The 71070-nt window shown below is 57.5% G+C and overlaps 1 protein-coding gene across 1 annotated transcript; it reads left to right on the top strand.

Annotated features, from left to right (window-relative positions):
- The first annotated feature begins 25666 nt into the window (after window positions 1-25666).
- MUC2 (mucin 2, oligomeric mucus/gel-forming) lies at window positions 25667-60099 on the top strand. Its single transcript, XM_058527673.1, has 54 exons — window positions 25667-25742; window positions 27188-27458; window positions 28464-28578; window positions 29015-29105; window positions 29189-29298; window positions 29493-29703; window positions 30015-30140; window positions 30748-30865; window positions 30975-31113; window positions 31266-31376; window positions 31462-31531; window positions 31678-31815; window positions 31907-32071; window positions 32544-32638; window positions 33035-33161; window positions 33527-33782; window positions 33927-33979; window positions 34102-34202; window positions 34605-34756; window positions 35053-35191; window positions 35497-35607; window positions 35693-35872; window positions 35970-36209; window positions 36736-36892; window positions 37161-37292; window positions 38221-38368; window positions 38962-39005; window positions 39403-39621; window positions 40686-45949; window positions 46008-46673; window positions 46863-47410; window positions 47560-47987; window positions 48088-48752; window positions 48942-49421; window positions 49494-49932; window positions 50688-51029; window positions 51320-51531; window positions 51887-52061; window positions 52570-52817; window positions 53375-53558; window positions 53823-54048; window positions 54744-54922; window positions 55339-55408; window positions 55552-55649; window positions 55753-55784; window positions 56710-56887; window positions 57182-57286; window positions 57510-57550; window positions 57789-57911; window positions 58014-58109; window positions 58801-58929; window positions 59114-59153; window positions 59464-59590; window positions 59692-60099. The coding sequence occupies exons 1-54, from the start codon at window positions 25667-25669 to the stop codon at window positions 59918-59920; spliced, it is 15219 nt and encodes a 5072-aa protein (XP_058383656.1). The 3' UTR covers window positions 59921-60099.
- The last annotated feature ends 10971 nt before the right edge of the window (window positions 60100-71070 follow it).

The following is a 71070-nucleotide window of genomic DNA, read 5'->3' as shown; positions in this document are numbered from 1 at the left end:
AAGTCGTAAAAAATTATAATCCACCTCATCGGTTCATTCGGTCCTATGTAATTAATTCTTGATCTTCATCTTTCATTAGCAGTTTTATGAAGCCATCAGTTTCTCCGTTAGAGTTTTGCAAATTCTTACTCAGTTCAATGGTATGGTCTTAAAGCTTTCAGAAACCTGTATTCTAGAGTACTTGTCTGAGTCCTGCCCATGATTTTCTCTGAAAATGAAACACTTTTGCAGGAACACTTTTGCAACACATCAGAGTAAAAAACACAACCATGTCTGTAAATGACAAAGACTTAAAAATGGCTATGGTTAAACGTCTGATGAGAGTTCATTATAATGCAGTTGACAAAGAAATTTGGTTACTTCTGTGACACATAACGTTTTAACATAATAGCTAGAATTATAAGTGATAACATTGTACCAGGACCTATCATATTTTTAGGAATTTCATACAATTTCTAGAACACTTATATTAATAACATTCACCCGTACACTGTAACCTAAGAAGGTTTATCATCACTTATTTGACAATGCTTCTCATGTAATTTAACATGCCAAATAAGCCTAATTAGTGTTAACATCTCCCTTTTTTAAAAAGAGAGAGAAAAAAATCTTTTGAGATGTTCGAGGGGCCCTCTGGAAGGTCAAAAAGACTTCATTTAGAATTTGATTTGGGGAAGTTTGTCAGAAATATCAAAAGCTTTGGACACGACTAAAAAGGATCACAGATCATCATGAAACAGTACTTAATTATCCATTTAACCAAAGTAACAATGAAAGTCTATTTGCAAAGGCAAATAGACAAGGTTACATAGTTCTGAGCAAAACTTAGCTCTTTTAATAGAGAAGATTTGGTTTTAAGTAATCACAGGCCTGATGAAGACTGTGTGAAGCACAGTCAATAAGACACAAAATCATTGCTTTCCAAGCAGATTACTTAAAAGAAAAATCTTTGCTTAAATTTTTTATTAAGAGCAGACCAATAATCTAAGAAAACTTTGTCCTTTTATCGATGAAAGAAAATTAAGTTTTAGTTTTACATAAGTACGCTATTGGTATTAAGGCTTAACTTTAAAACCCTTATAATAACAATTCAATTTTTTAGCCAACTTGACCACACAAGATTCCCTCTTTTCTCCCCTACTCTTTCTACGTCCATAGTTTGTCCTTCATTTTCTTCTTTCCTATTATGAAATAACCAGCTTTTTACTTTTTTAGGATAAAAATAACTTTCATTTCCCTGCATCTCCATACCTCATACCTTTTCTAAAAAGAAGGAAACCCACATCCTACTTTCTATGCATACAGAGTTATTTCCTGTATTGTTTTTATAGCTTTATTTACATATATTAATTAGAATTCTTAACCCTCAGAAACCTTAATTTCTAGTGAAAACTAAGAAGTAAGCAATTGTGAACTGTTTTTTACACCAGCATTCTTTAAATGGGCAAATTTATAAATATATTTCATAACTTCTAGAAACACATATGTTTCCTCATAGCACAATTTTTTAATGTGCCACAAGACATGTTTACCAACAGGTCAAATATCTTTAGTTCCTCTGTAATGGGGTTAAAAGAAGATAAGCTTAGACTTGTTTAGCAATTAATGCTTCAGTATTTTATCTTATTTGGAAGTGATCTAGACATTCAGTGAATTTTTTCATTTAACTTAACTTAGCAAAACTTTAAAGTACCAAAAATATTTGGAAAACTATTTTTAAGCCGACTTACCATAACACATACTTATTGCTGAAAAGTTCACCTAAACTCTTATCCCACTTACATTTATCTAAATTATTTGTTCCCAACAATTATGTTTAGATTACCCATGAAAACTTCATTAGAGAGTAGACAAAGTCAGCCATCATCTCTAGCTACTTTTCTTGCTGACGAATTTTGTAGAGATAACATGAATTTATTTGACTAGTGAACCCAGGTAGAGTAAAAGTTTTTTATCTGCATTATATTTAATGCTGATAACTCTGAAGACATATCCATTTAAATTAAACTAAACATAAACTAGCTTTTATTTACCAAAGATTGTCCCAGATCACATGAACTTGAAAAACATTTGGGTTAGTTTCTATTTTTCTATGTCTTTTTCTGAGTTTCAGGAATACTTAATACATAAGCACTTATTTTTAAGCCAACTAAATAGAGCTCTTTTATAAATTAATTTAGTAATACCATCCAGAGGTAGAAAAATATTACACATCTACAACTTAGATGTATAGATACGTCTAAACATACAGATAAATGCAAACAGTGCCCTTATAGCTTTCATTCTAAAACTATAGCCATGAGTCACATACAATAATATAAAACTCACTAGTTTATAGAGAACAGTTGGATCCAAACTCTTTTTTTTCCTTTAATCTTAGGCTGAACATAAGCATTGTCTTAGTTACCTCCTGAGGTGTTTCCATTTCAAAGACATGGTAGGATTTACATCTTCAAGTGACGGGGATAGAGTATAAGTTTTCTCCTAGGAGTTTTACTGCCTTTTGGATATTTTTGGAAGTCCCAGTAAAATGTAGCAGCACTGCCCTGTAGTTGGAGGGAGAGCCCTGTAAAAATAATTCTCCGGACTCAAGGTCAAATGAGGCCTCTTCAGGGTTGGAAATGAAGGGGGGGTCACTTGGGTCACTGTGGCCATGGAAATGGTCAGCCCATTGGACCACGCCAACTTAATGCAGCAGGAGATGGGCTTCATCCTAATGTTTCCCCTTCACTGTGAGCCTTGGTGGTGGTCACTGTGGTGGGAGGATGGGCATGGAGCCAGGCAACAACTATCCAAGCCAGGAGAGGGGGCCCTGGTACGAATATCGGTGGCTCTAGAGGACTTTGCCTTCCCTTCTCCCTCTTCCTCCTCACTAGGGGCCTTGATAACCCCATCAGCTTTTCCCTTAGTGGCAATGACACCTCGTGAGGTGTGCTTCTAGTGCTGCCCCATTCAGGGGAAAGCCTGGGGGCTCAGGATCCGTGGTATCTCAGAGGCAACGAGCATAAAGCCCAGATGGATCTTTAAGAGAATTATGGGTTTTAGAGTCTTTAGAGATACCGGCCAGTTGATGCATTTTGGTGGCTGTGGGTAACAGTTCAGAGCCCATTGCAAACAAACAAACAAAAAACCCCACAATAGCCAGTTAGTTTCCCTCTCTCCTTCCTGCTGCATACAATATTTAAGAAAGGTTTGAATTTCAATTAAACTATACGGTTTTTGATCTCAGTTTCTACTTCTTGATTTTCTCCTGTTACCTTAATGTTATGTGTTGTTACCGGAAGATTCTGGATGACGTCACTATGAGCTCTCTTCGTAGGTAGTTGTTTCCCTTTCTGGGGTGTCTCAAGAGACCTCTCCAAGATTGGAGTCTGCCTCCACTAGTGTGATACACAGAGAGTCTCTGGGAAAAGCCCCTAGGTCTCTGGAGCGTGACACCAGAGTCTTGGCGTGTCGGTATGCAAGGCAGTGAGCAATGCCTGGGAAGCTTCCGTGGGGTTTGGCTTTTATCAAGGAGCTGGTGTACCCGTCCAGCTTTCTTAGGGGGCGCTGGCCGCATATGTTCAGAACATTTATGTTTGTCCACTAATGTTTTAGCAACATCATGCCAGAGATTGGACCTATAATATCCCATGGGGTCAGGGGATGAAAAGTGACAGTAGTGAGTGAAGTGGTGACATGGAGACTGTAGGCCTCTGTTGTATTTTCCCTCTGGTGGTGCCTCTGGTTTCCTGTTGCAATGCTATTTCACTCTTCTGGTTAGGACACATCATAGGCATGACCCGCTGACTCAGTGGTCACAGGGGGAGGTCCCCCATCCTCCTCACCTACGGGAATCTTTTCCTCTTGCCTTCATCCCAGAGCCTCTCCTTGGGTGGTGACAAGAGGCTTGTGATCCAATCCACCCTCCTTAGCTCTCTGTGGCCTTGAGGCATGGAGGCCTCCTTACGCACATTAATAGTCAACGAAGGCCTTTATAGTTAGTGGTCTAATCATCTCGTTAGGCCTTGATCATGCTGATCTGGGGAGACCGTTGGATTATTATGGCAGCCTGCAGGCAACACACAACAGAGGCAACATGAAAAAGCACATAGCAGCTGACAGACCCCCAGCAAGCAGTGCGCCTTTCCCAGATGGTGTCACAACCTGAGTGAGATGGTTAGTAAGTAAGGTGCAGGGAAGGGGCATTCCCCTTGGTTAATTACGAGGGCAATCATGCAATCCTGCCGACGACACCAATAGTTTTGTGCTGGTCTCAGCCCAGCAATTACCAATGTGTGATGGGACCGGCCTTTGTGGTTCTTATTACGACTGCAAGATGCTCTTCAGCAATAACCATCAGGAAGCTTTGAAAAAATAAAGGTTTATTACTTAGAGGGCCTGGAAATGACACAGCACACCTGGGACTACACAGCAAGGTCTCGGGGAGAGAGAGAGAAAGCGCGGCCCTGGGGTTCTGCTTTTATTGGGGTTGAGGGTGGGGCCTAAGGTTTCCAGGGCTCACTCTATTGGTGAATGTAAAACATAAGAGCAGAAATTTAAAGCCCGGAAAGAGAAAAAATGAGTGGCCCAAATGGTCGGTTATCAAAATCAACTGAGATCTCTGAAACAAAGGGGCCTCAGTGGGGGCGGCGGCCGGCTCTTGGTCTAGCGTGTGGCTGGCATGTGTTTATTCAAGGCAGCCCTCTTGGAGGTGGAGGCCTGGCGATCAAAGCTTGCCAGGCAGTTGCATTACAAGAAGAAAAGCCAACTCTCCGGGCTGGGCCACACCCAGCTTCTCTAGGATGAGGAAGACATGATCCACTGAGGGAGAAGTGCCACTTTCATTTATTTTAGTTTCGAAAGGGGATGTGTGCAGGGGCGTTTATAGTGTGCCTTTCCCTGCTGGCTGTCCCTGGGCTGAGTCCCCACCCCGGCGTTGATTTTCACCTGTGATTCTAATGATATTCTCGAGTGATAACTGCTCAGCTGCACGCGGCATGGTCCACAGTTCCCCTGGGCTCCCTGAGACCCTCTTTGGGGGACTGTGAGCTCTAAGCTATCTTCACAACCAGACTGAGAAGTGATTTGCCTTTTTCACTGGGCTCACGTTTGCACAGATGGTGCAAAAGCCCCAGTGGGCGAAGCTGTCCGCTCCTTGGCAAGGATCCCTGTGTGGCTCCCGGGGCAGGGCGACCTCTTCTTCCCGCCCCCCCCCCCCCCCCCGCCAGCGAAAGAAGCACCAGAGTCCGTTAGGGACGGCTGGGTGAATCAGCAAACGTTCCTAATTTAACGGAATCTAGTCTCAGCCCTGGGGAGTGAGGAATCGGCTGTCGCACAAACGTCCCGCTTGCTCGCACGTGTGATGTCGAGGTGTGAGCTGGACTGGCCGTGTGAAAGAACCACTGACCGACAGGCTGTGGTTGCTCAGACCTGGGGTCTGTGCGGCCGTTTTCTCCAGTGTGAACATGGGACCCTGTCCCTTCAAGAAAACAATGGAAATTCTTCGTTGCCATGGTAAATTCGAGCTTTCTTGCACTCTCAAGCGCAAACGAGAATTTTGGAACCTGCTGCTGTACGAGAGACAGCTCCCCGATCTGAACGCCTGTCTGTGGAGGCGCGCTGAGTGCTCCACGCTGGAAATGGGCCGTGCCCGCCTGCGGGAGATCTGTGAAACTCCGTGAACCCGTGTTTCCATGCGACCCACGCGGGCTGTTCCGGAATCAGGACAGAGCAAGATGGACCCAGGGTGGACAGGGCACTGGTGTGGGCTCACGTTCTGGATCACAGCTCGCCTTAAGAAACTGCCCCTTGTTGGGGTTTGCTGTCCCATCAAAGGAGAAAGCACACAACTATCCGAAAAGGCTGTTACATGCTCCTGCCTTTCCCAAGTACCGTACAAATCCATGTGAAGCCGGATTTTCTCCGTGCACTTCAACCAAGACAACGTGTCCCCACAGCCTGAAGGCAGACGCCGTGACGAGGTCCAGCTGCCTGCAGGGAAGCCTGACAGCAAGGAGAGCTGCAGAAACGTCTATTAATGCCACTGTCCTCACTGATTTTTTCTGTTTTGGAAAACACAGTTATTTTTTGTAAAGATGTTATTTACATTAGCATGCAATGTGGTTCTTGTCTTTTTTTTAACTGAAATAACACACATTTTTAAAATGTCTCAGTGTTAATGCCTATCAAGGCTAACGTCGATGGATCTTGCCGGGCCCTCAGCACTTTTTAGGGTGTAAAGGGGTCCTGGGTTGGAGGAGCTGGTCCCCGTCATTAGGGAGAGCAGACGCTTCGTCTTCCTTGTCCTGCTGGGGGCACCGCTCTTTGCTGCAAGAGCGTGCTCCTGGGCTCCCTAACACCTTCTTGGGGGGCTCTGATCTTGGGGAGTGTGGAGGCCGACCCACCCAGTGCCCCCATTTGATGGAGCTGCCTCTGCTCTGGGCCCCTCCCTGAGGGGTCACAGCTGGGGGCTGGCTGCCCTGACCTGTATTCATTTATTTATTACTTAATTTTTCTCTCTCTTTTTAAAATTTTTATTTTTTTTAATTGTGGTAAAATACACGTAACATAAAATTTACCATCTTAACCTTTTTTGTGTGTGTGAGGAAGATTAGCCCTGAGCTAACATCTATTGCCAATCCTCCTCTCTTTGCTGAGGAAGAATGGCCCTGAGCTAACATCCGTGCCAATCTTCCTCTACTTTATTTATTTTTTAATTTTTTTTATTGCGGTAACATCGGTTTATAACATTATATAAATTTCAGGTGTACATCATAATACTTCTATTTCTGCATAGACTACATGATGTATCTTCCTCTACTTTATATGTGGGATGCCTGCCACAGCACGGCTTGATAAGCAGTGCATAGGTCCGTGCCTGGAATCCCAACCTGCAAACTCCGGGCCACCTAAGCAGAGTGCGCGAACTTAACCACTACACCACCGGGCTGGCCCCCGTCTTAACCATTTTTAAGCGTACAGTTCAGGGGCATTAAGTATATTCACATTGTTGTGGAGCCCTCACCACCATCCATCTCCAGAACTTTCCATCTTCACAAACTGAAACTCTGTCCCCGTTAAACACTAACCCCCCATCCCCCTCCCCCAGCCCCTGGCATCCTACATTCTGTCTCTATGAATTTGATGACTCTGGGGACCTCATATGAGTGGAATCAGACAGGATTTGTCCTTCTGTAACTGGCTCATTTCACTCAGCACAATGTCCTCAGTGTTAGTTCCTGTTGTGGCACCTGTCAGAATGTCCTTCCTTTTTAAGGCTCAGTAATAGCCCGTTGTCTGGATAGACCGCATTTTGTGTGTCCATTCGTCCATCGATGGACACGTGGGTTGCTCCTACATCTTGGCTGTTGGGAATAAAGCTGCTGTGAAAATGGGTGTGCAAAGATCTGTTTGAGTCCCTGCTTTCACTTCTTTTGAGTGTGTTCCCAGAAGTGGGATTGCTGGGTCATATGGTAACTCTATGTTTAACTTTTGGAGGAGCCTCCATACTGCCTTCCACAGTGACTGCACCATTTTGCATTCCTGCTAACAGTGCACGGAGTTCCAATGTCTCCACATCCTCGCCAACACTTGTTATTGTCTGTTTTTTTGGTACAACTGGCCTGGCAGGTGTGATGCCCTGGTCTTCCAGCTTGAGGTCCCTTCTTGGAGGCCCCAGGGGCTTGGATACTGCAGAGCCTGAGGTGGGTTTTCAGACCAGGCCCCGTTTGCTACCCCATCAGACCCTCCCCCAGGCTCGTGCACCCCTCAGTCACTGCCCTCATCTTCCCTGGGGAGCATCTCCCCTGTTCCTGGTGCCTGTCTGGTCAGTGGCTGAGGGGGCTGAGCTGCACCTGTCCCCGGGAGACCTGCCCAGAGATCGAGGTGTCCCAGGGCCTCCTGTCCCTAGAAGTGTGCTCAGAGCTCCCCGCCGGGGCCCAGGGTATCCATGTGTCTCGAGTCTCTGAACCAAGGCCTAGAGATCCGGCTGGGATGCAGGCCCAGGTCTCCCCGTCAGGCGGGAATCTGAGGGCCCTGGATCCCGACCCAGCGGGGCTGGACACCGGATGTGTGTTCTGGGGCTGATGTTTGCCATCTTTATGGTCTTCTTTCTTTATTGTGCTGTTTAATTGTGTTAAGATGGGGTCAGAGGTGCAGGCAGCAGGGCTTTATGGCCTTGGGGTGAGCACGGAGCAGGCCAGGCCCTTCCCACTGAGGTCAGCAGTGACACTGAGGGAGCCCTTGACTCGTGTGGCAGGAATGTGGAGAGATGCCAGACACTGATTATTTCTCATGTGCAGGCCCTAGAGAGTAACCACAAAAACTGGAAAATGCAGACAGAAGTCCCCTAGGCCTCTGAAGGCTCCGGTGCAGCTCTGAGAGTTGTTTCCATTGTGGCGCGTTCTTAGGGACAATTTGTATCCAATTCTCTTCGTTAAATAATGTTAACTTCTCTGGATATAAAGCAATTCATGTGCGTCAGAGGAACGTGTGAAACGCAGAAACGTGTGGAGAAGGCAGCTAGAGCCCCTCTCCTCTGCTTAGGCCCCACCGTCAGCAGCCCGGGCTCCCCCATCCTGGCCCTGCAGAGGGACCACAGGGTGGAGGTGGGAGTCTTGAGGCCCGGGCTCCCCTTGGACACGGGGGTACCAGTGCCCACCTGGTGTTTCCCTCGAAATGAGCTGAGAAGTGATGCGAGGGGCGGGGCCAGAGGAGCAGCAGGATGGAGAGTGACCCCTAACCCCCCACGGGCACCCCCACCAGCTGGGTCTCCTTGCTGAAGACCCTCTGGGCTCCTCAGAAATGAAAGCGCACACCATCCGGCCATGTGCGGACAGAGCCCTGCCTGGGAGGCGGGGTTGGGCCGGCACCAGCTGGGGGTCCTGCCCTCCTGGAGAGACCGTTGCTGGCCCCTGACGGGCTGGCGAGGGTCCTGCCCTGGCTGGGTTGCGGTGAGGTTTAAACGTTATTCGTGGGTCTCCTGGGCCGGTGCTGGCGCACGTGGGCACGCCTAAATTGTCCCAGTTCTCACCTCAGATTGCTTTATGGCCTCTTTCAACAGCCTAATTGGGGAAATTACATTAAACATTAAATACTCGTTGAGACCACGATTTTTAATGGCTGAGGAATATTCCACGGCAAAGCCTCACCGCCCTTCACTCTGCCAGGCCCCGTTGGCAGGACAGTGGTGCTGAGGGCAGCTCTGGTGTCTGGGAAATCCGGGGGCGGCCTGACCGTGAATACTCATTAAAGAGGCAACAGCTGGGCTCCCTGTGGCCAGAGGAGCCCCCAGGACGCTCAGCCCCCCACCCTCCCACCAGCCCCAGCCTCTGTCCGCACCCTTGCCAAAGGCTCTGGAAACACCCTCCTTTAAAGCAACCGCCAAGTTGATGGCAAACACCAGGCTCACTTTCTTTGTGTTTCCTGGAGACGGTTCTCTGGTGTGTGTGGCCATGGCCCCCTGCCATTCGCAACAGGTGAGGCTCAGGGAGACACAGGATGTGGGGTGCTGCCAGGGCCTCGTGCCTTCCCAAGTGCGTTCAGAGGGAAGGGGTCGGGGGCCCACTGGGCCCAGATGGACCTGAGCTAGAACTTCATCCATCACCTGACCTCCATGAGCCCCTGCCTGACCATGGGCCACAGTGATGTCTGGGGTCTCCTGGAATTGGGGTCTCTTCAGGGCCAGTGTCAGTAGCCCCCGAAAGGTCAGATGGGGTCCCCTGCCCTGGTGCATGGTCGCCCTGGTAAAAGGCTGCAGGTCCTCTGGGGACGGTGGGGAGCAAGACTCACTGTCTACCTTTTCGGTAGTGTCCAGGGGTCTTCTCCAGGGAACCCGGCCTCCCCTGCGTTCGAGGGGTCTGGCTCTGTGAACTGGCCGCAGTCTGGGAACGACACAGGGGCCCTGACTCTGTTTGTGTGACTCAGGTTAGATGTTTGTTTACTTGACCTAGAGCTTTTCTGCTTCTACAGACCACGTAGACCACGTGAGAATCCAGTGGGCTTCCCATCTCCTTTGCTTCCAGGAACACGGCGATCAGCTAGCCAAGGCCATCCGTCTGCGTGAGCCAGACTCTTCTGAGTGCTGCTTTGACTATGTTGTCCATCATGGTCACCACGTCCATCTGGCCCTTGGTGGCTGAGAGCTGCCACCTTTGGCCCTGGGACCCATCACTCTCCCTGTACTCAGGTTGCCCGATTCCGTGGCTGCGATTTCTGACCTCTGAAGAGTGACCTCGAGCTCCTCAGGGAAGCCCGTGGTCCCCTCACGAGTCCGTTCCTCACAGTCGTGGTGAAAGGAGCGCGCTCTGGACCCTCACGGGTGGCGAGCAGGTCTCGCCTGATAAGTCCACTCTGACGTCCAGGCTCCCTGAGCCTGGGGTCCTTCCTCCACAGAATCCGAGGCCATTCTGGCATTTCAGCCTCTTTCAGTGGGGTCACCTTTGGTCCGTGTTTCAGTCAACCCCCCAACCCAACTGTGAGAGCCCCCCATCCTGAGAGCAGCGGTCAGTGCAGTGTCCTGCTCGGTGGGCCCATGCCAGCTCCTTCAGCCTGACCACTGCCACGGTGTCCTCAGTCCCCGACCCCACGTGGCTCCCCGAGTTTCTGTCTGTGTAAGTTGGGAAAGTCAGCCCGTTCTTCGGGGTGCCGTGCACCTCTTCCCATCACACTCTGTGCCCGCTCTCTGGGGCCGGGGCCTGGAGCCCGGGCCCTCGGGAATCAGCCGTGGGGCTTGTTTTTGAGAGGTGGTAAATCCATCACGTTGTCCTCTCTGATTTGTTTACTTTTAGGATCAGAAAGGTGTTCTTCCCCTAAAGATCAGATAAACGTTTGACTCTATTTTCTTCTCACTCTTTTTCAGGAACCTGCTTTTATTTTTTTTTCTTATTTTTACCAAATAAACATTTCTCAGGTTATTAAAGATTCTTATTAAACATTATTTTAAAATTTAAAATGATTTCATTTGTTGTTGTTTTTGTGTGTGTGAGGAAGATCAGCCCTGAGCTAACATCCATGCCAATCCTCCTCTTTTTGCTGAGGAAGACTGGCTCTGAGCTAACATCTATTGCCAATCCTCCTCCTTTTTTAACTCAAAGCCCCAGTAGATAGTTGTATGTCATAGTTGCACATCCTTCTAGTTGCTGTATGTGGGACACGGCCTCAGCATGGCCAGACAAGCGGTGCGTCGGTGCGCGCCCGGGATCCGAACCCTGGGCCGCCAGTAGTGGAACGCGCACACCCAACTGCTAAGCCATGGAGCCGGCCCCAATCCTCCTCTTTTTGCTGAGGAAGATTGGCCCTGGGCTAACATTCGTGTCCATCTTCCTCTACTTTATATGGGAGGCTGCCACAGCGTGGCCTGACAAGTGGTGTGTCGGTGTGTGCCCTGGATCGGAACCTGTGCACCCGGGGTGCCAAAGTGGAGCGCGAGCACTTAACTGCTACACCACCGGGCTGGCCCCGATTTCATTTGTTTTTGAATAAGCAAAGAGTATAGCATGAAAACAGCTTCCCTGTTCCCCTGCCCAGGAAGGTCCCCTGCCCTGGACCTTCTGAGAGATATTCTGTACATGTGTGGAGTCGTGTCTCCCGGTGGCCGTAAGAGAGGGCAACAGACAGGGTGGCGTAAAACAACAGAAATTGATTCTCTCCCAGTTCTGGAGGCCGGAAGTCTGAAATCACGGTGTCGGCAGGGCTGTTCCTCTTGGAGGCTCTGGGGAGGCTCCTCCCTGCGTCTCCAGCTTCCGGTGGCCCAGGTGTAGCTGGCCTGTGGCCGCATCGCTCCGGTCTCGGCCTTTGTCCTCATGTGGCTCCTTTGCTGTGTCCCTCTGTGTGTCCTTTTCTGTCAGGCCCACCCTAAATCCAGGATAATCTCATTGAGAGACCCTTAATTACATTGCAAAGATCCTTTTTCCAAACGAGGTCACATTTGCAGTTTCCAGGTGGACATGCCTTTGGGGAAACCATCCAACCCACGACAGTCCAGAAGAGTAAGGGCCTGTTCTCTCTCTGGTACGTACTTGCAGCATTCTCCGAATTCTGCTCTGCATCAGGCCGGGGCAGGTGGAGAGGAGCCTCTGGACCTGGCGTCTTTCAGTGGTGTCTAACGGAACAGATATACGCAGCAGGCGACGTCCTCACCTGGTTTTCTGACCCATGAAGCGAGACCCACTATGGCAGGCAGGGATGAGTAGAGGGCGAGAAACCGCCTTCCGCCAGGCCGAGCCAGTGAACCAGACGGCGTCCGGCCCGCTGGTGTAGCTGCAGTTAGCGCTGCCCTCAAAGGCCATAGAGGATGAAGGGACAGTTGTCCTCACTGTGTCCCCATTCGCTTTGCGTGAACGGCCCCTCAGCATGCCGTCGGATCGTGGCAGACATCAGGAGAGGAACCAAGTGTTGCCCAAGGCTCTGCAGCTGCGCCTGAGGTGGCTTAATTGCAACAGACGCATGCGCCTCTGGCGTGGGTGGTGAGGTTGTTTATCTGTCTGAAATGCTTTTCTCAGCCTGCAACAGAAAACCCGATTGAAGCCGATCACACACACGTCTGTAGCTTGTTTTTCTCGAGTTTAGGGAGGGAGCGCGCATTGCCATGTCGGCCCTGGAATGTCTCCGGAGAGACTTTGGGATCAGGACAGGAGGCTCCGCCTCGCCGGCTGGGGCTCTGCTTGTTCAGTGGTGTTGGGAAGTTGGACAGACCTGGGGCTAAGACCCCTCTCCCACAAAAGGGGCTGTGAGTCTCTTCTTCCCACCTCCCAGCCCCCTGCCCACCCCTTTGTGCTCTGCTCCGTGGGCTCCTCCACAGACCCCTTCCAGCTGCTTCCCCATGGGTTCTGCCAACCAGAGGCGCGGGTGGGGGGCGGCGAGGGCCTCCTGCCCCTTCAGCACCGCACCAGCCACACGGCGCCTCCTCCCAGACACCAGCTCCGGCTGTGACAGGCGCCTGAGTCTGAACCCCAGGTGTGAGGGTCTCCCCTGAGCGCCAGGTTCCGGTAACCCCACCTCTCCCTGTCTGTTCTCCAGATCCAGGCGTGGTAGCCGCGTCCTGCATTTACTGACGTGGGTTCGTTCTGGATATCTCTTCAGTACTTGCAGTCTTCCAACAACCCTCGTGTTACATCGCCTCTATTTGAGATGCTGCCATGGTTTAGGTTTCTCTGACTTGGTGGAAGTTTCTGTGCACACAGGACGTTCTACGGAGCTTCTCCCGGGCTCCATGGAGGCCACGGCTCAGGGCCCTGGGTATTTGGGGCGAAGTCACAGGCATTTCTGGAGACCACTGTTCTGCTTTTGGAAAGCAGGTCCTGCCTTGCTCCTGGGCCCCGTCGGGCTGCCTGGCATGGGACAGCAAGTGACCATGCCAGCTGAGCTGCCGTCATGAACAGGGTCCTCTGCCCACCACACTGCAGGCTGGCCGCAGGCACCAGCCTCAGAGTGGGTGTGTGAGAATTGGTGGGAGCAGCTCCTGGAGGCCAGGCAGGCCAAGTGAGGGTACGCCCCTGACACCCCCACCCGCTGCAGTGGCCCTGCCTCCATCCACACCCGTGGCCTCGCAGGGAGTCCTCTGCGACCAGCTGACTGAGAACTGGGGCCCGGCTTACAGGGGTTCTGCAGGATACGCCGGCCGGCACCCACTGAGACAGAGGCTAGAGCATCGGTGCAGTCAGAAGTGTCCTCAGGAAACTCACGGCCGGAGGGCAGAGTCTGAGGCCGAGAACTCAAGTGCTACTACATTTGTGGGATCGCACAGGAGGAGGGGCACAGTGGAGGCAAGGCATTGAGCGAGTGGGGGGTGCCCGGGGAGGACCAATTCACCTGAGGGCTGTCCCTGGAGCTGCCGTCACTGCCTCTTAGTGGTCCATTGGCCAGGGGTGAGGGGGAGGGGCAGGATTTGCCCACTGGTTACCTTCCTCCCACCTCAGGAGGTGACATTCCCAAACCAGGGGTGTGCACGAGTGGGTGCCACCAGGTATATGTGGAAGTGATGGGAGAGCCCGGGGGGAGGGGAGGGGCTCTCACACATCACAGAGGGAGGTGTCTGCAGGAAGCCACTGGAGGCCACCCAGAGCTGGCTGCCCAGCGGCCGCTGGAATGAGGACTGGACGTGGTCATAAGGAGTACTGACCCCCCACAGACAGAGCTTTGGCAGGGGCGTCGGTTGGCTGCTTGCCTGGAACGAGAGACGGCCAGAGGTCTGAATCCGCACGGATGCCCAGAGAGTGGCTGGAGAGTCGGCTGAACATCCAGGGCCTGGAAAAACAGGATTGTAATTCCAGGGGCCAAGAGGTCTGGGGGGGGGGGGGCGTGTGGGTGCAGGCGGGCAGAGAGGGTGAAGCTCTTTGTGTCCCGTGTGAGTGCCCACCAAGGACTTCGCAGCAGAGGCGGTGCCTGGCACTCAGGTCGACAGGTGACTAGTCCGGGCGGGGCTCCGTGGCCTCTTTCCCTGGTCTCTCCGTGCTTGCTCAGTGGCCCAGGAGCGGACCGGCCCTCGTGGCAGGTCGGAGGCCCTGCGTGACTCAGCAGCACAATCTCCCTGCTGACCTCAGGGCCGTTCCCCAGGGCACAGGCCAGCCCCGGTCCCCATCCTCCACGGAGGGCCAGCACTTGGTCCCCACAGCTTTTCTGGACATGGATTTGCTTTTCCTGCGCGCAGAGCTTCTGCCAGCACATCATCCATGGACCCAGCAGCATCTCCTTCACCGCCGTCTGCCCCCATTCCCCACGGCTCCCTTCCTCCCTCAGAGGAAAGAAATGCAACGGGACTTCAGGCTGTGGGCCTGTCTTCCCATCACTGGAGCCCGTCCCCCAGGAGCAGCTGGTCTGATGTCACTGAAGATGGGCTGTGGCACCAGCTGGGAGACTGCCCCTGAGAGGACGGGCTGCCACCCCACAGAGTGGACTGGACACCGAAACAGTCTGGGGCTGTTTCTCAGAATCATGGTGCAGAAGCTGCGGTGGCTCCCCTTGCCATCACACCTGGTCGCCTGCCCTTAGGATATCGCTTTTCATTCTAGTTTTGAGGCCTTGGGTCCTAAGAGAGGACCACTCTTACCCGGGGACACAGAACTGGCTGCTGGGATCGGAGGTTGAGGGTCCCCAGTGCACTTTCCTGACACTGAACCCACAAGAAAGAGTGCAGATCACCTCTTGTTGGGGTGATGGACCCTAGCTACCGCGGGGGGTCAGATCGCAGCTATACACTGGGGTCAGGGAGGACTCTATAGACTCCAGTGAGACCAGGACTGAGACCAGATGACAGAGACCCTGAGCAGTAATAAATGCGTGTTTTTGCAGACGTGTTATCATGAATAATTTTAGACTCGCAGAAGTTGCAAAAGTAGTACAGAGATGAACAGCACACCCTGCACCAGCTCCCCCCGTGGTAACCACAGTCACCCAAACGAAGAAGTTAACACTGGTGCGCGGCTGTGATCTGCCTGCGGGCTTTACCCGGGCACCGCCTGCCTGTCCGCCCGTGCCCCTCAGAGGCCACGTCCCATTGGTTGTCTCGTCTCCTTCGATCTGTGACAACTCCTCGTTCTTTCCTTGTCTCCCACGACCTTGACACTTTTTTTTTTTTTGTGAGGAAGATCAGCCCTGAGCCAATATCCGTGCCCATCCTCCTCTTTTTCTGCTGAGGAAGATTGGCCCTGAGCTAGCATCCATGCCCATCTTCCTCTACTTTATATGGGACGCCGCCACAGCATGGCCTGACAAGCGGTGTGTCAGTGCACGCCTGGGATCCAAACCCGCGAACACTGGGCCGCTGAAGCAGGCGCGCACACTTAACTGCTTGCACCGCCACGCCGGCCCCCGACCTTGACACTTTTGAAGAGTTCTGGGTGGGGATTTTTTAGAACGTCCCTCAACTCGAGTTTGTTGGCTGCGTCCTCGTGACCGAGTGGGATTTTGCAGAAGTGAGGTGCTCCTCCCGGTGCATGGCGTCAGAGGATGTGTGATGTCGCTACGTAGTGTCACTGGTGGTGCTAACCTCCATTCCTTGGTTAAGGAGTGTCTACCAGGTGTCTCCCTGCAAAGTTCCATCCATCTAATTCTTTATTTTTTTTTTTACTGAGATAAATTAGCCCTGAGCTAACATCTGTTGCCAATCTTCCTCTTTTTTTTTTGCTTGAGGAAGATTGGACCTGAGCTAACATCTGTGCCAATCCTCCTCTTTTGTATGTGGGTCGCCACCACAGCACGGCTTGACGAGTGGTGTAAGTCTGCACCTGGGATCTGAACCTGCGAACCTGGGCCTCGGAAGCGGAGTGCACCAGACTTAACCACTACGCCATGGGGCCAGCCCTCCGTCTACTTCTTAACTAGTGAATATCTTCAGGAAGATACTTTGAGTCTATGCAAATAACTTGTTTCCCTTCATACCTGGGCCCACGATGGTAGGCTCTGTCAGCAGACACTGCCTACAGCAACAATACCACGGTGTCTGATGGTGAACTCTATTTCCTCCTTTCCTCTTCATTAATCAATCGGAATTTTTCTACAAGAACGAGCTGTTCCTTTTCATTTATTTATTTATTCAATCATTTATATTACTATGGACTCACAGATATTTGTTTCAGTCTTTGCATCATAATCTCAGATTACAGTTATTTATTTGGTTGCTCAAATTGTTCCAGCTCTGGCCCCTGGATCCTTCATGCTGCCTCCTGCATCCTTGGGACCTACTTCCCTCCTTTTCTGAGCACTTCCTTGTTTTCTGGCACCACAGAATGCTCCAGGTTTATCCTGTAATTTCTTTGCCCAGAGGAAACTATTTCTCCAAGGAGCCCTTGTTCCTTTTTTGGAGAATTGTATTTAGAAACCAAGATCTGGGCATTAGGTGTGGTCATTATCCTGGGTGTCTTGTGTGTAGGCCCTCTCAGTGGAGAAGAGAAAAATACACGTGTGCATGCCAACTGAAACATGCAAACCTATCATCCCTCTGTCTTATCTATGTATCTGTCTATGTATCTATCTAATCTATCTATCCTGTTACCGAACCAGATTTGTTTTGCCCGCCGCCCAGAAAGCCAATCACCAAGATGATGAGTTTGCAGAGAGAAAGGGTTTAATCACAAGGCAGCCAAGTGAGGAAACGGGAGAACGAGTCTCAAATCCGCTTCCCCGAAAACAGGGACACAGGGATATTTACGAGGCAGGGGACAAGGTGGTCTGAAATGATTGGACGTGAGGAGAGGTGAGGTAATTGATGATCTGCGCAAGCGTAGTCAGACTTCATGCCTCTTCATAAGACACATGTTCACAAAATGGCGGCATCAGCATGATCTGAGGGTGGAGTTTTTAGCCTCTTGACGTCAAAGATCGCTTATCGGACATCTGCGTGGACCCAGTTGATAGGTTGGTGGTCTCAGCCAGCCTGAAGTGGACAAGGGGTTCAAATTCCTGAAAAACAGCTCAAACACCCATTACCATGGTGATAACCAGGGAGATGTGATCTATAGGAATCTAGTGGGAGTCAGACAGCATATTGCCTAAACAGCACAGTTAACGATGGGTGGGTAAACAGCTAAAAGCTACAGCCAGTAATTGCAAAAAGGAAAAAACTTTAGTCCCTAGCTACTAAAGCATCAATGGCTGTTTGCTGATTTCAATCCGATTTATCTATCTGTCATCTATTATCTATCTATGATCCATCATCTATCTATCTATCTATCATCTTTCTATCCATCCATCCATTTATCTGTCAATCGTCTATCCAATGCTTATTGTTTTAAGCCACTGGGGTTGGGTGCTTTGTTATGCAGCAGCAGCTGACTGATGCAGCTGGGACTTGGCAAACTATATTTCCAGGCTCCTGGCCAGCTGGCTTCCTGGAAGGTGCTGTTGAGAGGTGGTGGGGGAGAGAAGAGATTTCCTTTCCTTTCCAGCTTCTTTCAGAGTCCCTCCAGGCACAGAGGATGGCTCCCACTCCAGTCTCAGCTCCTTTGGGTACCCCCACTACCAGATGTGCCAAACCCTCTCAGAGGCCGCTCCTCTCTGCTCCTGAGTGCTGGCAGCCACACTTCTGCCTTTGGTTCCTCCAGCCCTGGGAGAAGAAGCTGCTTCCTGCTGCTCCTAATGTCAGCGCCTCAGCCTCCTTCTGCTCCCCCAGCCTCCAGCACCTGTGTAAGCGATTCTCTTTACTGAATCCCCTCTGTCTGGGATACACACACACACACACACACACACACACAGACACACACACACACACATCTACATATACTGTCTGATGGGACAGTAGTGGATACAGGGTGGATTTCCAAGGTTAGCCCGAGGTCCGAAGGCTGGATAGAGACTAGAGAGCAGGTGAGAGGAGGAAGCCTGTCTTTGGGGTCCCCAGAGACAGAACCTTGGGGAGGAGGGGTTCACAATTTGTGGGATGCCCGAAAGCAGTGTTTGAGGGGAAACATCTAGTACTAAACAGCTACAGTGGAAAAGAAGAAAGGCCTCACATCAATGACTTCCGCTTCCACCTTAAGAAGTTAGGAGAGAAAAAGAAGAGCAAATTAAATCCACAGTGAGCAGAGGAGAGGAATATCAGTGATAAAATGAAGCAGAAAACAAAATAAAGCACTGGAGAAAACTCAGTGCAGCTAAACGCTGGTTCTTTGAGAAGATCAATAAAACTGACAAACCTGCAGCCCGACGGATAGGAAAAAAGGGGAGAAGACACAAATCACCGACATTAGGAATGGGAGAGGTGACATCACTGCAGATTCAACAGATACTAAAAGGATCATAAGGGAATATTATGAACAACTTGTTGCCAATAAATTTAGCAACTTAGATGAAATGGACAAAGCCCTTGAAAGACATAGTTTACCAAGATTCACTCAAGAAGAAATAACTTGACTAGCCCTATATATTAAAGAAATTGGGGAGAAAAAAAAAACCCTCCCACAACGAAAATTCCAGGCCCAGATGGTTTCACTGGTGAATTCTATCAAACATTTAAGGAAGAAATAATACCAACTCTACACAGACTCTTCTAGAAAAATCGAGAAGGAAGGAATACTTTCCAACTCTTTCTCTGAGGCCAGTATTACCCTGATGCCAAAACCACACAAAGATATTACAAGAAGAGAAAACTATAGGTCAACATCTCTCTTGAACATATGACAAGAGATTCTCACATATTGAGGTATACGCGGTAACTGTTTGGGTTCAAAACTGATTTGGCTTGAACTAAAAAGCCTGACTTACGGACTATCAAACATACATTGTACATCTGCTTAACCATTAAAGTAAAGAACACACTCTTTTAAGATAAGAACGCATACTTCCCCTCCTACGCCCTATTGGTAACACCCTATTGGTAACGCCTGGATTAGTCCCTTTCCTGTCACCACCGTCACGTTGACCTGCTAATTTGCAGTTGAATACCTCTTTGAAATTTTGATAAAAATGTATCCTGGGTGTGTTTAATGTGTGTTCCTTGTTCTAAGAAGATCTAAGACTGTACTTGAAAACCATGCTTCTCCGGAACGCTTTCTAAGGCCTTCCTGGGTTATAAGCCTCACTCTGGCTCAAGTAAATTCACCTTGTTTCTCTTATCTATAGAATGGTTATTGGTTATTTTGCATCGACATATAGATGCAAAAATTCTAAACAAAATTTTAGCAAATTGAATCCAACAACATATGAAAATCATGACTAAATGGGATTTATTCCAGGAATGCACAGTTGGTTTAACATTTAAAATCAGTGTAATTCACAACATTACCAGGCTAAAGAAGAAAAACCATACAATCATCTCAGTAGATGTAGGAAAAAGCATTTAACAGAATTCAACGCCCATTCCCAGTAAAACTCGCAGCAAACTAAAAATCGAAGAGAACTTCCTCCACCGGATAAAGGGCGTTTACCAAACCCTACAGCTGATGTCATACTCAAAGACTGAATGCCTTTCTCTGATACACCTGGTTTCAGGTGCATATTTGTGTCAAAATTGATCAAACTGACACTTAAACAGGTACAGTTTATTGTATATCGATTACATCTCAGTAAAGCTATTTTAAAATATTTTGAATTGGAGCTTTTAGAGGAATCTTTGTCCTGCATTTTCCAGACCAGCAAATCATAAGTGTTTTCCTTGCTGCAACATAAAATCATAGCCATATTTACAATGGCTGTATGATATTCTAGAATTATTTTAGCAATTATAGACGTAAAATTAGTCATAAAAATATATTCAAGCCCAAACTATAGCAATGGTAAAAAGGATGAGTGGTTGCAGAGGTTTTGGGGGGATGGTTGAGTAGGTGGAGCTGGGAGTTTTCAGGGCGGTGGAATCATGTGATGCTGTCATGGTGGATGCACGACACTGTGCATTTGTCAAAACCCGTAGAACTTTCCAGCACAAAGGGTGAATCTTAATATATGCAAAATAAGAGTTAATTAAGAGGTTGGGGGATCCCAGGCTGGCATGCAGAAATGTGACAAAACAGTCGAACTGTATCACAAATGTACAAAACAACCTCACAGGGCGGGAGGGGGGAGGTGCCGGCTGTCCTTGGGGTCACTATGCCAGGAAGGAAGGAGACACAGTTTCCTCCCCTGGGGTGATGACACCACCCAGGAACCTCTGCCCTCCAGGAAAAATGGCCACACCATTGTCAAGTGGTGGGCAGCGTGGGATTGGGGCAGAGAGGACTCACCGGGACCACTGTCCGGCCCTGCTATTCTCTGGCTGGGCGAGTTCAAGGAGTTCTTTCACCCTCTCTGATCCTTGGTTTCCTCATCTCTAGAATGGAATAAAGTGAGTGCCTGCCTTCCAGGGTTGTGGAGGGCTTTAGTGAAGGGGGATGATTGAGCACTCGGCCATCGACTGCACACGATAAGCCCTCATGAGATGGGAGCTGCTACAGAATGTGCACCCCACCACCCTGAGAGATTTCATTTGTTTGTCCACTCACCCATCCATCCATCCACCTATCCATCATCCACCCATCCACCATCCATCCATCTATCCGTCCATCATCCATCCATCCACCCAAGTAGACATACATACGTTCTTCTGTCCATCCACCCATCCCTCATCCACCCATCCACCCATCCATCATCCATCTATCCATCCATCCATCCAAATAGACCTACATATGTTCTTCTGTCCATCCACCCATCCCTTATCCACCCGTCCACCATCCATCCATCTATCCGTCCATCATCCATCCATCCACCCAAGTAGACATACGTATGTTCTTCTGTCCATCCACCCATCCCTCATCCACCCATCCACCCATCCATCATCCATCCATCTATCCATCCATCCATTCAAATAGACATACATATGTTCTTCTGTCCATCCATCCTTCCATCCACTCATCCACCCATCCATCATCCATCCATCCATCCATCATCCATCCATCCATCCAAATAGACACACATATGTTCTTCTGTCCATCCACCCATCCATTCACCCATCCATCCATCCATTCATCCACCAATGTGTCTATCCACTCACCCACCCATCCATCCACCCTTCCATCATCCACCCATCAACCCATCCATCATCCACCCATCTATCCATCCATCATCCATCCATCGAAATAGACATACCTATGTTCTTCTGTCCATCCACCTATCCATTCACCCATCCATCCATCCACTCATCCACCAATACATCTATCCACTCACCTACCCATCCATCCACCCTTCTATCATCCATCCATCCATCATCTATCCACCAATCCATCCATCCCCCTATCCTCCACCATCCCGCCCTCCCTCCACCCCGCCACACACTCATCCACCCAGAAGCAAAGTTATGAGTGCATCTACTGTGAAGCTGGCCCACAGAGGAGCCCACATAGGCTGCCCTTAAGGTGCTCACAGCAGGAAGGCCAGCAGTGGTCACACAGTGTGGCCAGCGTGGTGAGGACGATGGTCAGGGTAAGAGCATGATACTTGGGCCAGGTCTTGAGGTGGGGTGACCACACGAAGGTGGCTGGTCTCCTGAAGTGCAGCGAGGAGCACAGCCTAGCACCCGCTTGCCCAGTGGAGCCCAGGCCGAGGAGCCCAGCCTGCTGACTTGGCTCTCCCCACACTCACCCAGAAGAAACACCTCTGTGTGCTTACTTGCCCACTCTTCCCACATGGACATACATATGTTCTTGTGGGAGAGGGAGGGAGAGTCAGCGTTCTATTTGTAAACCCTTGGAGGCCAGGGGGAGGTGATGTGGGGCACGGGCCTACACACCCCCAGGTATCTCAGAATCTTTGAAGGGGCAGGAAGTGGGCATGCTTGTGATGTCTGAATTTCCCTCTCTGATGTCTCAGGGAGGACATGGGCACATGGGCAGAGGGTGGTCATGCCTGGTTTTGTTTGCCTGACCTCGAGTCCCCAGATGCTCACCTGCCAGGGACTCTGTCCCCGGAGCTGGCTGGGGCTGGGGTCTCCCTCAGGTGTCCAGAGGGGCTGGGAACCCGTGGCTCCTCTGGGTGTCCCCTCCCTCTGCCCACTGAGGCCAGGACAGAACCATGGAGTGGCCATGGGGCCCAGGGTCTGAGAAGAGTCTACACATGTATTAGACCCTTGCTCTTCTTTCCCCCCTCCCCCCTCCTCCACCTCCCTCCTCCCTCTTCCCTTCCTCCCCTCCTGTGGCTCTCCTCCACCGTCCCCTGTCCACTTCCTGGTGACTCAGGGTTTGTGGACAGATGTGGTGGAACACTCATTTTAGGCTGAGTTTTCTGACGTGTGTGTGGCCTCCTCCCTGTGGTCGAGGTTGTAAATTCGTGTGGCCCTTGGGAACAGTGTCTTGTCAGGGTAAATATTGGTGGGCGTGGGGCCTGGCGGGGGAGGCCCGGGGGTTCCCAGGGCCCTGTGCGCTGGCTCAGGGCCCTGTGTCTGGGGTCCGGCCTGACGGGGGTGGCGGGCAGTCAGCCCCTCCCTGTAGCCTCCTGAGGTCACCTGGGGCATCACATCCTTGTCGCAGAGAGAGGCACCACTGGGCAGTTTCCGCAACTCTCTCCCTCCCTGGAGGACTTGGGGGGGTCTCTGTGGGGCCGAGGGGAGAGCGGAGCCCCAGCTGCACGGATGGTGGGTGCACAGAGCGGATAGTCCTTCCCCACGTCTGCGCAGGTTAAAGGTGACAGATGTATCTGTAAATGCACCAAGCGCCCGCAGCCCTATTAAGGCAATTTTCAGTTTATTTCTGTTGTGTATGTGGCAGAGACTGCGCCCCGCCCACTCAACTGCAAGGGGCCCCGTGACAGGCCCGTTCCACAAAGAGAACCCCAGTGGCCGTGAGGACGGACCAATGACCCCACAGTGGAGCTGAGCCTGGGAAGGGGGCTCCAGATTCTCTGCTGGGAGGCTGTGGGGCCACCCCAACACCCCAGCCTGACGGAGCCCTCACCACTGCCTTCCGCCTGCTCCTTCCCACCGCATGCCGGGTGGCCTGACGTCACTGCCCACTGCCCCCCGAGACCCTGTGACTGAGGGATGTTAGGGTCAGACCCCTGGGCCTCGGGTCATCACCACTGCCTCACCCAGAGGGGCCGTAGGGCTGACCTTCTCAGACCTGGGGGAAGATCCACCTTCTCAATTCCAGGGAGGACCCACCTTCTCAACCCCAGGGAGGACCCACCTTCTCAACCCCAGGAAGGACCCACCTTCTCAACCCCAGGGAGGACCCACCTTCTCAATCCCAGGGGAGGACCCACCTTTGCAACCGCAGGGGAGGACCCACCATCTCAATCCCAGGGGAGGACTCCCTTTCTCAACCCCAGGGAGGACCCACCTTCTCAACCCTAGGGAGGACCCCCGCCTCTCAGACCCAAGGCAGGAGACGCTGTGCTGAGTGTCCTGCGTCGGCCCAGATTTCTCTGATCCCCACCAGGGCTGAGGGAGCCTGGCATGGAAAATCACTCCCCCTGGGGGCCACGGAGGGGGCCCCTTCCTTGGCTTTCCCCAGGGCTCAGTGCCAGCCTGTGGAGGCCCCACAGGGAAGTGGCACAATGGCCTGCTGGCCTGGCTGGCTCTGGTTTCCTAATCCCTGCTCTCTCTGGCTTGGGCCACACACTTGGCGCCCCTCATGTGCCCAGGTCGCTGGGTCCCTGCAGGGAGGATGGTCCCTGGGCCTGGGGCTGGTGGCACAGCAGGACAGGATGAGGGGTTTCATCTCAGGCCCCTCAGTAGTGGCAGGCCCAGGGCCCTCCGTTCCTGGGCACCCTCTCAGATCCTGGGAGGACTCGCTCCTTGATGTCCTTGCCTCGTGGGGATCCCCCGGGAGTCGTCAGGGGTGTGAGCAGGCCTCTCGGCTCTGGGTGCCACCACTGTGGCATGGAGGCACAGCCCTCAGGGAAGGCCCCTGGAGGTGCCAGGCCAAGGCTCCGACTCCAGCCAGCACTTGCTTCTGGTCACTGCCTGTGAGGGGGACAGGGGTCAGGGAAGCAGGGCATCCTGTGTGCCCCCATCCGCCGGGCGTCCCCCTTGTCCAGAGTCTCAATAACCGTTGAGATGAATCTGTTCCCACTCGCCCCGCCCCTGAAACTCGGGGACGACTCGATTGGAATTTGAGGCTGCCCCCAAGATCTGAGCTTGCTGTCCACACTCTCTCTGGCCAACGGCAGAAGCCAAATTCAGGATGTATGTCTGTTTACTGGAGGAAGGAAGTGTAGGGAAGGGAGGGCCCCCGACCTCAGTTTACCCAAGAGCTGCACGGTGGGTGCCTGCCTGTCTGCTCCCGGGAGGGTCATGCTGCAGGGTGGGGGGACGACTGCCATGCCTAGTGGTTCCCAAGGTTCGGGGCAGGTACAAGTTCAAATGCCACAACCTCAGGGCACTTCCAGACAGGTTTTGGCTTGGCTCGGAGGGTCTGAGATTCGTCAGAGGCCAGAACTCATCTCTGTGGGGCAGGACGCTCCCACAGTGAGAGGTGTGGCCCAGGAGAGCCTGGATGCCCCCTACCCTCCACCTCTGCGTGGTCAGCACGTCCTGGGGGTGCTGCGGGGGGTAGGGCATCTGCTGGGACCCGGGCACCGTTCCCTTCAGGCTGGCTACTCCTGGCCTTCAGCCAGTTCCTCTGTGCCCCAGAGCACCGATTCCGCAAGGCGTCCCCTGGCTGGGTTCCCTAAGTTCCGATTACATTTAATTCTAGGGACTGGCTCACTTGGGAAAAGGAGGGATTAGGGGCGGGGCCGGAGCCAGGCGCCCCTGATGGAGCTCAATAAGCCTCCATCCGAGATGGGCCGGGAGCACAGCCTATGCCGAGACGGGGTGGCACCCCGGGACCCCACAGGAGCCCGCACCCTCCCTGCCTTGGGGGGCTGAGCACTGCCCGAGCTCCACGGGGCACTGGACGGGGTGGGCTGGGGGCCGTGGGGAAAGGGAGCCTACCAGGACAGGCTTCCAGCAGGATCTGTCCGGCCTGGGCCTGGTCCCGCTTGCAGCCGGGAGGGACAAAGTTCCGAAGTTCGCTTGGGTGTGTGTTGGAATTGGGGTAATTGGGTCTGCTGCATCCTGAGGAGGGCCAGCTTAGCCGGGGAGCAATAAAAAGATAAGCCTCAGATAACCTGAGTCAATATTTCCCCACGGTGGCCCAGGGGAGCCCCCACAGCTGTTTTCTTGATAATCTGGCAAACGCCCCACCCCTTCCCTGCCCTCCCCGCCCTCTGAAGGCCGTGCTGGGCTATATAAGGCCCGGACCCCTGCCCCCAGTTGCTCTCCCACACCATCCTCCGAGCCACCATGGGGCTGCTACTAGCCTGCCTGGTGGCCCTCTGCCTGGCCCTAAACTTGGCCAGGGGCAAGGAGGTGCAGAGAGGTGAGGGGCAGCGGCAGCATGAGCTGGGGGCAGGAAGTCCGGGGCGGCCCAGAGCAGACAGTCCTACCTGCGAGGAGGAGGTGATCCTCCTCTGCCCAGCCTTTGTGGTGGCCTGGCATCTTCTGGGGTAGACGGCCTGGGCCCAGTGTTCTGCAGGCCCCACCCCTGCTGACTTTGGGGGGAGAGTAGGAAGGGGGGAAGGAAGGAGGGAAAGAAGGAGGGAAAGAAGGAGGGAAGGAAGGAGGGAAGGAAGGAGGGAAGGAAGGAGGGAAGGAAGGAGGGAAGGAAGGAAGGAAGGAAGGGAGGAAGGAAGGAAGCAGGGAAGGGAAAGTAGAAAGGAAGGAAGGAAGGAAGAAGGGAGGAAGGAAGGAGGGAGAGAAGGGAAAGTAGAAAGGAAGGAAGGAAGGAAGAAGGGAGGAAGGAAGGAGGGAAGGAGGGAAGGAAGGAGGGAGGGAGGGAGGAAGGAGGGAGGGAAGGAGGGAAGGAGGGAGGGAGGAAGGAAGGAGGGAAGGAGGGAAGGAGGGAAGGAAGGAGGGAGGGAAGGGAGGAATGAGGGAAGGAGGGAGAGAGGGAAGGAAGGAAGGAAGGAGAGAAGGAAGGAGAGAGGGAGGGAGGGAAGGAGGGAAGGAGGGAGGAAAGAGGGAGAGAAGGAAGGAGGGAAGGAGGGAGGAAGGAGGGAGAGAAGGAAGGAGGGAGGGAAGGAGGGAGGGAAGGGCAGGTGGTCCTGGGCTCCTGTCATCCCTTTGAAGGTGATTGCCGGGACAGAGTGTGTCCAGGGAGCCGTACCGGGTGGAAGCACAGGTGCTGGGCCGTTTTCTGTGGGTGTGGGGGAGGCAGGTCCCAGGGACCCTCGGAGGGGCAAGGCCAAGACGGCCCCTTCTGCAGAGCAGGGTGTTTGGCCACCTGCTGAAGGGGTGGCTTCAGCCAGAGAAGACTGTGAATGCAGGACGGGGAGGTCTCGGTCCCAGCAGGGCTGTGTGACAAAGCCACTGGGGGGGCCCTGGGCCCGTATGGACAGACACAATGTGGGGACCCTCGGAGGGGTGCAGCACTGCCCGTCTGCTGGATGAGGGGCGGCTGGAGCTGGGGGAGGCCGGCTGGGGCATCGAGTGGATGGAGTGTGGCAGTGACAGAGGGGGCACTGGGGCAGGCGGACAGGGTGCTCAGGGACCCCAAGCGCCCACCTGCCCCGGCTCCCCACTCTGCAAACGGCCGCGTCCAGGCCAGGCTGGGGTGCAAGGGCGTGGCACTAGAGCCGTCCTTTCAGGGGGCTGAGAACCCCTAGGCGGGGTGACCAAGGTCCAGCAGAGGCCCTGCTGCAGGACCATCTAAGCTGCTTCCGGCTGCCTCCAGAGGGTCCTCAGGGGGCGGCTGCCGGGCTGGGGCCGGGAACGAGCCTCCTGGGCGGCCTGGGCCACTCACCCCTCCATCCCACTGCTCCCCAGAGGGCAGGACACAGAACCACGGCCACAACGTCTGCAGCACCTGGGGCGACTTCCACTACAAGACCTTCGACGGCGACATCTTCCGCTTCCCCGGCCTCTGTGACTACAACTTCGCCTCAGACTGCAGGGACGCCTACAAGGAGTTCGCTGTGCACCTGAAGCGGGGCGCAGGCAGTGACGGGCGCCACCCCCAGGTCGAGTACATCCTGCTGACCATCAAGGACGACACCATCTACCTCACCCACCAGCTGGCCGTGCTGAACGGGGCCTTGTGAGTGGGGCTGGGCGGGGTCCCCACTGCGTCCTAGTAAGGGGGCCCCCTGGCTCCTGTGAGCAAGCCCCCCCCCACTTCCCTCTACCCCGCGCACAGCTAAGGAGAGCACTGGGGTTAGTGTTCTGGTCTCTGAGTCATTCAGCAAACACTGATGGGCCCCCATGGGCGAGGGACTGGGGAGTGGCGTTATTTATCCTGCGAGTCTCACAGCCCCGCAGCTTGGAGCCCACCAGGCTCTGGGTGTGTGGGACAGGTGGCCGTCCTGGTGGAGGTGGCCTGGCAGCCATCTGGTAAGGAGACCCCTGTGCCCTGCTGCCCCAGGCTAGCGTTACAGAGGCCGTGCAGGGCGGGGCCTGTGCGAGCCTCCTGCCCACTGCCCCAGCCATTGTCCCTGCACTATGTCTGGAACAACGCGGCTCTAAGCACATTCCTGCCTGGGGGGCTCCCCACCTGTGGGGTTTGCCCTCTCCCTGCTATGGGGATCTTGTTTTCTGCAGAGGCTGCAGCCCAGGCAGCCAGGCCCCAGTCTCAGGGTGGGGGTGGGTACAGGGCCAACGGAGGCAGAGTTTGGGGTGAGCACAGTGCCTGGGCCCTCCCTGGGCGATGGATGGGGTGGGCAGGGTCTAGAGAAGCTCCTCCCCCCTCCCGGGGCTCATGGGGCCCCTGCCCAGGACAGAGCCGGAGGAGGGGGTGCAGAGAGGGAGAAGGGCAGGCAGGGTGTGCCTGCCCCCGAAGAAGCCCCCCCAGCCCAGGTGGATGGTGGCTCTCTAGCCACTGCTCAAGTCCCCCCAGAGGGTGGACAAAGCCTTTTGTGGCCACAGGGCGGAGCTGGGCAGGCAGGGCTGACTGAGAAGCTGAGGCCATCCCCACCCACATGATGCACAGCCTGGGTCACCTCCGGGCCACGGGACCCCGGGGAGGACCAGCTGTGGTGGGCACTGGGCCCTGGGCCCGGCTGGGTGGCTGTGTGGGCTGGCTCATGACCCTGGTGCCCCGCCACAGGGTCAGCACCCCGCACTACAGCTCCGGGCTGCTCATTGAGAAGAATGACGCTTACACTAAGGTCTACTCCCGCGCTGGCCTCACCCTCATGTGGAACCGGGAGGACTCGCTCACGGTGGGTGCGGCCCCCAATGTCACTGGGCCCTGTGGGCCTAGGGGGCTCTTCCGTCAGGCCTCTGGGACCCCAGGGGAGCACGGGGGAGCCAGTGGTCCGATCCTTGCCAAGAGGGGGTCCAGCGTGGGCTGGGAGTGCAGTGTGGCCTCTGTCTGCTGGTGGAGAAGGCTGGCGGCAGAGGTGGGGCTACGTAGCCCACCCAGGGAGGGGACCCTGGGGGCCTGGGGTGGTGGGCCGGCCCTCCCCCCTCCCAAACCCCTCCTGGTCCTCAGCGATGCCAGGACACCCCCTGGCTGACCCCAGCCCTCCTGTAATACCTGACACCCATTCAAACAAGGTGCCGAGGCCTGTCTGGCCATGGGCGCTCGCCCTGGCTGCCCCAGGCCTGTGGTCCCGCCAGCCATGGCCGCTCACCTGCTCTCTCCTCTCCTGACAGCTGGAGCTGGACAGTAAATTCCAGAACCACACATGTGGCCTCTGTGGGGACTACAATGGCCTGCAGACCCACTCTGAGTTCCTCTCAGACGGTGAGGGCCTCCTTGGGGTCTGGGCGGGCGGGCGTGTGCAAGCCCCCAGGGCACCCCCTGCTGACAGGCTGTGCCCTCCCCAGGCTTGCCCTTCAGTGCTGTCCAGTTCGGGAACATGCAGAAGATCAACCAGCCTGACGTGGTGTGTGATGATCCCGAGGAGGTGGCGGCCCCCAAGTCCTGCTCTGAGCACGTGAGTGGCTGGCCGGGGAACCCCCCCACCCCAGGGAGGAGCTATTTCCGAGGTGGAGACCCTATGGGAGCAGTGCCCGCCCCTCTCCCCGAGGGCCCTGCTCCTGCTAGCCTCTGCTGGGGACCCCCGGCAGTGTGGAGGGGAGGAGGGCGTGAGGAGCCCCCGCCCACTGCCCGCCCGCATCTGCCCGCCAGCGCGCCGCGTGTGAGGAGTTGCTGACAGCCGCGGCCTTCGAGGGCTGCCTGGAGCTGGTGCCGCTGGAGCGGTACGTGCAGGCCTGCATGCAGGACCGCTGCCAGTGCCCGAAGGGTGCCTCCTGCACCTGCAGCACCCTCGCCGAGTTCTCCCGCCAGTGCTCCCACGCCGGCGGGCGGCCCGGGAACTGGAGGACCGGGACGCTCTGCCGTAAGCACTGTGCCACCAGGTCGGGAGGCGGGGGACCCACAAGGCACGTGGGAGGATGATCCACGGGGAGCGGGGAGATCTTTGCCCGCCCGGGACAGGGCAGCCTGGTGCCCTGGACCAGGGGCCACGTCTGTGCCGACCGCGGAGGTGGCCTCGGCTTTGGGGTGCGAGGCAGACAGAAACCGGGCCTGGAGCCCAGAGCCTTTTGGGGTGCACCTGACAGGTGGACGCAGCCCCTCTGCTCCCCCTGCCTGCTGCCCTCCACCTCTGGGCGTGTGTGCCGGCTCAGGGGCCCTCCTCTGCCGTTCTAGCCAAGAGCTGCCCCGGGAACATGGTCTACCTGGAGAGTGGCTCGCCCTGCATGGACACCTGCTCCCACCTGGAGGTCAGCAGCCTGTGCGAGGAGCACCCCATAGACGGCTGTTTCTGCCCCGAAGGTCTGCACTGTACCGGTGGCGGGTGGGCGGGGGCGGGAGGGGTGCTGCCCTGATGCAGCCCACCCTGGCCTGGGGGCCGTGGGACCAGTGGTTTTGCTGCCTTGGGCCTTGGGTTCTTGGCTGCACTGAGGGGACAGCCATGCTGGATGGTGGGGGGCTGTGATGGCACAGGAAGCAAGGCCCAGTGCCCCCCTGAAATCAGATGAGCTTCAGAGAGAAAGGACACAAATGCTGAAGACCCCGCCTCATACACGCGTGATGGCGGCTTCCGGGAGTCTGGGTAGGGGGTGGTACCTTCCTAGTCATCCCTCCTGGACAGACCTCCTCCTGCCTGGCCCACAGAGCCTGGAGGACCCCGGGAAGGGGCTGGACTCTCAGGCCCCCCACAGCAGGTCCCTGACTAGACACTGTGTGGGCACCACAGCGTCACCCAAAGGACCAGAGCTGCCTGTGGGTGGGAGGCCTGGCTGGCAGCCCCACCTCTGGGATTCTGGCACCTTCCAGAGTTTGGCCCATGGCTGTGGCTTTGGCAATAGCAGCCCCATTGTGGGGATTCCGGCACTTTCTGAGGCCAGTGAGTGTAACGTCACGCCCCCCGCTGTCCCAGGCACCGTGTACGATGACATCAAGGGCAGCGGCTGCATCCCCGTGAACCAGTGCCACTGCAAGCTGCACGGACACCTGTACAAGCCTGGCCAGCAGGTCACCAACAACTGCGAGCAGTGGTGGGTCCCAGGGGCCTGGGGCCAGGGGCCGGTCCCCAGGGGCCTGGAGCTGGGGTCTGGGTGGCCTGGGGAGGCAGCTGAGCCTGACCCTCGGCCCCACTGCCTACAGCGTCTGCAACGCTGGCCGCTGGGCCTGCGAAGACCTGCCGTGTCCCGGGACCTGCGCGCTGGAGGGCGGCTCCCACATCACCACCTTCGACGGGAAGAGGTACACCTTCCATGGGGACTGCTACTACGTGCTGACCAAGGTAGGCGGGACGGCGGGTGCGGTGGGCCTGGCGGGTGTGTAGGTGGTGATGGGTGGGCGGGCATGGCGGGCAGGTGGGCGGCTGGCAGGTGGGCGTGCGCGGGGAGATGCCCCCAGCCCCCGCCTCGCTCAGCACCCCCACCATCCCCACAGAGCGACCACAACGACTCCTACGCCCTCCTGGGCGAGCTGGCCCCCTGCGGCTCCACGGATAAGCAGACCTGCCTGAAGACGGTGGTGCTGCTGGCTGACAAGAAGCGGAACGTGGGTGCCCCCCCTGCCCCCCCCAGCACCCCCGGGGGCTCCAAGGCCCTTGTCAGCTCCACCGTCCCCTCGGCCTTTCCCACAGGTGGTGGCCTTCAAGTCGGACGGCAGCGTGCTGCTGAACGAGCAGCAGGTGAACCTGCCCCACGTGACAGGTGAGCCCTGCTCAGGGGCGCGCGGCTGGGGGCGGCGGGAGGGCAGCCCCCCCAGCACAAGACCCTCCTGCTGAAGGTGGTGGTCCTGGGTGGGGTGGGAGGGACAGCAGGCTGAGCGGCCCCTCACCGCCCCTCACCGCCCGCAGCGAGCTTCTCCATCTTCCAACCGTCCTCGTACCACCTCACCGTCAACACCGCCCTTGGCCTCAGGCTGCAGGTGCAGCTGGAGCCCGTCATGCAGCTCTTCCTGACGCTGGACCAGGCGGCCCAGGGCAGCGTGCAGGGTGAGTGGCCCCGCCCGCTCGCCCCCACAGAGCCCCACGCGGGGCCCGCCGTGGCGCCCCGACCTTCCCAACCCTGTCCTCGGCCCCTCAGGCCTCTGCGGGAACTTCAACGGCCAGGAGGGCGATGACTACCAGACTGCCGGTGGGCTGGTGGAGGCCACGGGGGCCGGCTTTGCCAACACCTGGAAGGCCCAGTCGAGCTGTGGGGACAAGCAGGACTGGCTGGACGACCCCTGCTCCCTCAACATCGAGAGCGGTGAGGCCTCGCCGGGCAGATGGGGCTCCCGGTGGGACGTGGGGGTTGGGTGGGTGGGGGGGAGGCGAGATGGCCTGCCCCCCTCAGGGCTGGCCCCTCCACCTGCGGCTTTCTGCCACATGCCTGGTTTATGGTGGCCCACGATGGCAGCCCGCCAAGTGACATGGCAGAGGGGCCAGGCTTGCCAATCACTGGGTGGTGGCCCTTGTCCAGCGACTGGCCTGGTGCCACAACAGTACATCCTCCCATCCGCCATGCTGCCCCACTGCGTCCCGGGAGGTGGAGAGGGTGGGTGGTGGGCGCGCCTGCCTTGCAAGGGGGCACCGTCCTGTGCTAAGCCGACCTGGAGGGAAGGACCTGGGCTCAGTCCACAGACGGGGCAGTGTCTGCTCCAGCCTGGGTGACCGGGCAGCCAGACTCAGGGGACTTGCTGGAGGGCCACCCCCGCTGAGGTTCTGACCCCCCTCTCCAGCCAACTATGCCGAGCACTGGTGCTCCCTGCTGAAGAACACAGAGACCCCCTTCGGCAGATGCCACTGGGCTGTGGACCCAGCCGAGTATTACAAGGTGGGTGGGACCTACACCCGCACTCCCCACCCACCTGATCCGTGACAGGAAGTGGTGCTCCGTGCACCTGGCTGAGGCTGACAGCCACCTGTGAGGCTCCTGCCAGAAGTTGCTGTGTGTATGTATAAGCATGCGTATGAGTGTGCACACATGTGCTTGTGTGCACACGTGTATACAAGCATATGTCTCTGTGTGCATGTGTACGTGTTTGTGTGTGTAAGCACGTACACACGTGTGTGCATGTGTTTGTACATGTGCAGGTGGGGGTTTAAGCGTGCTCATGTGTGTGTATGTGTGGGTGCATGTACACTCATGCGTGTCCAGGAGTGCTTGCACACTTGTGGCATTCCCCAGCCCGGCTCTCTCCCTCATTGCCCTGCCTCGGTTTACCCCCAGAGGTGCAAATACGACACGTGCAACTGTGAGAACAACGAGGCCTGCTTGTGCGCTGCCCTGTCCTCCTACGCCCGCGCCTGCGCCGCCAAGGGCGTCACGCTGTGGGGCTGGAGGGAGCAAGTTTGTAGTGAGTGCTGTCCCCTGCCGGCGTCCTGGGCTCGGGGCCCTGGCACATCCACGGGACGGGCGCCGGGCTCCGCCTTCGGTTCACCCGCCGTCCCATGAGGCAGCTCGCCTTGAGTCCAGGGAGAGGGATCAGTCCACTGCCGGCGGGTGACGCTGCTTCCAGCTTCCTCCGCCGGGAAGGGAAGCGGCAGGAAGCAGCTGTCTGCTGCTCCCGCTAGTGGGGAGGGTCCAGAACGGTGGCCACAGCCCATTTCCCTGACAGGGAGGCACGTGGGGCGGGGGCGGCCCCAGGGTGACTGCCCTCGCGGGCCGCCTGCGGGGGCGGGAGCTGGGGCAGTCTCTCACGCCGGCCCCTGCCCTCTGCAGACAGGGAGGTGGACTCCTGCTCCAACTCGCAGATCTTCCTCTACAACCTGACCACCTGCCAGCAGACCTGCCGCTCGCTCTCTGAGGCTGACACCCACTGCCTCCAGGGCTTCACGCCAGTGGACGGCTGCGGCTGCCCCGACCACACCTTCCTGGACGAGAAGGGCCGCTGCGTGCCCCTGGCCAAGTGCTCCTGCTACCACCGCGGCCTCTACCTGGAGGCGGGGGCGGTGGTCCTGAGGCAGGAGGAGCGATGGTGAGTGGCCTGGGGCCCGGGAGGGAGGGCGTGGGGGGTGGGCAGGGACGGCTCTACCTGGGGGAGCCCACATCCCCGCCTGACCCCACAGAGCCACTGGGCCTGCCCCCCAAAGGGCCCCGTTCACCTCACCTCTCCCTGCAGCGTGTGCCGGAACGGGAGGCTGAACTGCGTTGCCATCAAGCTGATCGGCCCGAGTAAGTGAGCGCTACCCACGCCCGGCCCTTGCCCCAGGCCCGCTCCCCCCACCACGTCTCCTGCCTGCCCTAGCTGCCCACTCCCTATCTTCAGCTGAGCTGGGGTGGCCTTCTGTCTGCAGGCTGCAAAGCCCCAAAGATCCACATCGACTGCAACAACCGGACAGCGCTGGCCATCCGGAACCCCCGCCCTGTCAGCTGCCAGACGCTGGCTGCCGGCTATGTGCGTGCCGGGGCGGGCCGCGGAGGGGAGGGCGCAGCCGGGCTCCCACACTGACCCTGAGGCTCCCGTGCCGATTCCTGAGGACCCATGAGCCTCACTGACGCTTCCCACCCCTGGGGGCAGGTGGCAGCCTGCGGGCCCACTCAGCCTGCCGGAGTCACAGGGGCCAGTTTAGGGGTCCCTGGCAGGCAGCACTCAGCGGTCTCCCCGCCCAGCAGTGGAGGTGCCCAAGGATGAGGGGCTCTGGGTGTGGGCCAGGGCGAGGGGTCAGGGGTTGGGGAGAGGGGAGGGGACACGAGGGGTGTCTGTAGTGTCAATGAGAGGGCAGCCAAGGGCAGGGCTGGCCTGGCCGGCCTGAGCCCAGCCTCTAATCCCTGAACCCCACTCCCCGTCTGCCCCCAGTACCAGACAGAGTGTGTCAGCGGCTGTGTGTGCCCCGAAGGGCTGATTGACGACGGCCGTGGCGGCTGCGTCGTGGAGGGGGACTGCCCGTGTGTGCACAACAATGACGTGTTCTCCCCCGGGGACAAGATCAAGGTGGATTGCAACACCTGGTGAGTGGCCTGGCCTGGCCGACCTGGAGAACGGGCCGAGGTGGGGGCTTCTCCCTGTGGGGCCAGCCGGGGCCTGCAGGGCCACCTGGCCTCCACCTGGCTGGCAAGGCCCTGGCCGGGATGGGAGTGGGGGCTGGGATGGCCCTTTCCGGGCTGGGATGGTTTGCGGGCATCGTGTGTGAGCTGCCCAGGGAGATGTCTGCACGTGCCCGGGGCTCGGCCAGGCCGCCCTCTGAGCAGGGGTGGAAGGACCCGGGCCCTGCAGCCCCTCCAGGCCCCTCTCCTGCTTTCCTCAGCACCTGCCAGAGAGGGCGCTGGGCATGCACCCAGTCCAAGTGCCATGGCACCTGTGTCATCCATGGGAGCGGCCACTACATCACCTTTGACGGGAAGTACTACAACTTCGACGGACACTGCTCCTACGTGGCGGTTCAGGTGAGCCAGGGCGCCACCAAGGCCTGTTCCTGCCACGGTCCCGGTTCTGCTGGCCCTGGGCTGCTCTCAGTGGAGGCTCCCGAGGGTGTGGGGGGCCAGCCCCTCCTCCGCCCTCCTCTCTGTGACCCTCCCTCGGGTGCATGGGGGGTATGGGCACGCAGTGAGTGACGCGTGGGGGGTTCAGGCCACTGGTGCAGCGTGGTCATCCCATTTCAACAAGAAGGGGCTGAGGCTCGGCGGGGCAGGGCACCCAGGGGGCACCCGTGGCCCAGCTGGCATGGCTCATACCCCCCGTGGGCCCCCAGGACTACTGTGGACAGACTTCCTCGCTGGGCTCCTTTAGCATCATCACCGAGAACGTCCCCTGCGGCACCACGGGCGTCACCTGCTCCAAGGCCATCAAGATCTTCATTGGGGTAAGTGCTGCCCACTCCCGGGGCTGTGTGGGTCCTCGGCGCTCCTTGGACCTGGCCAGTGACCGGGCCTCTCCCCTGGGCACAGAGGACAGAGCTGAAGCTGGAGGACAAACAGCGCACAGTGATCCAGCGCGACGTGGGCCACCACGTGGCCTACACCACGCGGGAGGTGGGCCAGTACCTGGTGGTGGAGGCCAGCGTCGGCATCATTGTTATCTGGGACAAGAAGACCACCATCTTCATCAAGCTGGCCCCCTCCTACAAGGTGCACGGCTGCCCCTGCCCACCGGGCCTCCTAGGCACAGAGGGGACCCCCACCCCCGAAGGCCCCCTCACGAAGGCCCTGGCTTGCCTCTCCGCAGGGCACTGTGTGTGGCCTGTGCGGGAACTTCGACCAGCGCTCCAGCAACGACTTCACCACGCGGGACCACATGGTGGTGGGGAGTGAGCTGGACTTCGGGAACAGCTGGAAGGAGGCCCCCACCTGCCCGGACGTGAGCGCCACCCCCGAGCCATGCACCCTGAACCCGCACCGCCGCTCCTGGGCTGAGAAGCAGTGCAGCCTCATCAAGAGCTCGGTCTTCAGCACCTGCCACAGCAAGGTGGGGCGGGGCGCCGGCAGGCGGGCGCGGCTGTGGCTGGGGGCGGGCAGCATTTCCCCGCTCCACACTGGGCAGTTGCTCTGCTGCATCACCTCCAGCCTCCTCCAGCTTCAGCGCCATCCTCTGTGTCCTTTGGACACACGACCAGAGGTCCAGCCTTCCTTGAGACCTCTGGCTGCACCCCCAGCCTCCTGTACCTTCCAGGAGAGAGAAAGGACACACAGCCCCCTTAGGCCCAGGTGGCCCCCAGCTCTAGGCGGTGGGGGGCGAGGGGACAGGTTCTAGAATGGCCCATCTTACAGCTGAAGACCCCGGGGCCCTGAGGGTCTGCATGGCCAGAGTTGGCCAACCATCTCTGGACCTTACCCGTCAGCCTCACTGGAGCCCTGGGAAGTTAGCGCTGGGTGATGCCCCCTGTCACAGGACCGGGGCTGGCCTCCGGGTCCTGAGCTCCTCCAGCCGCAGGGGGAGGCCTGGCCCCATGAGGGCAGCACAGGCCCAGGGTACATGGTGGCTTCTCCTGCAGGTGGACCCCAAACCCTTCTATGAGGCCTGTGTCCAGGACTCATGTTCCTGCGACACGGGTGGCGACTGCGAGTGCTTCTGCTCTGCCGTGGCCGCCTATGCCCAGGAATGCACCAAGGAGGGGGCCTGCGTGTTCTGGAGGACGCCGGACCTGTGCCGTGAGTGCCCCCCCGCTGTGGACCTGGGCGCCAGCAGGGCCGGCTGGGGGCTGCTGCACTCTGGGAGGGACAGCGCTCCCTACCCCTCCAAGGGATGAGTTGTATGCGGTCCCCTCCCCGCCTCCCCTGGTGCTAGGATCCAAGCATCCTTCCTCGGGGCCACCATGGTGCCTGGGCGGGCAGGAGGGAGCTGGCCCATCCCTGTCCATCCCCCCCCACCCTGGCCTCGGGGCTCCCTGAGTCTGACCCCATCCTCCCCACCCCCCAGCCATATTCTGCGACTACTACAACCCCCCGCACGAGTGTGAGTGGCATTACGAGCCCTGTGGGAACCGCAGCTTCGAGACCTGCAGGACCGTCAACGGCATCCACTCCAACATCTCCGTGTCCTACCTGGAGGGTGAGCAGGGCCCCTGGGGAGGGGCGGCCTGAGAGAGGTCCTGTGGGGGCTGGGGACCCCAAGTCCCAGGGTGGGCCAGGCTCACCTTCTGCAGAATCTGTTTGTTGATGGCACAGTGGGCTTGGAGCCTGAGCTAAGACCCCGCCCTCTGGGGAGACGCAGAAAAGAAGCAGGTTAACACCCAGCGGGTGTTGTCAGGAGCGAAAGTGCTGTGGGGGACCTGCGGGGGGGGGTGCCTTTCAGAGGCGGGTCTGAAATGGCTCTCCAGGGCCTTTGAGCTGAGAACTAGCAACATGGAGTGAGCGGCGAAGGTCTGGGGAGGGAGCATCCTACCTCATGGGAGGGATATCAGGTTAGGGGCTCAGGGCGCACCCCCTAACCCTAGAGGCTGAGCAGGGCCTGGCTGTCCCTCAGCAGGTGGGCGGGGCCTACCTGTAACTTTGGCCATATGGCAGTGTGCAGGTCCCAGCCAGGGGGAATCCAGGTCCCTGCCTTTCCAGTCCCTGGCCTTTCACGAGGGATATCCTGGAGAAAAGGACCTGCCAGAGTGGGGACCATGGGCGGGTCTGGTGGACATGGGGTCCCCAGAATGGGGACCACGAGCGGGGTCTAGCGGAGATGGGGTCCCCAGAGTGGGGACTATGGGCGGGTCTGGTGGACGTGGGGTCCCCAGAGTGGGGACCACGGGCGGGGTCTAGTGGACATGGGGTCCCCAGAGTGGGGACCACGGGTGGGCCTGGTGGACATGGGGTCCCCAGAGTGGGGACCATGGGCAGGGTCTGGTGGACATAGGGTCCCCAGAGTGGGGACCATGGGCGGGGTCTGTTGGGCATGGGCTCCCCAGAGTGGGGACCATGGGTGGGGTCTCTTGGACATGAGGTCCTCCATTGTGGTCCAAGCCCCATGCCCCGTGCCTTGTGCCCGCTAGGCTGCTACCCCCGGTGCCCTAAGAACAGGCCCATCTATGATGAGGACCTGAAGAAGTGCGTCACAAGAGACAGATGTGGCTGCTATGTCGAGGACACCCACTACCCACCTGGAGCATCCGTTCCCACGGACGACATCTGCCAGTCTTGGTACCTAAGCTCTCCTCGTGGGGGACCTGGGGGAGGCCGGCACGCGCACAGGCACACGCACACATGCTCACACACATGCACCTGTGACACGGCCACATATGCACAGGTGCACGTGCAGCCAGGTGCATACACATACATGCACCCACGCACAGGCACACAATGTGCTCATGCACACAGAGGTGGACACATCGCCACACGCATGCACACGCACAGCACACATGCACACTGTGGGTGCACACGCGCATGGACACGCAGGCACACACACGCACACAGGCACATGCTGGCTGGCACACAGGAGCCGGGGCGCCGGGACCAGCCCCCTTCCCCGGGAGGGGCAGGCCTTCCTTCTCTGCCTCCCTTCTGCGTCCTGCTTTTGCCTACCCTGCCTCGTCCCCACTCTGCCACAGTTAGAGCCCAGTGGGCGGCTCCTCTGGAGTGGGCCTTTGGGGCACCGCCCTGGGGCTTTGTGCCGGCCTCGGGGGCGTGGCCGCTGGGGGCGTGGTCTCGGGGGCGTGGCAAGGAGGCTGGAGCCTCGGGGAAAGGCGGCGGTTCCTGGGTTCCTGGGACCTGAAGCTGCCGCGCTTGCCTTCCAGCGTGTGCACCGACTCCTCGAAGGTCGTCTGCCGGCCCGAGGAAGGTAAGCTGCCCTCTGCGGCTACTCCCGAGGCGGCAGGTCGGGCCCCCACCCAGATGAGCCCACGGCTGCCCTGTCCCTGGACCCAGGACTCTCTATCTCCTCCTCCTCTGCCGCGTGGACCCTGGGGGTCCTTCCCGGCTCAGACCTGCCTGATGGGCAGCAGCCCCTTGGGGCACCCATCCTGATGCTCCCTGTGGCAAATGCCCCTCCTGTGACCCAGCTTCTGCGTTCTGATGGGGGCCCCTTAGGGTTCTGGGGATGGGTCCCGATGGGGCGTTGGTTTGCCACTTGTCGGAGACAGGGGACACCCCGTCTTTCCTTTCTTGGGACAGGCCGAGGGGGGTCTTGTGAGTCTTGCTCCCAACGTGTTGACATCAGCCTCCCTCCCGTCCCCCAGGGAAGATTCTCAACTACACCCAGGATGGCTTCTTCTGTTACTCGGAGACATGTGGGCCCAATGGGGCGGTGGAGAAGCACTTCAACATCTGTACGACTACCCCACCACCCTCATCCACCACCATGACCCCTGGCCCCTCCACCACCACCGCCACCGCCACCACCTCGACCACCACCTCGACCACCACCACCACCTCGACCACCATAGGCAAGGCCCCCATGGCAGCACATCCCTTTCCTCCTGGGGCTCCTGCTTCCCCCAGCACCCTGAGTGCCACAGAAACGGCCCTTCTAGGAGCAGGAGCGTGGCTGGTGCAGCAGGCTGTCACCTCTGCACACGGGCGAGAGGTCACGCTGACATGCCTCTTAACTCAGGGAAATGTCCCCCCGGCCCCCGGCCTTGTGAGTTGAGACGCTGGCGTCATGGGCCACACTCCCGAGCCCAGACCACAGTGAAGGCGACTTGGGGACATTTCCAAAAACTAGCAAGAAAATATCCTAAGGGTTAGAGAAATGTCCTTAAATTCCTCTGCATTTGTTCTGGTTGAAATCATAGCTACCCCTGGACAAGCCACCAGGGGTATGAAAGCCATAGGAAAAAGAAACGTGTAAAACTTAAAAAAGACTTTAAAAAATCTTGAACTATACGACATCTTCTTTTTTCTTTTTTCCACTTTACTGCAGTTTCACCTTCCACTCAGACTCCGGGTAAGTCCCATGGATGGTACTTCCCCGTGGCAGACAGGGCGAGGAGAGCAGTTCACACTAAAGCATCCGGGGGCTTCCCTTGAGGCCCTGGTGTGGGGCCGGGCTGGCGGGCCGACTGCTTCTGCACCAAGATGGTGTATTTGGTGACTCAATTCCCAATGTGTTGAGTCCAGGGACCCACGCGGGGGGACTTGGCCGGCTCTGGGTGACAGCACTGTTGGTCAGGAGACGAGGCCAAGCCCCTTCCTCACTGGAATGGGTGACCCTTTGCTTATTTACTTTTTTGGCACAAGGATTTGAGAACAGCAGAGGAAGGAGCCCTGGGGCCCGGAGGCCTGGGTCTGTCAGCCCTGGGAGCGTGGGGGGCACTCCTCCCTCTCTGGGCCTCAGTCTTTCAGCTGCAAAAGGCGGGTGGAAGTGTTGTCCAGCCCTCAACTCTCTGACCCCCCAAAGGGTCCTTGGGTGATGGCGGGGCAGCCGGTCGTGGGAAGTCTCTGACTTCTCCGAGGCCCGGTGACCTCCCGGGGAGGCGCGCTCCCAGGCGAGGGTCACCAAGGCTGCCTTTTGCTTCCCTAGGGCCGTGCTGCTTCTGGTCCAACTGGATCAATGAGCATCACCCCAGGACCGACATTGACAGTGGAGACTGGGAGACGTTCGACAGGGTCTGCCGGGCCCCCGAGGACATCCAGTGCAGGTCGGCCGTGGAGCCGCAGCTCAGCTGGGAGGAGCTGGGCCAGAGGGTGCAGTGCAACGTCTCGTCTGGGTTCATCTGCAAGAACCAAGACCAGTTTGGAACCGGACCATTTGAAGTCTGTTACGACTACGAGATACGTGTCTTTTGTTGCCAGCCAATGTATGAGTGTCCTACAACCACCACCACGGAGACCACAACCCCAACAACTACCCACCCCCCTACCACCACCACAGGGACCCCAACACCGACCCCCACCAGTGAGACTCCTACCCCATCCTCCACCACCACAGGGACCACAACCCCCCCCACTACCACCACCACTACCTCCACAGGGACCCCAACCCCAACCCTCCCTCCCACCACCCCCACCACTACCCTGACCCCTGGGTCCACAACGCCCACCACTACCACCACCCCAGGGACCCCCACACCAACCCCCACCACTGCCACCACAAGTGAGACTCCTACCCCACCCTCCACCACCACAGGGACCACAACCTCCACCACTATCCTGACCCCAGTGTCCACAACGCCCACCAGTACTACCATCCCGGGAACCCCTACACCAACCCCTACCATCACCACCACAAGTGAGACTCCTACCCCACCCTCGCCCACCCCAGGGCCCACAACCCCCACCACTACGCCAACCACAGGGTCCACAGCACCCACCACCACCACGACACCAGGGACACCCACACCAACCCCTACCATCACCACCACAAGTGAGACTCCTACCCCAGCCTCCACCACCGCAGGGCCCACAACCCCCACCACTGCCACCACACCAGGGACCACAACACCAACTTCCACCATCACCACCACAAGTGAGACTCTTACCACACCCTCCACCACTACAGGGACCACAACCTCCACCACTACACCCACAACAGGGACCACCACCCCCAGTACTACTGTGACCCCACAGTCCACAACGCCCACTGGTACCACCACCCTGGGGACCCCCACACCAATCCCTACCGTCACTACCACAAGTGAGACTCTTACCCCACCCTCCACCACCACAGGGACCACTACCTCCACCACTACGCCCACAATCCCCACCACTATCACCACGGTGCAGACCCCAACACCGACCCCCACCATCACCACCACTCCCTCCACACAGCCCCCAACCCCAACACCCACCACGACCCCCACCACCACCTCGACCATGACCACCACTCCATGTTTGGACTGCATATGGACTGGCTGGCTGGATTCTGGTAAACCAGCATTTACCAAACCCGGTGGAGACATTGAATCCATTGGAAACGTCTGTGGACCACGCAGCGCAGTCAACATCTCCTGCAGAGCCAGTATGTACCCCAACAAACCCATCGCGCAGCTCGGACAGAAGGTGGTGTGCGACATTTCTGTTGGGCTGGTGTGCAAAAACGAAGAACAGACGCCAGGGGGAGCCATCCCCATGCCTTACTGCCTCAACTATGAGATCAACGTCTACTGCTGTGGGTACTTTCCCCCTCACTGCACACCTTCCCCCCCCACAGAGACCACAACCCCAACTGGCCCCCCGACCACCACTGCTACTACCACCACAGAGACCAGAACACCCACCACTAGCACCACCACAGGGCCCACTCCCCCCGCCACTCCCCCCACCCCAGGGACCACCTCCCCCACCACTCCCCCCACCCCAGCGTCCACAACCCCTGCCACTACCCTGACCCCTGGGTCCACAACGCCCACCAGTACTACCATCCCGGGGACCCCCACACCAACACCTAACATCACCACTACAAGTGAGACTCCTACCCCACCCTCGCCCAACACAGGGACCACCACGCCCAGCACTACCAGCACGCCAGGGACCACCACCCCCACCACGACCCGGACCCCCAGGTCCACAACACCCACCACTACTCCCATCACAGAGACTACAGCCGCCACCACTACCACCAACCCAGGGTCCACAACACCCACCACTGCCACCACCCCAGGGACCCCAACACTAACCCCAACCACTGCCACCACAAGTGAGACACCTACCCCACCCTCCACCACCACAGAGACCACAACTTCCGCCACTACCACCACACCAGTGGCCACAACCCCCACCACTAGCCCCATAACAGGGACTACAGCCCCCACCACTACCACCACCACAGCGCCCACAACACCCACCAGTATCCCCATCACAGGGACTACACCCCCCACCCCGACCACCACAGTGCCCACAACCCCCACCACCACCCCCATCACAGAGACTACAGCCAGCACGACTACCACCACCCCAGTGCCCACTACCCCCATCACAGGGACTACAGCCCCCACCACTACCACCACCTCAGCGCCCACAACCCCCACCACTACCCCCATCACAGAGACTACAGCCCCCACCAGTACCACGACCTCAGCGCCCACAACACCCACCAGTACCCCCATCACAGGGACTACACCCCCCACCACTACCACAACCACAGCGCCCACAACCCCCACCACTACCCCCATCACAGAGACTACAGCCACCACCACTACCACCACCACAGCGCCCACAACCCCCACCACTACCCCCATCACAGAGACTACAGCCCCCACGACTACCACCACCACAGTGCCCACAACACCCACCACTACCCCTATCACAGGGACTACAGCCCCCACCACTACCACCACCTCAGCGCCCACAACCCCCACCACTACCCCCATCACAGGGACTACAGTCCTCACCACTACCACCACCTCAGCGCCCACAACCACCACCACTACCCCCATCACAGGGACTACAGCCGCCACCACTACCACCACCACAGCACCCACAACACCCACCAGTACCCCCATCACAGGGACTACACCCCCCCCCACCACCACCACAGTGCCCACAACCCCCACCACCACCCCCATCACAGAGACTACAGCCAGCACCACTACCACCACCCCAGTGCCCACTACCCCCATCACAGGGACTACAGCCACCACCTCTACCACGACCTCAGCGCCCACCACCCCCACCACTACCCCCATCACAGAGACTACAGCCCCCACCACTACCACAACCTCAGCGCCCACAACACCCACCAGTACCCCCATCACAGGGACTACACCCCCCACCACTACCACCACCACAACGCCCACAACCCCCACCACTACCCCCATCACAGAGACTACAGCCCCCACCACTACCACCACAACAGTGCCCACTTCCCCCACCACTACCCCCATCACAGAGACTACAGCCCCCACGACTACCACCACCACAGTGCCCACAACACCCACCACTACCCCCATTACAGGGACTACAGCCCCCACCACTACCACCACCTCAGTGCCCACAACCCCCACCACTACCCCCATCACAGGGACTACAGTCCCCACCACTACCACAACCTCAGCACCCACAACCACCACCACTACCCCCATCACAGGGACTACACCCCCCCCCACCACCACAACCACAGCGCCCACAACCCCCACCACTACCCCCATCACAGAGACTACAGCCACCACCACTACCACCACCACAGTGCCCACAACACCCACCACTACCCCTATCACAGGGACTACAGCCCCCACCACTACCACCACCTCAGCACCCACAACCCCCACCACTACCCCCATCACAGGGACTACAGTCCTCACCACTACCACCACCTCAGCGCCCACAACCACCACCACTACCCCCATCACAGGGACTACAGCCGCCACCACTACCACCACCACAGCACCCACAACACCCACCAGTACCCCCATCACAGGGACTACACCCCCCCCCACCACCACCACAGTGCCCACAACCCCCACCACCACCCCCATCACAGAGACTACAGCCAGCACCACTACCACCACCCCAGTGCCCACTACCCCCATCACAGGGACTACAGCCCCCACCTCTACCACGACCTCAGCGCCCACCACCCCCACCACTACCCCCATCACAGAGACTACAGCCCCCACCACTACCACAACCGCAGCGCCCACAACACCCACCAGTACCCCCATCACAGGGACTACACCCCCCACCACTACCACCACCACAACGCCCACAACCCCCACCACTACCCCCATCACAGAGACTACAGCCCCCACCACTACCACCACAACAGTGCCCACTTCCCCCACCACTACCCCCATCACAGAGACTACAGCCCCCACGACTACCACCACCACAGTGCCCACAACACCCACCACTACCCCCATTACAGGGACTACAGCCCCCACCACTACCACCACCTCAGTGCCCACAACCCCCACCACTACCCCCATCACAGGGACTACAGTCCCCACCACTACCACCACCTCAGCACCCACAACCACCACCACTACCCCCATCACAGGGACTACACCCCCCCCCACCACCACAACCACAGCGCCCACAACCCCCACCACTACCCCCATCACAGAGACTACAGCCCCCACGACTACCACCACCACAGTGCCCACAACACCCACCACTACCCCTATCACAGGGACTACAGCCCCCACCACTACCACCACCTCAGCGCCCACAACCCCCACCACTACCCCCATCACAGGGACTACAGTCCTCACCACTACCACCACCTCAGCGCCCACAACCACCACCACTACCCCCATCACAGGGACTACAGCCGCCACCACTACCACCACCACAGCACCCACAACACCCACCAGTACCCCCATCACAGGGACTACACCCCCCCCCACCACCACCACAGTGCCCACAACCCCCACCACCACCCCCATCACAGAGACTACAGCCAGCACCACTACCACCACCCCAGTGCCCACTACCCCCATCACAGGGACTACAGCCCCCACCTCTACCACGACCTCAGCCCCCACCACCCCCACCACTACCCCCATCACAGAGACTACAGCCCCCACCACTACCACAACCTCAGCGCCCACAACACCCACCAGTACCCCCATCACAGGGACTACACCCCCCACCACTACCACCACCACAACGCCCACAACCCCCACCACTACCCCCATCACAGAGACTACAGCCCCCACCACTACCACCACAACAGTGCCCACTTCCCCCACCACTACCCCCATCACAGAGACTACAGCCCCCACGACTACCACCACCACAGTGCCCACAACACCCACCACTACCCCCATTACAGGGACTACAGCCCCCACCACTACCACCACCTCAGTGCCCACAACCCCCACCACTACCCCCATCACAGGGACTACAGTCCCCACCACTACCACCACCTCAGCACCCACAACCACCACCACTACCCCCATCACAGGGACTACACCCCCCCCCCACCACCACCACAGCGCCCACAACCCCCACCACCACCCCCATCACAGAGACTACAGCCCCCACCACTACCACGACCTCAGCGCCCACAACACCCACCAGTACCCCCATAACAGGGACTACACCCCCCACCACTACCACCACCACAGCGCCCACAACCCCCACCACTACCCCCATCACAGAGACTACAGCCCCCACCACTACCACCACCACAGTGCCCATAACCCCCACCACTACCCCCATCACAGAGACTACAGCCCCCTCGACTACCACCACCACAGTGCCCACAACACCCACCACTACCCCCATTACAGGGACTACAGCCCCCACCACTACCACGACCTCAGCGCCCACAACACCCACCAGTACCCCCATCACAGGGACTACACCCCCCACCACTACCACCACCACAGCACCCACAACCCCCACCACTACCCCCATCACAGAGACTACAGCCACCACCACTACCACCACCACAGTGCCCACAACCCCCACCACTACCCCCATCACAGAGACTACAGCCCCCATGACTACCACCACCACAGTGCCCACAACACCCACCACTACCCCCATTACAGGGACTACAGCCCCCACCACTACCACCACCTCAGCGCCCACAACCCCCACCACTACCCCCGTCACAGGGACTACAGTCCCCACCACTACCACCACCTCAGCACCCACAACCACCACCACTACCCCCATCACAGGGACTACAGCCCCCACCACTACCACCACCACAGCGCCCACAACACCCACCGGTACCCCCATCACAGGGACTACACCCCCCACCACCACCACCACAGCGCCCACAACCCCCACCACCACCCCCATCACAGAGACTACAGCCAGCCCCACTACCACCACCCCAGTGCCCACTACCCCCATCACAGGGACTACAGCCCCCACCACTACCACCACCTCAGCGCCCACAACACCCACTACTACCCCCATCACAGAGACTACAGCCCCCACCACTACCACGACCTCAGCGCCCACAACACCCACCAGTACCCCCATCACAGGGACTACACCCCCCACCACTACCTCCACCACAGCGCCCACAACCCCCACCACTACCCCCATCACAGAGACTACAGCCCCCACAACTACCACCACCACAGTGCCCACAACCCCCACCACTACCCCCATCACAGAGACTACAGCCCCCACGACTACCACCACCACAGTGCCCACAACACCCACCACTACCCCCATCACAGGGACTACAGCCCCCACCACTGCCACCACCTCAGCGCCCACAACCCCCACCACTACCCCCATCACAGGGACTACAGTCCCCACCACTACGACCACCTCAGTACCCACAACCACCACCACTACCCCCATCACAGGGACTACAGCCCCCACCACTACCACCACCACAGCGCCCACAACACCCACCAGTACCCCCATCACAGGGACTACACCCCCCCCCACCACCACCACAGCGCCCACAACCCCCACCACCACCCCCATCACAGAGACTACAGCCAGCACCACTAACACCACCCCAGTGCCCACTACCCCCATCACAGGGACTACAGCCCCCACCACTACCACCACCTCAGCGCCCACCACCCCCACCACTACCCCCATCACAGAGACTACAGCCCCCACCACTACCACGACCTCAGCGCCCACAACCCCCACCACTACCCCCATCACAGGGACTACACCCCCCACCACTACCACCACCACAGCACCCACAACCCCCACCACTACCCCCATCACAGAGACTACAGCCACCACCACTACCACCACCACAGCGCCCACAACCCCCACCACTACCCCCATCACAGAGACTACACCCCCCACCACTACCACCACAACAGTGCCCACAACCCCCACCACTACCCCCATCACAGAGACTACAGCCCCCACGACTACCACCACCACAGTGCCCACAACACCCACCACTACCCCCATTACAGGGACTACAGCCCCCACCACTACCACCACCTCAGTGCCCACAACCCCCACCACTACCCCCATCACAGGGACTACAGTCCCCACCACTACCACCACCTCAGCACCCACAACCACCACCACTACCCCCATCACAGGGACTACACCCCCCCCCACCAGCACCACAGCGCCCACAACCCCCACCACCACCCCCATCACAGAGACTACAGCCCCCACCACTACCACGACCTCAGCGCCCACAACACCCACCAGTACCCCCATCACAGGGACTACACCCCCCACCACTACCACCACCACAGCGCCCACAACCCCCACCACTACCCCCATCACAGAGACTACAGCCCCCACCACTACCACCACCACAGTGCCCATAACCCCCACCACTACCCCCATCACAGAGACTACATCCCCCTCGACTACCACCACCACAGTGCCCACAACACCCACCACTACCCCCATTACAGGGACTACAGCCCCCACCACTACCACGACCTCAGCGCCCACAACACCCACCAGTACCCCCATCACAGGGACTACACCCCCCACCACTACCACCACCACAGCACCCACAACCCCCACCACTACCCCCATCACAGAGACTACAGCCACCACCACTACCACCACCACAGTGCCCACAACCCCCACCACTACCCCCATCACAGAGACTACAGCCCCCATGACTACCACCACCACAGTGCCCACAACACCCACCACTACCCCCATTACAGGGACTACAGCCCCCACCACTACCACCGCCTCAGCGCCCACAACCCCCACCACTACCCCCGTCACAGGGACTACAGTCCCCACCACTACCACCACCTCAGCACCCACAACCACCACCACTACCCCCATCACAGGGACTACAGCCCCCACCACTACCACCACCACAGCGCCCACAACACCCACTGGTACCCCCATCACAGGGACTACACCCCCCACCACCACCACCGCAGCGCCCACAACCCCCACCACCACCCCCATCACAGAGACTACAGCCAGCCCCACTACCACCACCCCAGTGCCCACTACCCCCATCACAGGGACTACAGCCCCCACCACTACCACCACCTCAGCGCCCACAACACCCACTACTACCCCCATCACAGAGACTACAGCCCCCACCACTACCACGACCTCAGCGCCCACAACACCCACCAGTACCCCCATCACAGGGACTACACCCCCCACCACTACCACCACCACAGCGCCCACAACCCCCACCACTACCCCCATCACAGAGACTACAGCCCCCACAACTACCACCAACATAGTGCCCACAACCCCCACCACTACCCCCATCACAGAGACTACAGCCCCCACGACTACCACCACCACAGTGCCCACAACACCCACCACTACCCCCATTACAGGCACTACAGCCCCCACCACTGCCACCACCTCAGCGCCCACAACCCCCACCACTACCCCCATCACAGGGACTACAGTCTCCACCACTACCACCACCTCAGTACCCACAACCCCCACCACTACCCCCATCACAGGGACTACACCCCCCCCCACCACCACCACAGCGCCCACAACCCCCACCACCACCCCCATCACAGAGACTACAACCCCCACCATTATCACCACCACAGCGCCCACAACCCTCACCACTGCCCCCATCACAGGGACTACAACCCCGACTCCTAGCCCCAGGATAGGGACCACAACCACCACCACTATCACCACCACTGAGATCTCAACCCCGACTCCAAGTATCCTCACCACCAGCACGGAGACCCCGACTCCTACAGGCACAAGATCCACTGGTGTGACCAGCACGCCAAAACCCTCGCCTGAGTCCTCCTCCCCTCCAACCTCTCAGTCCACCTCCCCCTCCTCCACGGCATCAACCACACTGCTGACCACCACCCCAATGATCGTGGAGACATCCAGCACACCTTGGCCCCCAACACCAACAGCACCAACGGTCACTACACCCTCTCGTCCGCCCAGCCCCGGCACCACCACTCCAGGTAAACAGACCCCACGGGCCCAGCATGGTTGCAGGGACATGCTCTCACATCCTCCCTACCCCGGAGAGCTCACTCTCCTACCAGGGGAGCTTTGAAGCTCCTTTGACCCGCGCTGGGGCCCCTGCTCTGCCTAGTGAGAGTGGTCTCCAGGAAAGTTCCAGCGGGCTTGGTGAGCCTCCCTTGCCAGCTGAGCCTGGCCACTGGGAGTCCAGGGCGCCGATGGCCACTGGCCTGTGTGTGGGCAGCGGAGCTGAAGGACCCCCACTCGCCCCCACAGAACATCCTTCTTCAGGACAGCTGCCTGTGGCACACTTCCCCCAGCCCACAGCTGTGTGATGGCAACGTGGGCAGAACCGTGCCCAGGGGAGCCCACTGAGGCTTGTGGGGCCAGGCCCGGGTGGGGAGCAGAGGCTGCCAGTCAGGTGCCTGGGGAGACCCTCTCTCTGTCAGCGCCTCCCCTCTGTGGCTTCGGAGGGCAGCTGGTCAGTGTCCTTGGACGGACCGGTGTCCTGTGGCCACCCCTCTGGCCAGGCCGGTGAGCTCTGCTGCTGCCCTGGGGCAGGTGCTCTCCCTGTGGACCTGCCCCTTGCACACACCGTGGACACGGCCCTGCTTACCCTGTCCTGCCACGCAACTGGGAGCCGGGGCAATGGACTTGAGGCCTTTCTATGCCACAGCCCCAAGTGAGCTGTCCAGCTGCACATCTGTGACAAGCCGCTGCCATCAGCCCTCACCTGTCACCTCCATCCTTACAGGCACGCAGACCTCAGGTCCCACCCCATCGAAGACCACCCCCACCAGCGGGACCACCACTGGGCCCCCCTCGCCCACCACGGCACCCCCCTCCACACCCACTCCTGTGACTGTCTCAACAACCACCACAGGAACCTCCACCCTGACCTCGACCACGCCGCCCATGCCACAGACCACCAGCACCTCGACCACCAGTGTGTCCACCCCTACCTCCACCCCACTTAACACCTCGAGCACCGTCATCACCACCAGCTCGTCCACTGGCTCCCCGCACAAACACTGCTGTGTTCTGAACCACACGGACCACATGAACCACACGAACCACACGCACTACTACGCCCCGGGTACGCAGGCTGTTCCCTCTGACTCGCAATGGCGGAGGCTGTGGGACTTTGGGCTCTGCTTGGCCGTGGTTAGGAGTCAGGTCTGAGGTCTAACCTGGGAGCTTGCTTGGGAAGCTGGGTGCCACGTGCGGGGGGCCGATTCCATGGCCAGCCCCACCTCGTTGCAGCCACGAGTTGGGGGAGAGGGCATGGTGGGCTTCCCTCTGGTTGCCTGGGTGGGGCCCTGCCTGTGCACTGTGGCGACCAGCCCTGCCTGGATGGCGTAGGCACTGGTCTCTCTCCCCTGGCAGGTGAGCTGGTGTACAACGGCACGCATGGAGACACCTGCTATTACGTGAACTGCTCTCTGAACTGCTCCCTCCAGTTCTTCAACTGGTCCTGCCCGTCCACACCCTCCCCACCATCCAGCCCATCCACGCCCACGCCCCACCTGTCCACAACATCCAGCGTGCTGACCACCACCCAGCACCCTGGGTGCCCAGACTTTAACCCTCCCAGAAAGGTCAGTGGGCTGTGGGTGTCTGTGTCCCCACTGTCCAGGCATCAAATGCCCCAGGTGCGCCTTCCTGCTGGTCATCCAAGACGCCCCTGTCCCCACACCCGCACCACCCCAGTGGGGCCACAGTGTCAAGCTGCCTTTCCGACGCAGGATCTGCCAGCACCCCCCATCTTCTCACCCACACCCCTCTTGCTGCAGCACGGTGGCCGTGAAGCTGCCTCCCTGACGGGACCGACTTGGCCTTCAGCCTCCTGGGGAGGGCTCTTTGGTGCTCGCCCCGGGGCCTCACAAGCAGTGTCCGAGGCAGCCTGCGGCGGCCAGGCTGGTCCCCCTGACCCTGCACCCTCCCCACCTGCAGGTGAACGAGACGTGGTGGATCTGTAACTGCACCATGGCCACGTGCAAGCACGACAACACTGTGGAGATCGTGCAGGTGGAGTGCAAGCCCCCGCCCATGCCCACCTGCTCCAACAATCTCAAGCCCGTGCGTGTCCTGGACCCCGACGGCTGCTGCTGGCACTGGGAGTGCGACTGTAAGCCTGCACCATGGCTCGGACCCTCCCCGCTCCTCCCTTCTGTGGGCAGGGGCTGTGGGGCCTGAGGTCCTCAGGCACAGACCCCAGGTTGGACGTGACGGCCTTGACAGCTGAGCTCACCGAGGGCCAGGCACATGTCCAGAGGGGCTTCTCATGCCCCAGCTGATTCCCCACCTCGAGGGGGTCCGGGCAGGGGAGGGGTGTGCCTGTGGAGCACAGGCACCTCTGTGGTGAGAGGGGCAGAGCTGGAGTTTGAACCCGGACCTTCCGGCTCCAAAGCCAGGCCCCGTCCTGCGGAAGGAACGGCCGCTGAAGGCTGAGTGGGGAGGTGCCTTTTGGGGGCCGGAAGAAGCTGACCCCCATCTACCCCAGCCTGGATGCCCCACGTGCCCCAGAGCAGACTTTGCCGGCCCCTCGGTTCCTGCCTGCTCTTCCGGCCCAGCCCTGAGCTCCTGGCCCTGTCCCGCCCCCCGCCCAGCCCAGCTCACCCGGGCTCCCTCCGCAGGCTACTGCACGGGCTGGGGGGACCCGCACTACACCACCTTCGACGGGCTCTACTACAGCTACCAGGGCAACTGCACATACGTGCTGGTGGAGGAGGTCAACCCCACAGTGGACAACTTTGGGGTCTACATCGACAACTACCACTGCGACGTCAACGACCGCGTGTCCTGCCCCCGCACGCTCATCGTGCGCCACGAGACCCAGGAGGTGCTGCTCAAGACCGTGCAGATGATGCCGCTGACCGTGCAGGTGGGCAGCAGCCACGTCCACGCGGGCGCACCCGTGCAGGCGCCCTCCCCCGGTGGCGGACAGGGGCTGGGAGGGGGGCAGCGCTCAGGGGACACATGCGGCTCTTCTCGCAGGCCCACCCGGGCGTCAGGGCCCCCTTGACCTCCCCACTCCTGCCCCTGCCGGCCACCCTGGGTGCAGGTCTCTGTGGCGGAAGGATGGAGGCACACACCGCACAGAGTTGTTGGCTCCCGTGGCTGGGGGAGCCCTGCCCTCTGCACAGGGCCCCAGAGTCTGGGGGGCTCCGAGGGCAGCGCCCTCGCTGCCTCACCCCTGGGACCAGCCTGGACAAGTCTGCCCAGCGCAATGGAAAGGAATCGAGGAAGGGCAGGACCCCCACCACGCGGTGTGGGGTGGGGGGCGGCGGCCCCAGGCCCTCTGTGAAGGCCCAGCCCACCTGCCCCCCCGCCCCAGACACACAGGCTCCCTTCTCCAGGCGGCGAGGGCAGGGCAGCCCTCCCGCTGAGTGGCAGCTTCTGCCCCGCTGGCCCTCCCTGACCCCAGGCGTGTCGCCGCAGGTGCGGGTCAACAAGCAGGCCGTGGCGCTGCCCTACAAGAAGTACGGGCTGCAGGTGTACGAATCGGGCTTCAAGTACGTGGTGGACATCCCCGAGCTGGGCGCCCTCATCTCCTACGACGGCCTCTCCTTCTCCATCAGGCTGCCCTACCGCCTGTTCGGCAACAACACCAAGGGCCAGTGTGGTGAGCCCCTGCCCCCTGCGGCCCTGCCCCGGGAGGCCGGCGGGGAGTGGGCACCCGCCAGCCCAGTTGAGGTCCTGCTCCTCTGCTCAGGGCCCCGTGGCTGTGACCCCGGGTTTGGCCCCTGTGGGACGCCAATAGGGGTCTAGTCTAGTCTGTGCCCTTGGCCCTGGCCGGCTGGTCCCCAGGGGACTTGGGCAGGAGAAGGGCAGGGGCCCAGGGGCTCGCCCGGTCTGCTGGACAACGTGGCCCTTCTCGCCAACGCAGGCACGTGCACCAACACCACCTCGGACGACTGCGTGCTGCCCAGCGGGGAGATCATCTCCAACTGTGAGGTCGCAGCTGACCAGTGGGTGGTGAACGACCCCTCCAAGCCGCACTGTCCCCACTCCAGCTTCACCACCCAGCGCCCGGCTATCACGACAGCGGGGGCCAGCGGCACCACCCTACGCAAGGGTTGTGCGTCTCCTCTCTGCGAGCTCATCCAGGACAGGTGACTCTGTGCCCGGGCCTGTCTGTGGCCTCGTCACTCATGAGCTGCAGGGGCTCAGGGAGCGGCCTCGCCTCTCTGTGTGCCCGCCGGCCCCCACCACCTGCAAAGAAGAGACGAGGCGGGGGCCTGGTGTGGGGCTGGGCAGGCAGAAGGACCGCAGCCCCACGGGCAGGTTCCCAGGGCTCTGGCTCCTGATTTCTGTGGGGCAGAGCTGCCTTGTCAGACACCCCCGTGCCGTTTTTGAACCCCCAAGTCTCTCCTACCTCCTGGGATGGTGCAGGGTAGGCCGAGCTCGAAGCCTGGGGTAGACCAGTTGACCCAGGACAGAGCTAGCATTCAGGGCTGATTCCAGGGAGGCAGATTCGGGCATAGACAGAGAGGGGGCGCTCCCAAAGCTGACATCCATGGGAGTGAGCACCTCGTCCCCAGAGGTATGTGAGTCGAGGCTGGGTGGCCCTCTGCCAGGGTTGCTGAAGCGGGGAATCCTGGTACCCAGCGGCCATTTAGATGTGAAGCCTCCGTCTCTGGGAGCCCAGCCCCCGGCCTCATCCTCGGGCCACAGTGTCGGGCCCCTCGGTGGGATGCAGGCCAAGCCAGGCTCCAGCAGGGCAGCCCAGGCGCGGAAGCTGGGTGGTGGGGAGTGAGAGAGCCAGGTGGCACCGGCCAGAGTGTGACCCACACCCCCTCCCCAACAGCTTGTTCGCCGAGTGCCACGCCCTGCTGCCCCCCCAGCACTACTACGATGCCTGCGTGTTCGACAGCTGCTTGGTGCCTGACTCGGGCCTGGAGTGCATCAGCCTGCAGACCTATGCGGCCCTCTGTGCCCGGGAGGGCGTTTGCATCGACTGGCGGAGCCACACCCACGGGGCCTGTTGTAAGTGCCCGCCTGCCCCCGCCCCCGCCTCTGGGCCGGGGTCCCGCTGACCAGCGGGGGTGTCCAGGCTCTGCTGGGTGCTGGGCCCAGGCTGAAGCCAGACGGGGGTGGGGCGGCCAGGCACACAGAGGCAGGCTGGGCCTTGGGGTGGGGAAGGAGGGCTGGCTGGAGGGGCCGGGAGCGCTGGAGGGACTTAGCCTTGCTAAGCAGCACCGGGCACCCATCTCCCGGCTCGGGACAGCACGGGGAGCCAAGGTGGGCAGCACTGGGCAGCTGGCTGCCCTCAGCCAGTGTGAGAGGGTGGGTCCTTTGTGGGAGGGGCTGGGCAGGACTGTCACTTGCCAGGGGGTGGGGGGGTAGTCACAGGCTCCTCCCTCCTGGCTTCGGCCCCTCTGACTGCCGCCCCCCTCCCACAGCGGTGACATGCCCGTCTCACAGGGAGTACCGGGCCTGTGGTCCTGCGGAGGAACCCACCTGCGAGTCCAGGTCAGTTGTTGGAAGATGTGCGGGGACGGCGGGCTTGCCCCTCTGGCCGTGTGCCTGGGCGGCACCATCTGGGTGTGGTGGTCCTGCGTGCCTGCTCCCCAGCCCGTCCAAACCCATCTCATGAAGCCCTCCCACCCCTCCAGCTCCTCGCAGCAGAACAGCACCAGCCTGGAGGGCTGTTTCTGTCCCGAGGGTACCGTCAACTACGCCCCTGGCTTTGACGTCTGTGTGGAGTTCTGCGGTAGGCTGCGCCGCCCGCTCCTGTCGTCCCCTTCTGCCTCCACGAGGCTGACCCTGGCTCCTGCGGCACCAGGACTCTCCTAACAGGATTTGTTTCTTCCTAGGCTGTGTGGGACCTGACAACGTGCCAAGAAAGGTAGGCCCTCCCCCTCGGTGCTGGGGCGGGATTCTCCCACAAATCCTGAATTTTGTGGGGTGGGGTGGGTTGGACATGAGAACCTGGAAGTCAATATTGAGTAATGAGTCATTTAAATTGAGAAGGCCGAGCTAGCAGGGATATCCAGCCACTCATTGATCTGTTCCTCTGCCCCTCGCTCCATCCATCCCTCCATCCCTCTGTCGCTCTGTCTGTCCCTCCATCCGTCTGTCCCTCTGTCCTTCCGTCCCTCCATCCTTCTGTCTCTCTGTCCCTACATCCGTCCATCCCTCGGTCTTTCCCTCTATCCCTCCATCCATCTGTCCCTTCATCCATCCCTGTCTCTCTGTCTGTTCCTCTATCCATCCATCTGTTCCTCCATTCCTCCCTCCCTCCATCCATCCCTCCATCCTTCTATTCCTCCATCCCTCTGTCTGTCCCTCCATTCCTCCATCCCTCTGTCTGTCCCTCCATCCTTCTATCCACCCATCCATCCACCCACACATCCTCCACTCGTCTACACCACCCACCCATTGGTCATGCGATGCTCTGTCTGGACCTGAGATGATGTCCTAGCCACTGCAGTGTCGTGTTGCCCACCCTTGGTTGATTTCTTAGCTCTATTCTACACAAACCCTGTAGACACGCATGGTGCGTCTGCCCCGAGCCAGGCACACGTGGTGTAGGCAAATGCTGGTGAGCAGGTCACAGTCGCGATGTTAGTGGCCTGGCCCTGAATGAGGGCCTCTGTCCTCGACCAGAACCCGCCCAGTGTGCTCGGAGGTTGGGGGGCACAGGTTTTCCCACAGGGCCCCTCAGCGGGCTGCCCCGCGCAGCCTTCTCCCTGGCGTCAGCACGGCCTTCTCCCAGCGTGGAGCGAGGCGGCCGCCCGCTCTCCTCCCTGCTCACCCCCTTCCTCCTGCAGTTTGGGGAGCACTTCGAGTTCGACTGCAAGGACTGCGTCTGCCTGGAGGGCGGAAGAGGCATCATCTGCCAGCCTAAGACATGTCGCCAGAAGCCCCTCTCTCAGTGCGAGGAGGATGGCACCTACCTGGTCACGGAGGTTGACCCCGCTGACACCTGCTGCCACGTTACCTCCTGCAGTAAGGCCATGCCAGGGGGGTGGGGGGTTGCGGGCTGGGGCGCCTGGAGTCCCTGAGCAAGTCCCCGCGCATTTTCACTCCTTGGGGAGCTAGGCAGCAGCGACCTCGGGGCCTGCTGGAGCTGAGGCCGCAGGGTGTGTCCACCTGTGGGCGTTGAGGAGGCTGCTGCGCTCGGGCCTGGCGTGCCTGCTGCAGGACCCACAGAGGCCCCAGGCCCGACCCTGCGCCGCAGGAGGTGGCGGGGCTCTGCCTTCGAGGAGCAGTCCTGTTACCGCGTCTCCTTCTTCTCTTCAGAGTGCAATGCCAGCCTGTGCAAGGAGAACCCTCCCACATGCTCTCTGGGATTTGAGTTGAAGAGCGAGATGGTAGCCGGAAGGTGCTGCCCCTCGTACTCTTGCGGTAAGTGGGGCCCGGGGGCGAGGGGCAGGGGAGGCCCCCGGGCTGGGGCTGGCCGCGTCTTGAGCGAGGCAGTGGGGTGAGGTGGCTCCCTCCTGGGGACCTCAGATTCTGCATGGCCGACGCACCCACCCTGGCCCTGAGCACCTGCCCCCTCCACCGGCTGTGTGGCGGCCATGGGGGCGGGCAGGGCAGTCTGACTCCTGCCCTTGTTCTTTCTCCCAAGTGCCCAAAGGCGTGTGTGTTATCGGGAATGCTGAGTACCAGGTGAGCCCTGGGCTGGGCTGCGGGGAGGCGGAGGCCGGGGGAAGGACGGGGTGGGGTCCTGGGCAGGCTCTTGGCTGGCCGGGGTGCTGGTGAGGGCCCACTCTGGGGGCTCCCTTGTGTGAGTCAGGCTCGGGGCACCCGGCTCCTCTCTCGCACCACCGGGCGCCTTCCAGGGCGGGAGGGAGGGAGGCGCGGAGGTGGCCCGGCCTCACGGGCCCCTCCCTGTGCCCGCCCTAAGCCTGGTTCTCCAGTTTATTCCTCCAAGTGCCAGAGCTGCATCTGCACCACCAGCAGCAACAGCACCACACAGCTCAACGTCATCTCCTGCACCCACGTGCCCTGTAGCACGTCCTGCATCCCTGTAAGCCGCCCCCGCCCCTTCCCTCCCGGGAGCGGAGTCTGGCCCTAACGGCTCTCCTGTCCTCCTTCCGTCGCTGACCCGAGCCCCGTGTCTCTCTCCTAGGGCTACGAGCTCGTGGAGGCCCCTGGGGAGTGCTGCATGAAGTGTGAGCAGACCCACTGCATCATCAACCGGCACAACATCCAGTACATTCTGAAGGTGCGGGAGCCCCTGCTCACGGCCCGCCTGCCCCGCGGCAGGGCCGGCCTAGGGCCGAGGGCAAGACTAGGGCAACTGCAACAGCCCCTGGCTGAGTCCTCCGTAAAGTGTCCTGGGGTGGCTGTAACAAGTGACCACAGACTGGGGGCTGAAACAGCAGGTGTGATTCTCCTGCCTGTCCTGGAGGCCAGAGTCTGACATCCAGGTGTGGGCCCGGCCACGCTCCTCCCAGACTCGGGGAGGATCCTTCCTGCCTCTTCCAGCTTCTGGGCTCCAGGCCTTCCTGGGCTTGTGGCCACATCACTCCAGGCGCTGTCTGTTATCACATGACCCTTTCCTCTCTGTCTTATAAGGACACTTGTCATTGGATTTAGGGCCCCCTCCAGTAATCTAGGATGATCTCCTCTCGAGATCTTAACTTAATTACAGCTGCAAAGACCCTTTTTCCAAATAAGGTCACATCCGAGAGTTCCAGGGGTCAGCACAGGGATACGTCTGTGGACTACAGGCTGGGGCTGCCCCTAGGCCCCTCCTGGGTGTCACCTGCCCCGTGGCTCTGGGCCTGCAGGCTGGGCCTCTTGCCCGAGAAGCTGCACTTGGCTGGGTAGTTGGGATCTGCTGGGTGTTTCCAGTGTGTCTTTCTGGGTGGGCTCTGAGGGTGGCCCTCACCAGACTGTCCTCTGCCCCACAGCCCGGGGAGATAAAGCAGGACCCCACCAACAACTGCACCTTCTTAAGCTGTGTTAAAATCAACAACCATCTCATCTCTTCCCTCTCCGACATCACCTGCCCTGACTTTGACCCCAGTATCTGCCTCCCGGTGAGCGAGCCCATCGGGGGTGCTGCCTGTGTGTGCTCTCCCAGGAGTGGGGGTCCCCGATGTTCCCAGAGGGCTAAAGCCCCAGTGCCAGGACAGGGGTCTCTGGCCCTGGGCCCCTGTGGCTGGGGGGCACTCACCGTTGGGGGAATGTCTAGGGGCACAGACTCATTCTCTTTTCCTCCAGGGTTCTATCACACTCACGCCCAACGGCTGCTGCAAGACATGTGAGTACAGGCCAGCGAGTGGGCGGTTCCCGGGGCCTGAGGTGCGGCCTGGTGGGTGGGCTCCACCCAGGTCCCCTTGAGGGGAGGAGGGTGTAAGGGGACCGTGCCCCGGGAGCCCTGTCCCGTCTGTGCCCCCTCAGCCGGGCGATGAGTTTGAGGGCATCAGCGGGGGGCGCCCAGCTCGCTAGATGGCGGCAGAGGGCCAGGCGATGTGCGCTTGGGGAGGGAGAGGAAGCAGTGAGGGAGACCTGAGGGCCCCCCCTGAGGTGTGGAGACCCCACCCCAGAGCCTCCACCTCCCTCCCCTCCAGGCATCCCCCGCAATGAGACCAGGGCCCACTGTTCCACCATCCCCATCACCAAGAGGATTTCACACAGCGGCTGCACCAAGTTGGTCACCATGAATTACTGCTCCGGCTCCTGCGGGACCTTCGCCATGTGAGTCCCAGGCCCTGAGGGGCCCCGGTGGGGGGCAGCGGGGGGGGGGGAGGCTGCCCCACCCCGGGAGGGAGTGGCCCTTCACGGCGGCCCTCCCCCAGGTACTCCGCCGAGGCCCAGGCGCTGGACCACAGGTGCAGCTGCTGCAAGGAAGAGCGCACCAGCCAGCGGAAGGTGATGCTGGACTGCGCCCACGGCAGCTCGCTGAACTACACCTACACCCACATCGAGAGCTGCCGCTGCCAGGACACCACATGCGAGCTCCTGCCCACCGAGAACAGTGCCTCTCGCCGCCACAGGCGCTCCACCCCCAGGGCCCTGGGTCCGTGAAGCGGGCGAGCAGGGTGGGCATGCCGCCCAGGCCCCGCTCCCCACCGTCCTCCGCAGCGTCCCGCTGAGCCTCTGAGCTTCCTCACCTCCTGCGCTGGCTTCCTCTCTGCGGATATTTATTTTCCGAGCCTTTGTTCACTTCTTTGCTTTCCCAAATAAATTTGGGCAGAGATGCTGTGCTGGTGTGCTTCAGATGGTGCCGAGGGGTCTGGGTGGGCCGCCGTGCATGGGCCGAGGTCCGGCTGCTTCGTGACGGACGAGTGGTTCAACACTGTCCAGAGGGGACCTCTCAGCCCTCCTTGGGTCTGGTCACCAGGCTCTGCACACAGCACACGGGGGACACCGTGAACATTGGCAAACTTGTACAAAATGCAACCATGAGACTACCCTCTCTAGGGCTCCCCCCAGAATGCCCTGTCCCGCGCTGTCCTTCTCTCCGCATGTGCAAAGCCCTCATGGGGCCATCAGGATGTAGGTGGCCCCTTTCCAGGAAGCCTCCCGACCCTGAAATTGTGAAAAAGGACTCAGGTTCCTTTCACAGCGGTTTCCAGGGCTTCCCCTGGTGAGGCCTTTGTCTCACCCTGAGGGGCCTGATAGCTCTGGGCAAGACTGTGTGTGTGCATGTGTGTGAGGAAGCATGAGCATGTATGTGCACCTGCGTTTGTGTGTACACATGTGTGAGTGAGCATGAGCACGCATGTGCACCTGTGTTTGTGTGTATGTGTGCATGTGAGTGTGTGATATGCACCTCACCCTGGGTCTCTACACTGGGAAAAATAGGGAAGGTCTCAGTCCACGAATCAGGGGGCAGCATGTCAGCTCCTGCTGCAAAAAGTGACCTCCCGGGTCCTTCCGGGCTGCTGTGAAGCTGCTGGCAGAGCCGTCAGAACCTCCAGACCAGCTTGCAGAAGTTCTGGTCGCTCTGTGGACCCAGGTGGGAAGCCAGTCCCGTGTGTGTGCATGTGTGCACGTGGGTGTGTGTCCATGAACACCCCTGCCCACATGTGTTTGGAGAGCTGCCCGTCTGGGGCTTTGTGAACCGGCTGAGCCGCCAGAACAGGAATCCAGGGGGAAGGACTCTTCTAGTCCATTGACCACAGAGAGCGAGGCTGGCGGCCTCTGGGCCCAGAGCAGGAACTTACAGGGTTGGGAGAGCAGCCAGGTGTCTCCTCTCTCGAGGTGGCAGACCTCCAGCCTGACCAGTGGTGAGGGGGCGGGATCCCTGGGTCCCTGGGCCAAGGACCCCCGTGTGCAGTAATCCAACCTGTGAGCGTCCTTGGCGGCCTAAGGGGAGGGTGCCCATGTCCCCCCGCAGCCCACGTCTGGTCCTCTCTCACGACGCTCTGCTGCATCTTACGCCTGACTAAATGGAGATGTCCATTTAGAAGCAGAGGGTGGGCACTTGCCCCGGCCTCACAGCTGCTGGGGGGCATCCAGGGCTTTCTCCAGGTCAGACTCAGAACCCTCTTCTTCCTCTCCATTCAGCGCCTCCTGAGGGGCTGGGCTGAGACCACTGCTGTCCCCTCAGCTGACCCCTCCTCACCTAACCCCCTCCCCCCCGAGCCCCACCTGACACTGAGGAAGGTTCTGATGGCCGGTTAGGACGTGCCAGCACATCAGCACCACCCTGGCTCCTGGGACCTGCTAGGGGGTCTGTCCAATGTCCCCACTGGCCTGAGAGGGCCTCAGAAGCTCCCACCCAGCCCCCTCTGGTGATCTCAGGAGCTCTACTATCCCCGGCCCAGACCTGTGGACTTCCTAGGCGGTCAGCTGGCCTGGGCTGGCCTTGGAGCCACCAAGCCCCTCCTAGAGCAGCAGGTTTGCTGAGGGGACAGGGGGCTGCCCGCCTCTGCTGTGCGGCCAGGTGGGGGTCCTGGGTGCTCAGAACCAGCCCCTCAGTAGAGTCGTCAGCGTGCCCACCCCACGGCTCTCAGCTGTTTCTATGTCCCCTCCCCATGAGGGCAGTAAGCTCCTTTCCCGTAGCGTGTGGCATGTTGCGTTGGCGTGGAGCTGCGTCCTGGCCCATCCTGGTGACGTGTCACTTCTGCTCCACCTGCCTGTGCCCTTCGGGGTCCAGCAGCCCAAGCACAGGCAGGGTGACCTGCAGGCTGGGGGCGCGGGTGTGCCCTGTGCCCACTCAGGCAGAAGAGTCAGGCTCTGGCCAGCGTCCTCCTCTCCTCCCGGCTCTGCAGCTGTGAGGCGGGGGCTCGGGGTGACCGGGGCAGCGAGGGGCGGCCTGCTTGCTCCCTCCGTGCTGCGCCCCCAGAGCCCCTGATGTAGACAGAGCGGCCCTGGGTTTCTCTCTGACATGTTTCACATGTTTCCATGATGTTCTCTTTGGAAGGAGGCTTTTGGCTTAAAAATAGTTTGATGAGCACAGGCAGAAGGTCACTGAGGCTGCTGCCCCTCTCTTCCCCGAGGACACGGTGGGCACTAGCCCCGGGTGCCCGGCACAGAGCAGGCCACCACAGTGCTCGTGAACAAATGATGGAGCGAATGAATGAATGATCTGACCCGGAGGACTGTCCCGGAGGTTTCCTTCTTTGCTTCTCATGGACCACCCATTCCGGCCCCAACGTTTTAGATGAGGGCTCCGAGGGGTCTGCCCAGGACACCTGTGCAGTGGGCAGTGACCCTGCCCTCTGCTCAGGGAGTGACCCCCTTGGCCCCACCCCCTGTCCTCCACGCCTCTCCCCTCCACGCCCCTCCACACTCTTCCTCTCCCCCACACACCTCCTGGCCCACTCCCTCAGGACCACCAAGGCATCTGGTCCTGAGGATACCCTCCAGGCCCTGTCTGCTCCACACGTGTTCCTCATCTGCCCCAGGCCTGGTTTCCAGCTGGGGAGGGGTCCCCCTGGAGACTCCAGGGTCGAGGCCACACCGCCAGGGGATGCGAACCTGGGGTGACAAGGTAGTTTCCTGCTCCCTGGTCCCGGGCACCCCCACCTTTGTCTCTCGTTCCCTGGGCCAAGTCCCACCTTCCCACTGACACCCCTGGGGCCAGCTGGAGGTGCTGATCTCCCCTCTGACCCAAGGCAGAGCGGCCTCTACCTTGTCTACGTCACTGTCCCCAACCCCCCAGCGTCCCAGTCACAGCTAACGACAGGGAACAGGCCTCAGATGTTCCCCATTGCGAGTCTAGGGGACCCGGCATGGCAGGGGCTTCTCAGCAGAGCAGGCGCTGTCCAGCCCTTCCCTGAAACAGTCCCCGCCCCGCGGTCCACCAGGATCGTCCTCTTGGGTTCTCTCTGCCCAGAACCAGAGGGGCAGGTGGCGGTGCAGGGGGAGGAGGGGTGAGGGGCAGCGAGGGAGGAGGTCCCTTCACGATGTGGCCCCACTCTGTCTCCAGCTCCCTCCTCTCCCTCACCTGGCTCAGCCCTGAGCTGTGTCCTCCTGGGGCTCCCTGGAGACGCAGGACCTGGGGCAGGGGCTGACTGCTTCTCCTGGCCCCCTACTGCGGGTTGTCCCCTGGCCATGGGTGCCCTCAGGGCAGAGGAGGCAAGGAGTGAGCCAGCTAGGTGGGCAGCTGCTCCCATGGGCTCAGATGCTGGGCCACATGGTCCCCACTGCTGCCCGAGGGTGCCCTGGAGGACAGGCCTGGAATAAAGTGCTGGCCACCCAGGACACCGAGGGGGTGTTCAAGGCCATGGCCTGTGCTTGGCTGCACTCAGACTGGCCCCCCCTTCCCTGAAGCACCCCCCAGGTTAGGAGCATGCCTCACAGTTCTGTAGCTCAGTTATGCCTGGCCCCTGGGGATGCCGGCTGGCCCACATGTGTCCAGGGCAGTGGGTCCTGCATTCACCCTCCCTGCACGGGCTCAGCAAGGGTGGACACTCTCAGGAGCTGGTCCTTGTGGACCTGGCGTGGCCTCCAGAGGTCCCCATGGCCCCAGTGGCCCCAGCTCAGGCTCCTGCTATGCCAGCAGGCTTGGTCTGGCTGGGGGCCTGGGGACACCCTCCCAGCCCCTTACTTGGCAATGGAATTGTGACGATAACAACCAATGGAGAGTGACTGGCCTGCTGCCTACCGAGGCCTCCTGGTGGTTGTGTTCACCCCCCAGGTGCTTGCCCCTCACCATAGGGGAAGGCCGAAGAGCCAGGACTCCCACCTGAGCCCAGAGAAGGAAGGGGCCTTCTGGTCACCCCTCTGTCATGGCAGGTGCTGTCCAGATCCTGGTGAGACTCCTTCTGGGCTCTGCCGGACACTGCAGATTAGGGGAACCCCGGTCCGCACTGTCTGGCCCTCAATCACAGGGGCTCTATGGATACCCAGAAAAGAGCCTTCCCTGAGCAGTGGTCTTATGTAGGTGGGTAGGGGACTGGGGAGGGCTGTTCCGCTCTCAGGGGACCCCACTTCCACTCATGCTGCCTCCACACCTCCCTTTCCTGGGGGAGCATTTGCCAGTGTCTTAAATTGGAAATGAGTCCAATGTCATTTCTGCTAGAATGTGCTCTCGATCGGCTCTCTAAACACCCCCCCAGGACAGAGCGAGGCCCATCTCACCTCCCCCAGGCTTGTGACCCTGCAGAGTAACTCTGGGAGCCTCAAATTTGCCATCTGTGAAATGGGCTAACACACACCATTGGGCTCCTCCCCTCTCCATCCCAGACATTTCCACAGACCCTGTCAGAAGCCACGCCTCACTCTTGCCAGGTCCACCAGGACCAGGAACCCCACCGAGAATCATGACCCCCTTACACATGAGCCGGATGAAGGAATTTTCCCGAACTGAGGAGAAATATTATCCACAGATCTAAAGCGCTTGCTGTGTCCTAGACACAACATATTTGACACAAGACTTAATAAGCTGGAAAGAGAGCCGCTCCCACCCTAACAATGAGAAAAACCCAGATGAGCTAAAACACACAGCTTTCCCTGAACCCATCCAAGGCTGAGGTTGCAGGGCCACCAGGCTGCCTGAAATACGAGGACCCCCCACCACGGAGAGGTGGGGCTGTCTCAGCTGCACAGAACCCAGGGGGCGAGCAAAGAAACGAGCTGCTGCAAAGTTTAATGAACTGCTGAAGGCCGAGTGTGGACAACAGCAAGAGGAGAAGTTTTTCAGGCAGAAGGAGTATGATCCCAGACAAAAATTTGGATCTAAACAAAGAAATAAAGGCCTCTGAAAATGGTAAAAATGAAGGCAACTGTAAGACACTGGTTTCTTAGCCATTCTAGAAATTAACCATGTAAAGAAAAATGGTAACAATGTGTCATGGGGGTTCTAATCTATGTGGAGGTAAACTTCCAGGGCGGGAAGGAGGACCTGGGGGTGCATGGCCACGGTGCTCTCACACTGTAAGTGAAGCAGCATCTTATTTGAAAGTACATTATGATAAATTACAGATCTACATTGTAAGCTGTAGTGCAAATACTAAAACTCTGTTTAAAAGAGGTATAATTAATAAGCCAACGGTGGAGATAAACTAGAATAATAAAAAATATTCAATTAAACAAAAAAAGGCAGAAAAAGAGGAAAAAAGGAGCAAAGAACAGTGGAACAAATATAAAACAACAACAAGATGGTAGGTTAAAATCCAACTATGTCAATAATTACATTTAATGTATATGGTATAAACACTTAATTAAAAGACAGAGATAATCAGAGTGGATAAAAAAGCATGACAATTTATATGCTGTCTACAAGAATCTCACTTTAAATATTAAGACATACACAGGTTAAAAACAAAAGGACGGGGAAAGATTTACCATGCTAACACAAATCAAGAGAAAGCTGGAGTGGCTATGTTATCAGACAAATTAGGTTTCAGAGCAAGGACTATTACCAGGGACGTTATATAATAATAAAGGCGTCAACTCAACAAGAAAAAAGAACAATCCTAAATGTGTATGTACCTAACAAAAGAGATGCAAAATCCAGGAAGCACAAACTGGTGGAAATGAAAAGAGAAACACAAATCCAAATGTAGTTGGAAACTTCAACACTTTTCTCTGAGTAACGAATAAAAGAAATAAAGAGAAAAATCAATAAGGACCTAGAAGACCTAAAAAAAATACTATAAACTAACTTGATCTGATTGACATAGAATGTTCCACCTGACAACAGCAGAATACGCATTCTTTTCAAGTGCACGTGGAACATTCCCAAAGATGGACCGTGTTCTGCTCACAAAAACTCAACATATTTAAAAAGGTAAAAATCATGGGCCGGCCCCGTGGCTTGGTGGTTAAGTGCGTGCGCTCCGATGCTGGTGGCCGGGGTTCGGATCCCGGGCGCGCACCGAGGCACCACTTCTCCGTCCATCCCGAGGCCGAGTCCCACATACAGGAACTGAAGGGATGTGCAGCTATGACATACAACTATCTACTGGGGCTTTGGGGGGAAAAATAAATAAATAAAACCTTTAAAAAAAAAAAGGTAAAAATCATACAAAGTGTGTTAGGTAACCACAATGGAATTAAACTAAAAATCAACAACAGAGAGATATCTGGAAAATTCCAATATTTGGAAATTAAGACACACTCTTCTAACTCATGAATCACAGAGGATGCCATAAGAGAAATTAGGAAATATTTTAAATGGAATAAAAATGAAAACAAAACATATCAAAAAATCATGGAATGCAGTTAAAGCATTTCTCAGGTGGACATTTATGCATTTGGTTTTTATATTAGCAAAAATGAAGTTCTCTAATCACTGATCTAAACTTCTGCCTTAATAATCTCATAAAAGAAGAGAAAACAAAACTGAAAGCAAACAGAAAGAAACAAATACCAAAGATAAAAGCATAAATAAATAAAATTTAAAATGAAAGAAGCAACTACAACAAAAACCCAATAGATATAATTGATAAAACAAAAAGTGGCTATTTGAAGAAATTAAAAATAAAACTGACAAACCTCCAGCAAAGTGATCATGAAAAAAAGGGCAAAGACATTAGTGATTAATATCAAGAGGAAAAAAGACATAACTACGAATCCTACAGACATTATAAAGACAGTAAGGGAATATTATGAACAACTTTATGCCAATAAATTCAATAACAGATGAAGTAGACACATTTCTTGAAGGCAGCACATTAACAAAACTTGCTCAAAAGAAATTGAAACTTGAACAGCCTATATCAACTTTAAAAACCTACTTCATAATTTAAATCCTTCCCACAAAGAAAACTCCAGGCAGATGGCTTTGCTGTTGACTTCTGTCAGACATTTAAAGGAGAAATAATACCAATCTTATATAAACTCTTTCAGAAAATAAATGAGGAGAGAACCCTTAACTCCTTCTATGGGGCTTGTATTTATGCCCAAAGACGTAACAAGATCAATTCCTCTCATGAAAATGGACACAAAAATCCATAACAAAAATTAGCAAGTCGAATCCAATGATATATATACACAGGCTAATACATCATGACCAAGTAAGGCTGACCCTGAGAACGCAAGACTGGTTTAACATATAAAAATCGATCAATGTAATTCACCATGTTCATAAAATAAAGGAGAAAAACCATCACATGCAGAAAAAGCATTTGAAAAAAATCATAACTCTTTAATGGTAAAAGCTCTCAACAAGCTAGGAGTAAAAGGGAATATCTTTAAGCTGATTAGGGACATTTACAAAAACCCTGAAACTAACATCACACACAGTGGCAAAAGGCTATTCCAAGACCAGGGAGGGGAGCGGGACATTTGCTCGCAGCACTTCTGTCAGCAGTGGCCTGGGGGACCCCGCCAGTGCAGTAAAACAAGAAAAAGAAACAAATACATTCAGACTGGGAAGATGCAACTATCTCTATTTGCAGATGATATACTTATGTATGTAGATCCTTAAGGAACCTACAAAGTATCTACTAGAAAGAAAAAGTGAATTTACCAATATTGAGAGATATAAGGTCAATGTACAAAAAACACTGGCATTTCTGTATAGTAGAAATGCTCAATTAGAAGTGAAATTAAAGAAAACAACTCCATTTACAATAGCAACATATGAATTACTTAGGAATAAGTTTAACAAAAGTTGTACTTTTGTTAAGTACAAGATGTGTACACAAAAGCTACAAAATATTACAAACCAAAATTTAAAGGCTGAAGAAAATGGAGACCTATCCATGCTCATGGTTGGGAAGATGTAATATTGGGAACATGGCTGTCCTCCCGAAATTTATCTGAAGATTCAATGCAACACCGATCTAATTTCTAATAGTCCTTTTTGAAGAAATTGACAACGTGATTTTAAAATTCATATGAAAAGGCAAATGACCTAATATAGACAAAACAATTTCGAATAACAAAGACAAAGTTGGAGGGCTAACATTACCTGATTTCAGGAAAATGTTATATAGATATAGTTATATATTATATAGATATAATATATATTATATAGATATAATATATATTATATTATCTATATTAAGTTGATTATACTATTATAAAGACATAGTATACGTATAATTAATAGTGTACTATTGGCATAAAGATAGACATATTAGTCAATGCAACAGAAGAGAGAGTCCAGGAATAGATCAATACTTTTATGGTGAATTGATTTTCAACAAAGGTGCCAAGGTAATTAACACGATAAAGGTAGTCTTTTTAACAAATAATGCCGGAATGACTGTCTATCTGTATGGAAAAGAAATGAACTCGACCCTTAGCTAACACTGTACGCAAAAATCATACACCCAAATGCAAGAGCCAAACTATTAAACTTCTAGAAGAAATATAGAAGAAAATATTTATGACATTGGGATAGGTAAAGATGTCTTAAACTAGACACAAAAAGCACAAAATGTAAAAGAAAAAACCCAATACAATCGACTTCATTAAGATTAATATTTTCCCCCGTTGAAACAAATAGTTACCAAAATGGTAAGCCACAGTCTGAGAGAAAATTTTGCAAAACATATATCTGAAAAGGAGCTTATATCCAGAATACACAAAGAACTCTTACAACTCAATAATAATGCTAAGCAATTCAATTAAAAATGGGCAAAAGATTTATAGGATTCCTCACAAACTATGATCTACAACTGTCCAGGAAGCATATGGAAGGATGTTCAACATTACTGGTCATCCAATACATGCACATTCAGACCACACAGAGATGCAAGTGTCCACACATGGACAGCACCAAGTGCTGGCGAGAATGTGGGGCAACGGGAGCTCCCCTACGTCGCCGGAAGGAATGTGAAATTGCACAGCCACTTTGAAAAACAAGATCTTACGAGGTTAGATGTATACGCACTCTACGACCCAGCATTTCCTCTCAGGAGTTTACCCAAGACAGGGACACACGTCTGGACACACGAAGACATGTGTGTGAATGTTTGAGGCAGCATTATTCAAAATTTCTGAAACTAGAACCTGTCTAAACGTCCATCCACTGGAGAATGGACAGACAAATTGAAAAAAATCCACACAATGAAATACTATTCTACCACGAAAATGAACAATTCTGATACACGCAGCACGGATGAATCTCAGAAGCATTATGTTAACTGAAAGCAATTAGACCTAAAAGACGGCACGAGTCCATACGAGGAAGTTCTGACAATGACAAAATGGGGGAACAGAAGGCAGATCAGGGGTTTCCTGGGACCAGGAATGGAGAAGGGACCGGCTGCAAAATGTCACAAACAAGCTTTTGAGTTTCTTTATCTTGACTGTGGTGGTAGGTACATGATTGCAAACAATTACCAAAATTTAACAGACTGTGCACTTAAAATGATGTGTTTTATTGTATACAAATAATACTTTGATTTTAAAAAAAAGAACCTGCTGATGGTTGCTTAAAATACTATCATTTATTTAGCTCGTGATTCCGCAGTTTGCAGTCTGGGCTGGCTTATCACGTGTCTGTGGTCTGTCGGCCGGTGGGTCTGCAGGGCTGACCTTGGCTGGAGAGGCTTGGATCGTTGACGCCTCTCTCCACAGGTCCTCTCCTTCTCCAGAAGAAGGCAGCTGTTTGCACGGCAGTCACACTCTTTTTGAGAGGACAGGCCCCAGAGCTCAGGCACTTATCATGCCTCCACTTGTGTCACATCTGCTGCTGTTCCAGTGACCATAACAAGCTATGTACACGGCCAAGCCCAGATCAGCGAGGACAGGACACAAGGGTGTGGACAATGGGGGCTTTGACCACATTATGTCACAGACTACGCCAGATGGCAGAAAACGTGGGAGAGCTTAGCCATCTCATTTCTGAAACTGGAACAACCATGATACCAAAATCACCCAAGAGCAGCCCAAGGAAAGAACGTTGTAGACAAATGTCACTCACTAACACATGCAGACACGCTGAGGAGTACATCAGCACGGCAAATTGAGAAGTGGAAATAGGAAGGCATCGTGGTGTGAGCACTTTCCTCTTTCTGTGTGGAGCTGGTCCCCTCAGCACAACGCTCCTGCCCCTCCACACTTTATGGACTCCACCTCAGGGAGTATATGGTGACTTTCCAAAATTTGGAAAAAGGAACAAGGCTTGTGTTTCCAAGCTCTTCTCTCTCCCTTCCTCTAGGCTGAGCTAACCTCAGAGCATCCCTGTCCTCCGCTTCTCCAGGAGTGGGGCTTGTCCAGGTCCAGCACTGCTGGCGAGTGGAGCGTTGTCTGTTTAATTCTCGGTGTCAGGGTTAGGAAGCATACTTACCCACAGACATAATCCACGGCCTCCAGCCTAGAATTTATAATTTACAAAACTAGGCTTGGCCCTGCATGCACCAACACCCTCTGCTTGCTTTTCAATTGGTTCAAGCAGTCAGGTGGGGAGCTGCTGCAGGGAATGACGTCCCCCCACCACCCCAATATCCCAACCATCGTATGCAGGGAGGGTGTGTCCAGGAATTCAAAGATGGTTCAACAACAGAAAATCCACTCACGTAGAGTCAGGATAGCTCTGCTGTGTTGTGGTAACAGAGCCTCCTGACCTCGATCTTGGCGGCTTATGACAACGCGGGTTTCTGTCTCATTCACGCTTCACCGTTTTCACTGCTTGGCTGGTGCCCTGCTCCACTTCTCACCCCAGGACTTAGGGGCATGGAGCGGCTGTTGTCTCAAAGATCACATTTGTCATGCGGAGGGTCCCGCCCTGTATCTACATCCTCTGAATAAATGGCCACCTGGCTCCTCGCGGCCACGGGGGCCGGGACGTGCAAAACCGCTACGTGAACAGAACAAGGAGCCAGCAA

The sequence above is a fragment of the Diceros bicornis genome, chromosome 31 (genome assembly GCF_020826845.1).
Source record: "Diceros bicornis minor isolate mBicDic1 chromosome 31, mDicBic1.mat.cur, whole genome shotgun sequence".
Taxonomy (NCBI): Eukaryota; Metazoa; Chordata; class Mammalia; order Perissodactyla; family Rhinocerotidae; genus Diceros; species Diceros bicornis.
The sequence above is the reverse complement of the archived record's forward strand: the minus strand, read 5'-3'. Positions and strand labels throughout refer to the sequence as shown.

Bases quoted from the DNA above. Each gene is read 5' to 3' on its own strand.
- MUC2 (XM_058527673.1), top strand. From the start codon at position 25,667: ATGGGGCTGCTACTAGCCTGCCTGGTGGCCCTCTGCCTGGCCCTAAAC. The intron at 29,106-29,188 runs GTGAGGGCCTCC...TGCCCTCCCCAG, and splicing joins CTCTGAGTTCCTCTCAGACG to GCTTGCCCTTCAGTGCTGTC. The intron at 31,816-31,906 runs GTGAGTGGCCCC...TCGGCCCCTCAG, and splicing joins GGCCCAGGGCAGCGTGCAGG to GCCTCTGCGGGAACTTCAAC.